General features: G+C 37.6%; 1 pseudogene; it reads left to right on the top strand.

The window, feature by feature from the left end:
• The first annotated feature begins 22487 nt into the window (after nucleotides 1-22487).
• On the top strand, nucleotides 22488-70389 carry LOC149264099 (tubulin-folding cofactor D pseudogene; annotated as a pseudogene).
• Nucleotides 70390-72089: the final 1700 nt, after the last annotated feature.

Here is a 72089-nt window from a genome sequence, read left to right as displayed (position 1 = left end):
GTTTACTGTCATTTTCTCTCTGCTTATTTCGGTTTCGGTTTATTTAGCCTTTTTTTTCCGGATCTATACCTTTCATTTCTGCGTATGCTCTTTGCCCTGCGACTCTGTGCGATCTGGGCAAATCAGAAACAGAAAGAAAGGATTTTTCTCATGCGTATGCTCTTTTCCCTGCACCTTAGTGTGATCTCGGAAAATCAGAAACATTGAGAAAAATATTTAGTTTTTCGGCTAAAAGCTAACTTTGAGATTTTTTTAAATTTCTAGTTTTTTGGCTAAAGCTAACTTCGAGCCGTAAGGTTCGTTTTTCTTTGGATATTCGTGTTGGGTTTTGTGTTTTGTAAGGGAAAAGAGTCTTCCCAAGGCAAGCACGCAAATCGAGGCCCCCGCCCCCCCCTCTCTCTCTCTCTCTCTCTCTCTCTCTCTCTCAAATATTTTGTATAGATCAATTGGTTCAAAGACCTTTTAAGAGAGTAGAGGTCTTGGGTTCAAGTCTCCATTTTGTGGGGGCGGATTTTTTCATTCCCGCACATTCGCGCACTTTGCCGGCAACGTCAACAATTTTTTTTTCAAAAAGCCATAACTTCTTCATCCGGAAGCCTTTTTCAGAGCCGTTTTTTTTAAAACCGCCTATTTTTTCGAGATCTATCCATTGGACCACTTACTTTCAGCATCTTCAGCTTCAGTTGTTTTTCAAAAAATGGAAAGTCCATGCCAAGTCATTCTTGACAGCACTAACTACTTCCAATGGGTAGCCTACATGGGAGATTTACTTAGAAGTAAAGGTCTCTTCAGAATAGCCACAGACCAAGAGAAGAAACCCAAAGATGAAGACAAGGCCGAAAAATGGGAAAATCGACAAGATCAAGCACGTGGTTTGATAGGAATGTCTGTTTCTCCTGATCTTAGATTCCACATTGCAGAAATTGAAACTCCTCATGAAGCATTAGAAAAACTTGCTAAAGTTTTTGGGATTAAAAATGAAATTAGAGCCCATCAACTTGAGAATGAGTTGCTTACTTTGGATCCTAATAATTTTTCTTGCATTGAAGATTTCTTGTCCAAATTCAAGACCCTTAGATATCTCTTGGAAGGTGTTAAAGTTAAGAAAGAAGATGGTAACCTTATTTATTCCATCCTTACTAAGTTGGGACCAGCCTACTCTGTATTTGTTTCCACTTTCCATTCTACAGGGAAGCTTTCATTTGTCAAGGCAAAGACTACAAGCCCCCTTCCTTTGACTCCTTTTGTGATTCCTTAATAAGAGAACAAGAAAAACTCTTACACCTTGGTCTTCTTAATCTTGGAAACTCTTCCTCGAAAGCGTTAGCCGCCCAGCAGCAACCAAATTCAAAGAATCCTAAGAAGTCTTATCCTCAAAGGAATGGTCCTAAACCAACTCAGCCTCAAGATGAAAGATCATTTCAGCAATATGACAAGACCAATAAAAACAAATGGAAGAAGACTGACAGACATTGTAACTTTTGTAATCGAGATGGCCACTTAGAATCTAAATGCTTTAAGAAGATGGAAGCCTTGGAAGCCGCAATGAAGAAACATAACATCCATCTGGAGCCTACTTCAACTTCAACTTCCGGAACGGCATTTTCTGCATGTCATCGTCAATCATCTCAGTCTGGTTATGCATTAAATGTATCTTCTTCTTCTTCTCATTCTCATGAGTGGCTCATTGATTCTGGAGCCTCTTGTCACATGGCCAAAAACCAAGCCATGTTTTCTTCTTTAAATGATTGTAACACCAAAAATATATATGTTGGTGATGATAGATCTCTTAATGTTGTAGGGACTGGAACTGTTCATCTAGACAATGGTCAGTTCAATGATGTATTATGTGTTCCAAACTTATCCTGCAACCTTCTATCTGTCTATCAGATAACTCATTCAGGTGAAGGTAAAATTGTTGAATTTTCACCTCATGATGTTGTAATCAAGGATCTAAAAGATCCTAAACAGATTCTAGCTACTGGTCTTGCTGATGATTCCAAAAGGTTGTATAAGTTTCACAACTTTGGGTCATCCCATCTTCCCTCAGTATTTGTTGCTCATAATGATGAAGTGAGCAAACTTTGGCATGAGCGGTTTGGTCACTTAAACTATCGCTCCCTTCAGCATCTATGTAAAGAAAATATGGTGACAGGTCTTCCTATGGTATCTTGCAAAGATGGTGTTTGTTCCGGATGTGTACTCGGAAAACATCATCGGGACAGTTTTGACAAACGTGCCTCTTGGCACGCCTCAGCCCCTTTACAGCTTGTGCACAGTGATTTATGTGGTCCTCTTCCTGTTGCTTCATTCTCTGGCTGCAAGTACTTCTTAACTTTCATTGATGATTTCTCCAGACGCACTTGGGTATACTTCTTAAAACTCAAGAGCGAAGTATTTACCACCTTTTTGGCCTTCAAAGCATTCGTTGAAAAACAATCTGGACATCAAATTCTTAAGCTAAGAACTGATAATGGTGGAGAATATGTTAAAAATGCATTCATCAACTTTTGCACCGAAAATGGAATTCAAATGCAACATACTGTTCCATACACTCCACAACAAAATGGTGTAGCTGAAAGGAAAAATCGCACCTTAAAGGAAATGGCTAATTGTATGCTGCAATCTAAAGGACTCAGTCTTAGTTTTTGGGCCGAAGCAATTAATTGTGCAAATTATATAATCAATCGCACTCCTACTAAGGTTCTAGAGAATATCACTCCAGAAGAAGCTTGGAGTTCCATTAAACCAGATGTAAGTCACTTTCGTGTGTTTGGAAGTGAAGCATGGGCCCATATTCCAGATGAAAAGCATAAAGCCTTAGAACCTAAGAGTGAGAAATGTACTTTTGTTGGATATTCTGAAGATGTAAAAGGCTATAGACTTATTCCATTTAAGTCCAAAAATGTTATCATTAGAAGAGATGTAAAATTTGATGAAAATAAATCGGCCTGCGAGCCTAGTCCGGCGGATGTGCCACCTCTTCCTATCTCTTCTATCTTTGAAAACATTTCTTCTTCTGATGATGAAAGCGAGGATGATAATCCTTCCCCACCTTCTCAGGATCCTCAACTTCCAAGATGGGTCCGTGCTACTCGGGATGCAGCAGGTGATCTTGCCGGTGATCCTACAGATCAGCGACGTACACGTTCTCAGTTTGAAAGAGCCTCTTCTTTACTGGCTCAAGCTCCAGTAAATCATGATCCTGACACTTTTGCAGAAGCTTCAGGCCATCCACATTGGGAAACAGCTATGAATGAAGAATATCATTCATTGATGACAAATGATACATGGGATCTTGTTCCTCTACCAAAGGGACGCAAACTTGTTAGATGCAAATGGGTTTACAGAACCAAGTATGGACCAGATGGGAAAGTTGATAAACATAAAGCTCGTCTAGTTGCTAAGGGCTTTTCACAGGTTGAAGGCATTGACTACACTGAAACCTTCTCTCCAGTTGCCAAAATGAACTCTATCCGCCTTGTTCTTTCCCTTGCTGCCTCTTTAAAATGGGAAGTCCATCAAATGGATGTTAAATCTGCCTTCTTGCATGGGGACTTGCAGGAAGAAATCTATATGGAACAACCCATTGGCTTCATACAAACAGACTCCAGCCTCGTTTGTCGACTTAAGAAATCCCTTTATGGCCTCAAGCAAGCTCCTCGAGCTTGGTATGCCAAAATGGATAGCTTTCTTTTAGAATCTGGCTTTTCTAGGTGTCATTCTGACAATACTGTCTACACCAAGAAAGTGGGCAACTCTCTCATCATCCTTGTTCTTTATGTTGATGATCTTATTCTTACTGGTAGTGATCCCAACCTTATAAACCATGTGAAGTCCAGCCTTAAAAAGAAATTTGAAATGACAGACTTAGGACACTTACACTATTTTCTCGGTCTTCAAGTCTTGCAATCCCAAGAGGGTATTTTCCTTTCCCAGTCCAAGTATGCTTGTGATATTCTTCGTCATTTTCACATGGAAGACTGTAAGCCAGCCCCTTCTCCCTTTCAGTCTGGAGTCAAACTTTCAGTCTCTTGTACTTCTCCTGAAGTTGATGCTACCTTATACCGTCAACTTGTCGGAAAACTCTTGTATTTAACCCATACTCGTCCTGATCTTTCCTTTGCTGTTGGCCTTGTTGCTCGTTTTATGCAAAACCCCCGTGAAAGTCATTGGAAAGCAGCTAAAAGAATACTTCGTTATGTTCGAGGTACAGTACAGTTTGGGATTCATTACAGTGCCAAAGCAGCTCCTCTGTTAGTTGGTTTCACTGATTCTGATTGGGCTGGTGACCTTGATGATCGGAAGTCTACTGCCGGTTATGTCTTCACTCTTGGTTCAGGACCTATTACATGGGCTTGTAAGAAACAGGCTGCCATTTCTCTTTCATCAGCAGAAGCAGAGTATCGTGGTGCCGTGGAAGCTAGTAAGGAAGCCTTGTGGCTTCGTCAGATCCTATCAGAGTTTGGCTTTGAGCAGCAGCATCCAACCACACTTTGGTGTGATAATCAAAGTGCCATTCAGCTATGCAAAGATCCAGTCCAGCATCAGCGCAGCAAACACATTGAACTACACATGCACTTCATCAGAAAGCTCATTCATGACCATGTTCTTGAAGTGCAATATTGTCCAACAGATGATCAGGTTGCAGACATCTTCACAAAGGCTCTCACAGAGGCGAAGTTCACTAAACTTCGATATATGCTTGGAGTTCAGGAAGTTGTCACTAAGGGGGGATAGGCTCTAGTGCCTCCTTCCTTCTCCTATTGTGTCATATTTGTAAATCCTTCAATCCTATCCCAAGTTGTTCTTAAGGGGGGATGTTAGGATATTCCGACACATAGGATATAGTTAAGTTCAACTTGGTCTAGTATAGAGTTAGGTTAGAGTTAGGTAAAGTGTGTTTCTTTACCGTTGTACATTTTGTAACTTACAATCCGACGGTCACGATATGTAGTGATCCGACGGTTCACTCTCACCTCGGTATTACCGACACTTGATCCGTGGCTTGACACCCGATTGGTCCATGAGTTCTATTTAAAGCGCATGGAGGGTCATTGTTCGGGTAATCCGTGCATGAGAGAAGCTTATGTAAATTTTCATTCTTTGATTAATAAATTGTCTGTACCCACGTTGGGACAGGCCGTGGACTGTTTCCCTCCTTGCACTCTGAGGGTTTTAACCACGTCAAAAATACTGGTGTATTGATTTGAGATCTGGTTGTGAGCGGTGTCCTCTTGGTATTCTTTCTGAGGAACTTACCCTGTAAATTCCTACAGTAACAACTGTAGAGAAGGAAAAGAACCAGTGGGGGAGGCAAGTAGCCACCATTGAATCTATGCAGCAGTTGATAACCAGCAAGTTGGACCCCATTCTGCCGTGGTGGAAACCTCAGGTATGATAAACAAAGTAAAATTTAAAATTTTGTTTGATTCTAGTGCTACAAATAGTTTCATTTCACCAGTTGCATTAGAAAAATGTGGGTTGGCAGCCTATGAGCACGATGACTTTAGACAAGTTGAGATGGCTTCTGGGATAAAACAAGCAATAGGACCTAGTGTTGACCAATGTCGAGTAGACCTCAGGGTGTGTATGACTAAGTTGAAGGCATATGTCATAGCATTGGGGATGTATGATGTAATTATTGGAATGGACTAGCTAGAAGCTCATCGAGCTTTGGTAGACTATTTCAAGAAGAAGGTGATTTGTTTGGATGATGAAGGTAGGCCAATTGAGATTTTTGGAATCAAGAGGGGAGTGTTGCTACGATTCATATCCATGATGAAGGTAAAATGTTGTCTCTGACAAGGTTGCAAGATATATGTGGTCGAGGCTGTAAGTGACCAAAAAGGACCCTCCCTAGATCAACATCCAAATTTGTCAGAATTCAAGGATGTTTTTCTAAGGAATTTCCTGGATTACCTCCTGTAAGGGAGATTGATTTCAAAATCGACCTAAAACCTGGTGCCAAACCAATATCTAAGAAACCCTATAGGATGAAAGCTCCAGAACTTTGTGAGTTGCAGATGCAGTTAAAAGAGCTCTTAGAGTTGGGATTTATAAAACCTAGTATTTCACCTTGGGGTGCTCCAGTGACTTTTGTAAAGAAGAAGGATGGTTCCTTGCACTATGCATAGATTATAGGGACTTAAATAGAGTCACGATAAAGAATAGGTACCTGATACCTCGAATAGATGACCTATTTGATCAAATGAAGGGAGCAATGGTTTTCTCAAAGATTGATCTATGATGTGGATACCACCAATTGAGGACTAAGGAATAGGACATCTCAAAAACTGCATTTCAAACATGGTTTGGCCACTATCAGTTCATACTTGTTCCATTTGGTTTAACCAATGTACCAGCAGTATTCATGACCCTCATGAATCGTGTGTTCAGGAAGTATTTGGACCAATTTGTGCAAGTCTTTGTCGATGACATTCTTTTGTATTCTAAGAATGAAAAGGAGAATGAAAAGCACCTAAGGGTTGCCTTGACATGCTTAAGGGAAAAACAATTATATGGAAAATTGTCAAAATGTTCCTTCTTTCAGAAGAAAGTTCATTAGCTTGGGTACATCATTTCAAGAGAAGGGATTTCATTTGACCCGGAAAAGGTGAAAGCCATAATGGATTGGCCAGTACCAAAAAATGCCCATGAGGTATGTAGTTTTATGGGGCTAGCAGGGTATTATCGTAGGTTTGTGGAAGGTTTTTCAAGGATTGCAAAACCCATCACCACATTACAAGGAAAGGGGGTGATGTATGAATGGCATATGAATGTGACACTGCATTCATAGAACTAAAGAGGTTACTAACTACTGCACTGATCCTTCAAGTACCAAACATGGAAAAATAATTCATTGTCTACACTGATGCTTCAGTGCAAGGATTGGGTGTAGTATTGATGCAAGAAGGCATAGTAATAGCTTACGCATCTAGAAAATTGAAGAAAAATGAAGAGTTGTATGATACCCATGACTTAGAATTAGCAGCAGTGATGTTAGCCTTGAAACTGTGGGGACAGTACCTCATTGGGAGAAGATTTGAGTTAAGAACAGATCATCAAAGCCTAAAGCATCTCTTCACTCAAAGGGATTTGAATGCCAGACAAAGGCGCTGGAGCAAATTCATGAGTGAGTATGATTTTGAGATCTCATACATCAAGGGAAAGGAGAATGTGGTGGTGGATACACTAAGTAGGAGACCATGAACCTTGTACCTAGTAGCCTTAAAGGTAGATTTAAGGGAACGTGTGTTGGAGAAATTCTTTGAAGATAGTTGGTATCTAAAGGTCATCTCAGCACTCTAGAGTGGGAAGCAGATAGAAGCAAAGTTTGAGGGATATGTCCTTGAACCAGATGGCTATTGAGATTTCAAGGGAGCATGTACATACCTAAGGAAGGGGGTATAAGAAGAACCATCCTCGAAGAGTCACATAGAGCACTCTATTTTTCACATCCTGGAGTAAAGAATATGTACGCAGACATGAAGAAACTCTTCTTTTGGGAAGGCATGAAGCACAACATAGTCTATTTTGTTGCCAAATGTCTTGAATTTCAATGAGTGAAGGCTGATCATTGCCATCCAGCAGGTCTCCTGCAACCACATGACATCCCTATATCTAAATGGGAGGCAATTTCCATGGATTGTGTTGTGGGTTTGCCACTCACTTCACAGAGGCACAATGCTATATTTGTTATAGTTGATAAATTGACCAAAAGTGCCCATTTCATTCCAGTAAGAGACACTTATGATGTTACTAATGTGGCACAAGTGTTTATAAGTGAAGTTATTTGACTACATGGGTTAGCTACAAAGATCATTTCTGATAGAGATTCTCGATTTAGATCTAGGTTTTGGACAAGTTTACAATCAGCACTAGGGACTCAGTTGAACCTAAGCACTACATATCATCCAGAAACATATGGGTAGACTAAAAGAGTAAATCAGGTTCTGGAAGACATGCTTAGGATGTACATCATGGATAATCAAATTCAGTGGGAAAGGTACCTACCATGTTTGCCTATAATAATAGTTACCACAATTCAATCGGGAGGCCTCCTTATCAAGCTCTATATGGAAGGCCATGTAGGACGTCATTGAGTTGGGAAAATTTGGAGGACCGAGTAATAGTTGGCCCAAAATTAGTTCAAGAATTGGAGGAATAGGTAAAGCAGGTTCGACAAAGGTTAAAGGAAGCACAAGATTGGCAAAAGAGTTATGCTAATTCACATAGAATTGATCACAGTTATGAAGTAGGGGACCAATTTTTTATTCGTATGCGACCCAAAAAAAGCACGATTCGGTTTGGGAAGGGGACAAAATTGTCACCTTGGTTCACAGGACCTTTTAGGATCAAGGAGAAGATTGGACTAGTTTCCTATCATCTTGTATTGCCACCCCATTTACATAAAACTCATGATGTTTTTCATGTATCTATTTTATGACATTATGTTTCTCATGAATCTCACAAATTGGATTGGAGGGAATTGTAGGTCTCGGACATGGGAACCATAATCGTCGAACCATTATGCATATTGGACTGTAGGGTTCGAGAACTCAAACATCGCACGATGGACCAAGTTAAGGTCTAGTGAGACAAGTATAGCCCAGGATCTACTACCTGGGAGGATGCAGAGACTATACGTTGGGACCACCCCTCACTTTTTGAGCATCTGTGATGCCCATTTTTTTTTGACTTAGACAACTACGTATGTTAAGGTTCTATTTTGCAGATCCATGTTATTTATTTATGAACATTATGTAATATTGATGCATTTGGTTGGACACGTGAATCTACTTATATAAATAAATTGATGGATTTGGTATTGATGATGGAATTGGTTGATATATGGCCTAAATGTATGACTCACTTAGTGATGAATTATCTAGTGCATGAATTATTAGAATTATTTTGTTTCCTATATGGCTCAAGTGGATATGATTTGTTTAAATGAATGACTTAGTGAATTTATGATTTATTTCCAACATGAACTGCAAGATTGACACGTGGATAATAGACTTAATAACATGATGATTAAAGATCACTTATATATCTTGTTGTTATATAAATGCATGAATGAGAGCTAACCTGCAGGCTAGAAAGAACTATATGATATCTAAGATATACTATTCCATTGAAGGAAGGTCAAGACATCTCATGGGGAAAGGTATAATGTACATTGTTTTATTACATTTGGTATCTACTTGATATGCAATCTTATGACATGAGTAAAACGTAAATGACAGGTGGAAAGATGACCTAACTAGATTATTTGAAGACAAGTCCAACTAGCGCCATAGTGTCGTACATGTTAGCAATGCTATGCTGCGCTGACTTTGTAAGGTCAGAAAGAAGCATGGTCTGTTTGGTTGTGTCCAAAGTGTGCTCACATTGGTCACTTTTCCCTTTCTCCGTTCACCCTGCTCACCTCTAAACCTTTACCATTCCCTAAATAAACCTTCTAAAATCTAACAAAGTCCCTTTTGGCCCCAGCTCTAAGTGCAAAGCCAAACCAACCATAAAACCCCGCCCCTTTCGTTTCTGCCAATGTGATATTGCGATGCGATTTGATCACAATCGCATATCACTATATGTAAAGGCCCTGCCCCTTGGTCTCCCTGATCTGTGATCCGGCAATGTGATTTGGTCCGTCGATCCACATACGTGATCAACAATCCTCGTTTGATCACTCATCACCATTGCCATCGCCCCATGGTTTGCACCGACTTGCCTTCACCATTGCGACCCGCTGATCCAATCATCGGTGATCGGTGATCGGTGGTGTCCAATGCTGATTGTCATTCTGCCATCCATTTTCCCAATCCAACGGTCATTTTCCTCTATCATCCCAACTGTCCATGTACCCATGCATCCAACGTCCCTGACCATTTTGTCACCTGAAGGAGGAGATGAATAGCTCTACCAAGATCGGTTACAGTAATATCCCCAACAACCACATTAAACAGAAAGCATGGCCAAAAGGAGAAAAGGACATAGCACGGCTCTGCAACAAAATTTATCAGTCATGGACTACACTACTTTGAGCATTCCAATCACCTAAAGGACAGCACAACAGTTGTACAGATCAGATTTGCATAGTCAAGCAAGAAACCTTGTTTGGAGACTCCATCAGGTAGTTAAATGAAGTTGGTGGTCAATTAAGACCCCTCCATACCTAAATGGACAGGTGCCATAGTAATGTAAAATTATAAATATCCAGAAGAAAGATGTAATCAAGGTCGGCATTTGATGTAAGCTTCAACTTTTGGAGACTGTAGAAATTTTGTCACTTGTAGTGTCTCATCTTCATTTTCAATAAATACAAGCGTCTTTTGTTGTTAACTGCTCACTACCCATTTTCCTCTGTTCTAAGCTTGTACCTAATATGTTGTGTTCTCGATCTCTTGATGTTTAGCACTAGATAACTGTCATCTTATCTTTGTGTTAGAATCTTGAGTGCATCACTGAATAGGTTGCTCAGGTTTCTTTCTATCTAATGCAGGAGAGTTGTCATTCTGTCTTTGCATTAATAGATTAGATTTGCAGGTTTTTGTACTAGTTGCAGCCACCCATCACATGGTCTTGTGGATCTGCTGGTGTGGTTAGTATTCTCCATATTCACCTAATATCCAAAATTGTGAGCATTGGTGGTCTAAAGCCTTGTAGTCTGAGGGTGTTCATGCATGTCTGGAGTGAAACAAAGTAGAAGTGGTTATCTGGCTTGAACAAAACCATCATTCCTTCCATTAAACCTTGCAACAATAGTTGAATTTATATGTGACCAGGCATCTACGTGCTACAACCTAGGAGAGTTTCTTGGAATCCTAACATAATTGGCGCCATTGCCGGGTGGAGGATATTGAAGCTCAGCTTCCCTAAGAGAATGATACAAATCTAGCTTTGATGATAGATAAATTTTGGACACATTTTTGGTTGTAATCATCTATCTGGTGACTCTACTGGAGGACTAACCTTTTGGTGACTCCACATCACAGTTTTGGCTCAGTTTGTGAGACATACTCGGAGAAATCCTCAGAAATCACTAGCTAACCTAGTACTTGACCGTGAGAAGATTGACAAGCAGAGAAAGACATCACAAAAGGAAGCATCAGGATCAGGTAAGCCTAAACAATCTTATGTATCTCTGCCACAAAGGTTTGTAACTAAGCATGCATATGTTGAAAATATAGAGCCTATCACTATCAGTGAAGAAATACTCTCAGAGATTCATAAAGCTCCTTGTTCAATAAGTTCCCCTTTGGATCTCAATCCAAAGGAAACCTCCCTTCCAGTCCATCATATTCCTTTAGCCCTGTTAGTCATTTCTCAACTCCCTACCTTTCAGACTGCTATCACCCTTGCATCTACCCCAGTCATGGCAGGTCCACAAGCGCCCACCAAAATGGAAAGAATCATAGCTGCTAGGTATGGACCTCTGGTCCTACCTATTCCTTTGAATGCCATGCCTACAAGAGAATATCAGAAATACATGCCTAAGTTCACTGGGACAAAGGGAGTAACAGCTGAAGAACACCTTCAGTCTTTTTATAGCTATGTTGATAAACTAGATATCAGTGAAGATGATGTGTGGATGAGAGTATTTTTCCAAAGCCTTGATGGAGAGTATAGAAGGTGGTTCAGAGAGCTGAACCCTAGGTCTATAGTATACATTGAGGCCTTAGATGATGTGTTCCTAAAGTATTGGGGAGATAACAAAGATCTGCTCTACTATCATACTGAGTTTGGGAACCTGAAAAGGGAAAATGGGGAGTGACATTCTGATTTTAATAAAAGGTTTAACTGCATGTACAGCAAGATACCAGCTGAAGTGAAACCCACACCTACCGCTGCCAAACTCACATATGCCAATGCCTTCGATGCTGACTTCTACTTGCTATTGAGAGAAATAAGATGTGCTTCTCTAGCTGAAATGCAAGATGCAGCCTTGGAGGTGGAATCCAATATCATGGCTATAGAGAAACTCAAAGGACATGCTGATCAAAGGAGACAGAGGGGTGAATCTTCTTTATCTTCAGACCCCAAGATAGACAAAATGACCAAGATGATAGAGTCATTGGCCTCTGAAATCTCCAAGCTAAAGGTCGAACAACATTCAGGGAAAGGAAGGGTTCCTCATTTATTTGCTCCTAGAAACCCAAATCCATATAAAAGAGCAAATGATTAGTCACAATTTTTGCAAAGAAACAAAGATGTAAATGAAGAACAAAGGGCGAAGACCCTTTTTCAAAATACTGTCATGGAAGAAGAGAAGTTTGAAGAAGATGACGAGATCCATGGTATGGAAGCCAAGGGAAGTGCCCCTTTTCTAACCAAAGCTGTCTATGAGAAGTCATTATTCAATGGTCAGATCAGCCAAGAACGGGATGGTGAAGCTATTCTACAAACTGTGGATCAGCACCAAGATGACCTAAGATCTATGATGAATAATGTCAAATAAGCTCCTGCTCATAAAGCTGTTGTCCCTACAAAAAAAAAGCTAATAAGCAGAAGCAACCAACAGTTGATCCCATCATCCTCAAAGTTCTAGCCATAGAGGTAATAGGCCTTGAAAATTCCCCTTCTTCTTTTAGTTCTCAATCAGAAATTCAGAAGCCAAGAAAACCCATGCCTCTGATTGAACCAGTGAAGAATAAGTCCCTCAAGAAATCTATCCTTGAAGATCTTGAGCCTAAAACCATCCAAGCTTCCACTGACTATGTGAATTTGCAAAATGACCAACCAACTATTATTCTCAGCCCAGTGATAAAAAAATGTGAAGTCAGCTCCCCATCATCTTATGTTCCTCTATCTATTCAAGATAAAATCCCTCATAATTGCCCCTAGGCACTGGAGCTAGCCATAATTCAATGTCCAATGCTGACATGGATAAGCTTAGTCTTGATATTACAAAGCCTACCCAGTTGGCCTCCATACAGCCTAAAAAGGAAGTTTTCTAGATCACAGAGGAAGAAGGCCCATAGATTTGGGACACCTTCTTTGATGGGGCTTGTTCTAAGAAAGCTACAGGAGCAGGTGAAGTCTTTGTGTCCGCCAAAAAAGAGCACATTGATTCACCATTTATATCAATTGTTTAGGCCACAAATGGCACAGCCAAGTACACAACAACCCTTATTATTCAATAGGTGTACAAAAGCTTCCACGAAAAACATCCAAGGATGAGAGAATACAGAGAGAGGGGGTGAAATATAAACCATCTCTACTTGATAAGGTTAAAAGCCCTAAAATTTTTGAGGTAGGTGATCAAATCAACAGGCTTTTGCAAGTCTTTGATGAATTGGTTGACATGCACATTGACCAAGAGAAGGAAACCTTTCATAGAAAGGTAAAAAGGGTCAATTCTTAGTTTGTGACTAGGTTCTCAAGTGGGATGCACTGAAAGAAAAGAAGGGCAATCATAGTAAATTTGACACTCTGTGGAAAACTTCTTTTATCATCTCTTAGGTCCAGGGGAACAAAACTTTCATGTTGCAAAGTATGGAAGGAGAAACATTTTTTGATGGCCCAGTCAATGGGTGGTTTTTGAAATTTTATGTTAATTAAGGCCTTTAGGCCTCAACATTGTAAATATGTTCTTTTTACAAGTTTCAGTGTAGGCTTAATTAAACTCCATGCCCAATGGAACACTAGGAAATATTTTTGATCTTATTTTTTGTATGAAAGGCAGCAGTCTACGGTTCTTGAAACCTCACAGGGAGGCTTTCATCCCAAGAAGGATCCAGTGTTAGCTCTGCTATGCAGCGCTAACTTTCTAAGGTCAGAAAGAAGCATGGTCTATTTGGTTGTGTCCAAAGGGGGCTCACATTGGTCACTTTTCCCTTTATCCCTTCACCCTGCTCACCTCTAAACCTTTCCCATTCCCTAAATAAACCTTATAAAATCTGACAAAGTCCCTTTTGGCCCCAAATCTAAGTGCAAATCCAAACCAACCTGTCACACGGAATAAGTCGATCTTGCGGACAAGATAGACCTTCCTAGAATCTAAAGAAGACCTAATGACAAGCAAACCAACCAAACACTATCTTTCTCTAAATATGCTTTAATAAACAATAGCAAACAAGTGTTTTAGGGCCTACCTTAGGTCCAATGCTAGCTTGTGGATGCCTTTGCTCCTTTGATCCAAATGAGCTCCTCTTCGCGAATCTGCAAACACAAACAAGGCAAATGAATTAAATAGCACCTGAAAAGCGAATTTCATAAAACATATTTAAAATGAAAGTCAAGGAGTCCATGAAACAAATAACATAAGATACTTGTTGAGAAAAATGAGTTTGATTGTATTAATTCAAAAGAAGAAGAACCTTAAAACCTTTTCCTTGACGTTGTACAAGCTCCTCCCAGGGTCCAGCAAGAAGTCTCCTCTACTTTGACAAGTTTCACTCACTCCCCAATGAAACCAAAAAGGTATGTGATCTCTCCTCTTTAGGCTTAACTATGAAGTCTTGATTTCACCAGCATTTACCCTCAAAAATGTTCAGCTTCTAACCTCTCTAGCAACCATCCCAATGCTTGTTTTTATAGTGCAATGGAGGGAGGTTACTAGGTCCTCCTTCAAAGGGATAAAGCCCTCCTTCAAAGGGATAGCTCCTCTCATCAAGGGATTAGCTCCTTCTCTTTCGGAATGCATGAGCCACCTCAGAGCGAACAATCCACGTCAAAATTCCTTCTAGAAACCTCTAGAATTAACCCAAAGTGAGTTTTTTAAGATAAAACTTGCGCCTTTTGACTTTCACAGGGGTCCGCACCTACACCGTTAGGGACAGAGCGGGCAGGTCCACAGGTTTTGTACACAGAAGGTGCAGGACCGCAGGTGACCATGAGAGAAAGTGTGGAACCATAGTTACATTGATTTTTAAAGTATTTCTCTCATTTCCAAAGCTTGATTTGAAGAGCTGAGGTCTGAGACTTGCTTAGGAGGATAGTACAAGTGATGATAGACCCATACTGACTGCAAATAATCATGATGACGATATTTTTGTGTAACGGATTGCCCCCTAAAGTGCGAAGTCTGTAGTAGATGAGGATTTCTTATCATTTAGGAAGAGTGAAGTACTTTATCATTTCGAGGATCATCTTGTGGAGAACCCGGTTGGAACTTTTAAAAACATTCAATGCAAAATATATATATGAGATCATATCATCGCTGAGGTAGGCATTCCCATGCTCAGATCAAAACTGACTAGAAAAACTAACTACTGCTCTGATACAGGAATGATCTTGTAAAACATCACAAGTATAGACTCATGTGGACACAGTATGGGTGCAGCCATCTATTTATGAATAGTCCATTATATAATGAATACAGAATTCCTCGCAGCCTGGATTGTGGAAACTAGATCCACGGTCTTCATTTCTACTTCCCGAAACAGTACGATTCTATCCATGCGAATGAATGTGTTGATGTCGAACATGGTAGAAACCACTTGATTACCAGTCAATGATGTAAACTGTTAACAAGTGTGAGAGAAACCACCAATGATGTCAATGGCTCTCAAAGTACCCAGTACAATCCATGAGATGCGAATAAATGTGTTGATGTCGAGCATGTCACGGAATCCTTTGATCGAATGTCAATGATGTAAACTGTCATCAAAGGCGAGAAACCTGCCATTGATGCATGCAGATCTCAAGGTACTGACGATTCCTAGATCATCTTTCTAGATAATTAGTTGATGTCGATAGAAAGCGACCCGTCGTAAGCAAGCCCACAATATGAAATCATAGATCAAGTTCAAGAAATTTAGTTGCAAGAACTGACTCAGGGATGGTCAAGATGGATGACAGATATTTTGCAAATGAATGGATTATTAGCAGTGACCTCTTGAACACATAACGACACAACAGATGGTTCGGTGACAATTGACCCAAAGTTAATACCCAGAAACCGGCTGAAGACTTTCAATGTGGTTTGATCAACTGTTAGGCAAATGATTTCCCAACCCAGATGAATTAAAGTGTCGTGTTCAAGAGTGGTTACAAAGTATGACAAACAGGCTCATTTTCTCTCTTTCCCCCACCATTTCTGGCAAGTACCTCTTTATTTTTGACAAGCTTGAGGAGGATAACATTTGCTTGATTATAAGCTCATCCTTCAGATGAGTCCAACTTAGTTTAAATTCGAACCCTAAGAAGGAGTGGTTCGTTCCTGTTTGTAATTGAATAGGTCCTTTACTGTGAAATTTTAACGAGTCCAATATAGGAGAAACTTGGCGTTTTTCAATTTTAGAGAGTCTGAAAAACTTAAGAAGACTCTAGAGTTGACCTTTTTCGTAAATTTGTGTCTCCCAAGCCCGAAAAAGTATAAAATAATACTTGAGAGAACCGCTTGATATTTTACAACCAAGGAGTATTTTTCGTTATTAGTGCCCTTGACCCGAAAAAGTAAAAGAGCGATCAATGACACATCGTTTTATAACCAATATCGAATTTGAAACGACAAAAATCTGGCAATCTTTTCATGTTTTTACGGTTGGAAAAGAGCTGTAAGGGGACCATCTTTTAATTCCGTTTTAACGAGTTTAAAAGAAACACTCGGCAACCTTTTCATGTTTTAGGAGTCAGAAAAGAGCTTAAAGATGACTCTACATGTTTTTCTGTCGAAAATGGTAGATTTCGCCTGAATAATCCTTTATTCTGCACAAAAACACAAACATTACTCATACCTGTTTGCAATGGATAAAAATGTCGCAAAATACCTTTTCAAAGTGAAACATAAACAAATTTGTGATTTATTTACTCAAAAAACTTATAAAAAGGGCCTTTGTTAATTCATTTTTACCGTTTGAGTTTGGGTGAGAAAATAGTGCTTTTGCTCAGAAAACTTCCCGTGAAGATTGCGGAAAATCCAACCGTCGGAATCGAGCGTCGTCTTCTCCAGGTAATCCACATCATCCTACTCTTCATTTTCAACCATTTAGTTTTTTGTTTTAGTCCTTTATTTTCACTCTTGGGAGGGTTTTTAGGCGCGAAACCCACGCGCGGGGGTCCGCAGGTTTACCATTGCGGACCCGTGGACCCCGACTTTTTCTCCATTGGGAAAAAGCTCAGGGTCTACACCTTCCGTGTAGACAAAGTGCGGTCCCACGCACTGTGTCAAACCCATAGGGTGCGTACCCCGCCGCAAGGGTTTTGAACCCAAAAATTCTCAAAAATGGACCAATCAAAATATTTTCTAGCAATTTAATTAATCTTTATACTTGATGCAGAGAGTACATCATGCTAGATTGGCGTGAATGAGAGCACGAGGACGTGGATGCTGCCGCATGGAATCATCAGCCTTCACTTGATGCTTTGAGGGCGTGCGGACTGTACAAATTCTGGGCCATTCCTGGCATGAGGGCTCAGGTGGATTTCTTACAGTGGCTGGTTGACAGATGGAGCATACAGGACCGGTGCTTCTTCATTGGCGGCCACTAGCTCGAAATCGAGCCGACGGACATTTATTTCGTGACTGGTTTGCCTAAGAGAGGTGAAGACTTGACTCTGCATGGGACTAGGCTAGGTGGCCAGTTTGTTGATAGCCTCCGGCTAGAGTACTACAATAGCCAGGCTAGAGACAAAGGGATAGACATAAAGACGATATCCCATCCTGAACTCATGGTGATTGCATTCACTGTCACTAGACTTTGCGGAGCTGCCGCATTAGATATTGCCACTGGATCCCAGATGCGTATGACAGTTGATTGCTTTCGAGACACCATCTTCAACTAGTGCGATGCCGTGTTGGCCAATGTGAAAGGCCAACTGACCAGGGCCAAGAACGGATGACTAAAGACCTTTGGTTATGGGGCTTTGGTCGTGAGTTTTGGCTTGGAGAGGGTTCCTATGTTGATCCCACAGCACCTTACTGTTGGAGTTGGGCTTCCTCGAGAGCCCAAACTGATGCGATGGGTCGCAGTCATGGCCCGTCACCCGGACGAGAGGACAGAGGTTGCTCGCTTCAAACCTGAGTATTTCCAATGGTTGGAAAACCAGGTCTTCTCCATTCAGGATTTCCCTTATGCTGGGATAGATTTTCGTGGTGACCCAAACATGGTTCTTCCACCAGGAGAGCAGTTGGATGAGTCAGGTAAAATACTTTTCAACATTTTTCCTATTTTAATTTTTTTTTTATTTTTCCATCGTCTCAAAGCTGACAGTAAAATTTTAAAATGCAGATGTGGGTCCACAGCGACCAGCCGCTCTCTGGCCTTTCGAGAGGAGGCAACCAGTTGCACCTGCGCCAGCCCCACAGGACGAATCAGCAGAGGTTTTGGCCAAGTTGGAGGGTCATCTTGAGCGCTTGACAGGAGATATTCCTGAGACCACTATAGACGACATTCCTCGTCGACTTCAGCGCTATGTGATTGGAGTCCTGGGACCTTTTAGGAGGTTCCTTTGCAAGGTGGCCCGTGTAGTGGTTTCTTATAGAGATCATCACCAGTGATAGGATGATCGTCTATTGTGGGCACATGTGACATTTTTGTTTTTTGTACTTATCATTTTTGCCGATAGTAAGGTGTTTTTCAACCTATGATCAAGGACGATGTATTTTTAACACACTCCTATATATATATCACTATTACCGGCTTATCTTGTTAATCATGTTATGGAATGATTAAAAATCTACATGTATGATTATTGCAAATGTCTATTTAACATTCGAGAAGCAATTGCATCTACTAATGTATTTAAAGATCTCGAAATATGCTGATATTCAATGTGATCAAATTCACGTTCCAAGAGACGCACTCTCAAAAATAATCTTAATAACACTGGATTTCTAATGGCATACACTCTATTAAGCTGTAATACAACGAGTTCAGAATCTAACCTCACTATCAAACTCCGAATCCCAAATGAAATAGATTCAGACAATAACTCAATCACTGCACTGTACTCGGCAATGTTGTTCGTTGTTTGACCGAGGCTTACCCCATGCATAGATACTAACTTGTCAGAGGGCGAATAGATAACCCAAGCTGCGGAAGAGATGTGTTGGGCCTCAAAATAGTCCCTATTTTCACTCCATTATTCACCAATATTTTCACATTTTACCTTCATGTCACCTCCATTCCACCTCCACATCATTACATTTACCTCATTATTGGGTTATAACAATGCTTTTCCAAAGTTTATTAATTCTTAACATTTTTAAGTGGATTTATGGCTAAATTTTAGAAAATAATATGCTTATACTTATACCTAACAATTAGAATGAGTTTGTTGACATGTGTAGGTACAAAGGAAGCTTCCAGGGCATCTTTATGTGGCCTTGAATGATCAAATTCGAATTTGATAAGATAAGCCTCATGGAAAAGATCATGATCTCATGGAAAAGATCATGGACCTCATGGAGGAAATCATGGAGGATAGGGTTATGTGTCTATATGGTTGAGAAATGTATGGAACTAAAGAGAGATTAGTGGATCATCATTATGAGTTTGTTATCTCATCTCATTGTATAAATAGGAGTACCTCCTCCATTCCAAGGAGAGGACTCTTGGAGCATTGTATCCAACTTATGATGGAATAGAATAAAGCTTCATTTTGCATATATTTCCATTATGTAGTTATAGATATAAGTTGTACATATATTTCCATTATGTAGTTTTAGATATAAGTTGCCTTAATGTAGTATATGGAATAGCTTGTCACTTTGTTCTTAGGAGAATTGAGCTCACTCTAGAAGGATCAAAGGAACATGTTATTTCATATTAGATCTTATTTCATTTAATTGCTTAGATGTTTGATGTTTGAGGATTTGTTTATGATTGATGAATGAGTTTTAAATTAGAATCTTATCAACATATGAGAGAACAACCAAGGGTCTAAGTTAGGCTCTCTCTCCATTTGATTTGTATGATAATTGAAATTCATTCTTTTGCTTTTATGTTTCAAGTCATTTCATTTCTTATGCTTATGAATGAATCTTAGTTTAGTTTGGATTAGTACATGAGAGGACAATCAAGAGACTAAGTTAGTCTTTCTCTCTCTTTGAATCTGAACAACAATTAAAGTTCATTCTCTTGTTTTCATTTCAAGTTTCGGGTTTTATATAATCAATGATTTCTCTATGATACTGTAGGGAAGGACAACCAGGACCTCCTTAGTTAGGAGCCCCTTCCCTTGCATATTATATTGAATCGTAAATAATTTAGTTAGACATAGAGTTAGTTGCCTACTCCTGCATATATTTTGCTGGCATCATCACAAGCTTACGAGTTTCCCTGGTCGATAATTTAATGCAGCAATTTAAGCCCAATAAATTGCCCAACATTTTGGCGCCGTTGCCAGGGATGGTGCTAAGGGATTAGGCATTAGGAATTTAATTCAGTACTAGTATTTTTCTTTAGACAAAATAACTTGTGAGACCTGGTGATAGCAGGATCTTCACAAAGGAGTTTAAGTTTGAGTTTTCTGATGTTTTAATATTTAGCTAGTTTTAAATTCAATCCTTTTTGAAACCCCCCTGCATGAATAAAAACGAATCAAGAGATTAGTATGCTCTCTTCCTACGCTTCGTGCGATTAGGAAGATCAGAAAATCTATTGATTTCATTCGAATAAAAATACTCTTGCTGGAAAACTAATGTGCAACATGACAATAAAGAATTTTGTGAATGAAAAAAAAAAACATCTTTAAATTTTTAGATGAAATTTAGTTTTTTTAATTTTAGATTTAAAAAAATAAATTTTTTTAATAATATATGTACATATATACATATTATTATTAAAAAGAAAAAAAAAAAAGAAAAATGAAAAACTAACCTTTTCTTTTGTTTTTCTAGATATTTAAAAAAAAATGCAAAACATTAAATAAAAACAACAATAAATAAATTAAAAAATATATATAAAAAATTCCCATGTAATAATAATATATATATCTCATATATATATATATATATATTATTAAAAAAAAAAAAATTCTGGGTTTTACTGAACGATGGAGCTGATTGCTTGAAAGGTCCTTGAGAAGGTCCAGTTTCTGAATCAGAGAAGGGACTGCAGCTCACTTTGTTTCTCCCTATCTTCCGAAGATAGTTTTGGTGTCTCAAGGGTTTCATTGAGCTTCATTAGCATGACTGGAACAAGCGGCATTACTATGGGTGAAGTCTCTTCAGTCGAACATCTTACAACTTCATTCAACGTCTCATAAGCAGATACCCTAAGCCTAGAATCAATTGCATCTTCCCTGTGGGCTGCAGCAAGAAGAGAATGTACAATGTTGTGGAAAAAGGGAGAAAGTGGAGAAGAATTCACTGATGCATCTCCATATCCCTGGGCCAGAATATACAAAGCACCGCAGACTTTCTCTGCCACATTGGGAGCATATTTCATACTCTCAAGTAAGACAGAGAGAATGGGCGGTAGAGTTTTTGATATATCTAGCTGTATCAGCTCACTACTAGCTAGGACGGATCCAGATTTATAAGCGGCTGGAGATTTTAATTTGATGAGATATGCATAAAGAAGGGATAAATGTCCCGACGCGTTTTTTATCTGATGCTTGAAGATATATGAAAATGGAGATAGTGAATCATGGAATACAATATGCAAACCATATTTTGGAGGCTCCCGTGTAAATGACAATTCCAATAGCTCCAACCTATTGGAATAATATTTATGGATATGCCAGATAACATGGCCCGAAAACCCATCAAGGACGAAACTCCCCGCTGCATCGCGTGGTGGTGGGGCGCATGGCTGGTTTCGAGGAACCACTGTTGTGGCGGTTTGGGGAACATTGACTTGAATCCACTGCACTGCATCGCTCCCACTTATGGGCACCTCCATTACTCCTAGCCCTCCTGGCCCTTGTTTTAGCTTTGATTCAGTTTAATGGCGGCGAAGAATTATGAGTTTTTGGCCTAGAATTTCTGCTGTTACAGCCATCCGAGAGCCTCAGCGGGAGGTTTACAATAATCAGTATGGGAGGTAATCGGAAGCTTTTGTTGCATCGGCAAGCAGGACCAACCTGGGGATTGATCTGACTCAACTGATTCCATGATACTCTTGATTTTCTAGATAAAAACCCAGATTTTCTGGACTTGACTTATTTTGAGTTAGTTTATTTTTAGCAATTTTCTTTATTAGTTTTCAATAGAATTAGCTTTTAATAGAATTTTCTTTATTAGTTTTGAATAAAATTTCTTTATGACTAATTCAAAATAAATAACAATTAAAAAAAATTGGGCAACTTAGTCTAATTTCTCAGAGGATCCACATGACCTGCAGCGAAAGCAAAAGGTGTGGAAGCATTTCTTGTGGTGTCATCTCTCATTGCCATCTCGTTTTCATTCAGATTGTCATAAGTGTAGGCAATGTCGTCCCAGATATAGAAGAAGACGATGAGTATTGCTCCAAAGAAAAAGTAATCCGCCGAACGTTTGTACAGGAATACAAATTCTTGGAAATCTGGTAGCTAGCATCGTGCAAAATGGCGGTGCAGTGGATCTCTTGGCCATCAAGAAAGCCCAATCCATTATGGATAAATATCAAGAACAGGGACAGCTGCTCGAGCCGCACCTCGAGAGCATAGTTTCTCCTTTAATGCACATTGTTCGCACCAAAACAATTGAGTCAGGGATCGAATCCGGGGACATTCTAGAGGTCATCAAGCTGCTATGCATAATCATCTATACTCTGGTCACAGTCTGTGGTTACAAGACCGTTTTGAAGTTTTTCCCTCACCAGGTGTCCGATTTGGAGCTTGTGGTGTCTCTGCTAGAGAAATGCCACGGCGTGACAACGGTTTTGAGCGCTATACGGCAAGAAAGCATCGGGGAAATGGAGACCAAGTGCACTATGCTTCTCTGGCTTTCGATTCTAGTATTGATTCCTTTTGATCTATCGTCAGTGGATACAGCTTTGGCAGAAGCAGGTTCTTCGGTTAAAGATGCGCCTCCGCCATTGGTTGAGAGGATAATCGTTGTCTGCAAAGACTATCTTTCGAACCCCGGTCCCATGCGGAAGATCACTGGATTGTTGCTTTCCCGGCTTCTTACCCGACCTGACATGAAGCCTGCTTTGATCAGCTTTATACAATGGACACACGAAGCTTTGTCAACATCCATGGATGGAACTGCTGATATCTTTTTGGTACCTGGCATTACCGAGGCAATGGCAGCTATTTTTAAGGTTGGTGGCCGAGATATCTTACTTGATGTGGCATCAACAGTCTGGCAAGAGGCCTGTAATCTAATAAAGTCAACAGTTGTTGCTCGAAGTCCACTACTTCGTAAATTGCTGATCAAGTTAACGCAACGTGTTGGGCTAGCATACCTGCCTCAACACGTTCCTTTGTGGCGCTATGTGGGAAGGAACAACTTGCTGGGACAAAATCTTTCATCTGCAGCTCCCAGAATAGAAAATATTATTGAGTATGGATCGACCCACGATTTTGTGCATTCGTTCCTATCACCAAACTTCGCAGACATGTTGGAAATTTCATTCACATGCTTTGAGTTTTTTTATTTTTGTTTTGCGTTGCGTTTTTGTTTTGTGTTTTTAATTTTGATTTGTATTTATTTTTGTTATTGTATTTATTTTTGTTTTAATTTGTTTTGACATATATTTTTAATTGTAATTTGTTATTAAGTTTGTTATGTAATTTGTTGTTATTTGTTTGATTTTTAATGTTTGTTATTTAATTTTTATGTTTGGTATATTTGTATTAATATATTAATATATTAATTGTATTAACATATTAATATATTAATTTAATTACATTAATTGTTATAATTGTAGTTTGTTATATTTAATTGTAAATTGTTGTATATAATTGTTGTTATGTTTGTTATGTTATATGCTTGTATTAATATATTGTTTTATATTAGATATAATTTTCATGTTGTGATTTAAAAAAAATAAATAAATAAATAAATTGTTATGTGTTTTGTGATTGTTTTGAAGTATTTAAAGAGTAAACATTGGAATGTGAAGGATATTGGCATAAAACACAATTTTGGTGATATGTAAATAGAGAGAATAATGAACTAAATGAAACTGCAACCATTGGTATAGGGGTAAAAAAAAAAAAAAAACACTTTTCACAAAATTCATGCAGGTTATAGGACAATCAAGTATTCATTAAGGAGATTACATTGTGCGCACAATTGGTCTTCAAATGACTAATTTCATGAAAAATTCTAAAGACAAATCCATGTCCACAACCATTATTTTGCACTCCCTTTTTGCAAAAGATTTTGAATTCCACCAATTGTTAAACCATAAAGCATGACCTTCCCATATCCATTTTTCACAGCAAGAGTTCTTATTCATACACCATGCATTTCCTTACATCCATTCCTCTTTTCCATGTCATTACCATTCCCCTTCATTTCCGAAAATAAAACCCTGCTTCTATGGATATCATTGAGTCAAAGTCCTAGAGTCTAAGTATCATTGAAAAAACACCTAGAGGCTTGCATGACTTAATGGCAAGTACTCTTGCCAATGAACAATGGGAGTACATGAATATCCCTTGTTCGTTGGATCTTGTAGGTGACTCGACCACGAAAAATTTATTCGTACCTACAAAGATGTGTTAGGCATCCTGACTCCCATTGGAATCAATGGTGGGAGCTCTTGTGTTGGCTAGGGGCATTCATTAACGGCCACTAAGTCAACAACTTCTTGCTATGTTCAACATCGACACATTTAATAACATAGTAAGATTTGTGCCATCGAGCGTTGCAGACTTGAAGACCCATATTTTGTAGTAGATGAAGCAAATTTCCTTTCATTGTTTTTCAGTTTGTCATCACTTGAGGACAAGTCAATCAATAAGGCTGGAGGGGGAATGTAACTTATATATTTTGTATACCTTCCAAGCCTTATAGATTTTCAGCCATATTTAGCAGACTAATTGGATTCATCATCCAGCAGCAGATACGACTTTCAGCCATGTTCAGCAGACTCCTCAGATTCATCATCTAGTAGCAGAGGATCCAGCAGCTGATACGACAATACATATCCATCTTTCATCCACAAATTGAAGAAGAAGCTTTAGCACAGAATTGTGGCAGCTGAACATGCATGATTCATCCACCATTTTCCCAACCAAGTAAAGAAGTCTACGGACAACAGTTTTTGCAGCCACACATGCACGACTCTCATCTATTTTTGGAACGGTAAGTTAAGGTATGATATTTTCTAACTTTTAACCATTAAATTCCTTGAAAAGTTAGAATAATAATTTTTGGAAAAACTTCACTTCCTTTTCCCTTCCTTTCCCCATTTCAAATAACTGCCCAAACCATCCATTTAAGGGAAAGGATACATTTACATACATACTTTGTCACATTCATATAACATCCACATTCATATATCACATTCTTAACCCCACTTACCTTCAAAATATATTCACTATTACATGAGCATACAAATGGCTTTGTCGAAAGTATTTAAAAGTTAATTGGATGCCAAAACAATCATGGTTGTTACACAAGAACCAACCATGACGCATTCCAACAAAAATACTCTGCCACTATTACATGAGCATACAAATGGCTTTGTCAAAAGTATTTAAAATTTAATTGGATGCCAACACAATCATGGTTGTTACACAAGAACCAACCATGATGCATTCCAACAAAAATACTCTGCAATAAAAATCACATTATCAATATGCAAAGATGATACAATGAATGCAACAAACAAAATATGGTTGAAACACAAGAACCAACCAAGTTGTAGTTCATCAAAATAACGCTTTGCAAAAGTTAAGATATCATGCAGAGTTTAAGTCTAAGCTCAAGTACCAAAAAGTAATGTAATAGATTGCATGAGGACATGCAATACCTTCAGTTTGGGGGAGATGTTGGGCCTCAAAATGGTCCCTATTTTCACTACATTATTCACCAATATTTTCACATTTTACCTTCATGTCACCTCCATTCCACCTCCACATCATTACATTTACCTCATTATTGGGTTATAACAATGCTTTTCCAAAGTTTATTAACTCTTAAAATTGTTAAGTGGATTTATGGCTAAATTTTAGAAAATAATATGCTTATACTTATACCTAACAATTAGAATGAGTTTGTTGACATGTGTAGGTACAAAGGAAGCTTCCAGGGCATTTTTATGTGGCCTTGAATGATCAAATTCGAATTTGATAAGATAAGCCTCATGGAAAAGATCATGATCTCATGGAAAAGATCATGGACCTCATGGAGGAAATCATGGAGGATAGGGTTATGTGTCTATATGGTTGAGAAATGTATGGAACTAAAGAGAGATTAGTGGATCATCATTATGAGTTTGTTATCTCATCTCATTGTATAAATAGGAGTACCTCCTCCATTCCAAGGAGAGGACTCTTGGAGCATTGTATCCAACTTATGATGGAATAGAATAAAGCTTCATTTTGCATATATTTCCATTATGTAGTTATAGATATAAGTTGTACATATATTTTCATTATGTAGTTTTAGATATAAGTTGCCTTATTGTAGTATATGGAATAGCTTGTCACTTTGTTCTTAGAGAATTGAGCTCACTCTAGAAGGATCAAAGGAACATGTTATTTCATATTAGATCTTATTTCATTTAATTTCTTAGATGTTTGATGTTTGAGGGTTAGTTTATGATTGATGAATGAGTTTTAAATTAGAATCTTATCAGCATATGAGAGAACAACCAAGGGTCTAAGTTAGGCTCTCTCTCCATTTGATTTGTATGATAATTGAAATTCATTCTTTTGCTTTTATGTTTCAAGTCATTTCATTTCTTATGCTTATGAATGAATCTTAGTTTAGTTTGGATTAGTACATGAGAGAACAATCAAGAGACTAAGTTAGTCTTTATCTCTCTTTGAATCTAAACAACAATTAAAGTTCATTCTCTTGTTTTCATTTCAAGTTTCTAGTTTTATATAATCAATGATTTCTCTATGATACTGTAGGGAAGGACAACCAGGACCTCCTTAGTTAGGATCCCCTTCCCTTGCATATTATATTGAATCGTAAATAATTTAGTTAGACATAGAGTTAGTTGCCTACTCCTGCATATATTTTGCTGGCATCATCACAAGCTTACAAGTTTCCCTGGTCGATAATTTAATGCAGCAATTTAAGCCCAATAAATTGCCCAACAAGATGTTCTGTGTATTACGACAAGCACCATCAGCGAAACCAATGTATGTTTGGAGAGGCATCGACATCTGCAATATCAAGAGTAAAACCAAGATAAGCAGGAATAATGACGAAAAAAACGCTCTCTAAGCTAAGCACACTGTTTAAACTAAAACACATCAGCTAGAAAGAAAACTATCCTAACTAAAAATCTCCATACCCATTCTTTTAAGCATAATACCTCTTCAAGTAAAGGCCATTTCTGGGTTTACCCAAAGAGTCCCCATCAAAGTCTACCAATTCATAAGCCCCTTTGGCTAGCTTTCACTTGACAACATAGGGACCATGCCACATAGGAACGAATTTTCCAGCGCCTAATTTATCATTAGCTTGATCATAAACTAAGACTAGATCCCCTTCCGAAAAATTTCGAGGGGTCACATTTCGATCATACTGAGCTTTTATTCGTTTTGCGTGAGTCTCGATCGCCAATGCAGCATCACGTCGATTCTCATCTAGTTGAGCCAAGTATAACAAACACTTTTCCTCTTCGGAAGTGGCTGGAAGTAACTCGATGGTCATTTGCAGTGACGGGATTTCGCATTCAATGGGTAACACAGCTTCCAAACCATAGACTAGTTGGAAAGGAGTGAACCCTGTTGATGTTTTTACTGAAGTTCAGTACGCCCAAAGCGCTGAAAATAGCATGTTGTGCCAATTCGACCGATGAATCCCAATGATTCGTTGGATCATGATAACTAAAACTCTGTTGATGGACTCAACCAGACCATTCGCTTGTGGATAATAAGGGGTTGAACTATCATGACGTAAACCAAGCTGGCCTGTAAGTTCGGTCATCATAACGTTTCGAAAATGACGCCCATGATCAGTGATTATCGCTTGCGGGACACCAAACCTAGCAATTATATGATTGAACACGAAAATTGCAGCTGCCTTGCCGTCTACCTCGAATGTAGGCATCACCTCGGCCCACTTAGTAAAATAATCTACCGCAAGGATGATATACGCATGCCCCCTGGCCGAGTGAGGGTTACATGTAATAAAATCAATACCCCATTTGGCAAAAGGACCAACGGCAATTATAGGGTGGAGAGGAGCAGGTGGAGCGCGCATCTTACAATCAAAAATCTGACAGTTGTGGCATTTTTGGACTGCCGTAATACAATCTTTAAATAAAGATGGCCAGAAGTAGCCAGCGCGCAATATCTTTTGGGCTGTGGCATACCCAGACATATGACCGCCACACACTCCAGAGTGGCAGTCATTTAGAACCCTTTCAGGTTCTTCGTGAGTTAAGCAACGTCGAAAAATAGAGTCCATCCCACGGCGATAAAGAGTATCTCCAATAATTCTGAATTGTTGGGACTGGAATCGAATTTTCCGACGTTCTGACCTTGAAATTTCTGGCCGAAAGGATTGGGTCTGGAGATAAACGATGATATCCAGATACCACGAATCTAAAGTGCTGATTAGAAACAAGGATTCGTCCGCAATGGGCTCCTCCGCCACAGTTTCCGTGTCAGCACGCGGGAATTCACACATTAATTCCGCAAAAACTAAAGATTTCCTAGACTTAGATTTCTCAAATTCCAAGTCGAACTCTTGCAGGATAACGATCCATTTAGAGTACTTGCCCCCTAGCAATTGCTTGGTCAAAAGGTAGATCATAGGGTTGCAATCCGAAATTACTGTAGTTTTACGTAGTAGAATGTAGTGACGAAAACGTTGGACAGCTTGGACGGCTGCCAATGCCAATTTCTCCACATGTGAGTATTTTAGCTCAATTGGATTTAATGTTCGAATAAGGTAATATATCATATGTTCAGTTCCTGATTCATCTTCCTGAACTAAGACCATTCCAATGGTAGAATGAGAAGCGGCGAGATACAAGAAGTAATCCTGGTTGTAGTTCGGAGGATGCAACAACGGTGCATGGGTCAACACGTGTTTGAGTGCATCAAGAGATTTCTGAGCTATCTCATCCCAATAGAATTGAGTGTTTTGTTTCAACAACTGGGTAAAACCCTTTGTAACCTCGGCGTAGTTAGGAATGAATCATCGTAAAAAGTTTGCTTTCCCCTGCAAACTTTGGAGTTGGCGAAGACTCGAAGGAGGAGGCAATTTGATGATAGCTTCGACCTTCGAGGGATCAACGTGAATGCCGGCTTTCGAAACTACAAATACCAGCAATCGACCCGTTTCTATACAGAAGACACATTTGTGTGGGTTCAACCGAATACGATAATGCCTACACCTCATAAAGATTGCTTGTAAATTGATGAGGTGATCAGCTCGATGTAATGAATGAGCAGGCAAATCATCGAGATACGGTTGCATAATGTGCTTGATGTCATGAAATGCATAAGACATCGCCCTTTGAAAAGCTGCTCCGGCATTCTTAAGCCCAAAAGGTAATTTGCAATAAGCAAATGTCCCCCATGGACAAATTAAAGCCGTTTTTGGTTGATCGGTAGGTAGAATGTTGATTTGATTGTATCCGGAAAAACCGTCCATAAAGGAGAATATTTCGCTGTCGGCACAATCATCAATGATTTGATCGATATAGGGAGTTGGGTAATTGTCCTTTGGAGAGGCTCGATTAATGTCCAAATAATCGATACATATTCTTATTGTTCCCTGCTTTTTGTTAACCGGAACAATATTCAATACCCAATCCGTTAACGGGATCGGATAAATGAAACCTGCTTTCAATGGTTTTTCAACTTCTGCTTTAATTGCAGCAGCTTTTCGTGGGTGAATCTGACGCAAACGTTGCCGGACAGGTTTAGCGTCTGGGTAAGTCTTGATTTCATGAACAACAACCGCGGGATCAATTCCTGGCATTTCCTCATAGGACCAAGCAAACACGTCGCGGAATTCTTGAAATAGGTCCTTATATAATTGAATTTCGTCATCTGTACACGAGGCACCTATATGAATGTTCTCAACAATTCCCGGTTTAATCAAAATGTCAATAGGAATAGTTCGAGAGATGTTTCCCAAATTTAACTCTGAATCGGGATGTTTCATTGGATTCTGAGGTTCCTTGACATATTCAGTTGTAAAAATTTATGAGAAATCATTTTCAAAACGATCATCCTCGGGTAAAAACGAAGATCTGTGATGGAGATCTTCCCATGGTAAATCATCTACACATAGGATTTCACGAATTTGCTCATCAGAGTGAACAAGTTCAGAAAACGTAGTTAAATCTGAGGTTGATGTGAAAAGTGATTCCTCACGGACCACATTCATTAAGTCATTTTCGGTTGAAAACGAGTCAGAAAACGACTGCACAACTTCATAGGCAATTTCATATGGACTCAAAGGCATGGAATTACCAAATGAGTCTATCTCAGATTCAGAAGGGACGATCCAAGGATCATCATAAACAATAGTGTCTGATGTAATCATATGAATGGTTGCAAATGAAGATGATGCGTTCATTGGAGGAAAAGGAAAAGTTCCCAGTAAACCGACGTCTTTAACTAATCCTACTCCAACCTCCTTATATGGGATAGTCGTTTTACCAACATGCTGAATACTCTCCGAAGAGGCTGGGTCGGATGAAAAGTAAGCCAGCTGGTCTATTGTTACGATCTTCCCATTGTGTGGAAACTTTATTACTTGAAAGACCGATGAAACGACCGCTGTCATAGCGTAAGACCAACTTCGACCCAAGAGAAGGTTATAGTCTAGAGGGGCATCAACCACCTCCACATCTAGACTAACGGTTTTTCCTTCAACCCCTATAGGTAAATCTTGTAGAATCCCAAAAGGATGAAACCCACGGCCATCAAAGGCCTTTAGAATCGTTGGGGATTGATTTAGTGAAGGAGAACCAAGCGATCTCCAACACTGTATCGACATAATACACGTTGAGGCTCCCTCATCAATTGCAGTCCGATGAATGGGCCTGTTTTTAACTATCACTGGAATCTGGAAAGCCATTTGATGAGGCAAACGCGGTGTACTATTTTCTAGATCAAAAATTATTAGGTTCGGGTCCTGAATATCAACAGCTCCTATAGCCAACAAAAGTAATTTACGTTGTGCTGGGCATGATTGCAGCACTTCCAAAGCCGACATTGCTGAGGGTGAAACAGCTAAATCCTCAACAACGTTATAATTCTGAGCCGCTCTCGCATGTGGATTGAAAGCTGACTTTCGAAGTATACCCTTGGCGGGAGGTTTGATTACCAAGTCTGGATTAGGTTTCTCGATCTGTAGTGGATAGGAACCGGGAGCTGAGGTTGATGGATTAGAATGAGAAGATTCTGCTTCTTTACCATCAACAGGACTCTTACTACCATAATCTTGCGATCGAGTCGCAATCCTAACATGGGACATCATCAGAATGGGTTCTTCATTGGCACTCGAGGATGAACCTATCATCTTGTTGTCTTGAGCCGGAAAAGGATCCTTCAAAACAGCAGGAGTTTGGGAACCCTTGACAATATTCGCAACCTCTGCACGATGAGGGCAGTCTTGTAAAATGTTCATCGTCACAAATGAGACAAGGATAATGAGGTTTGCACTTTTCGTCATTGGATTCCGCCTTTTCAGGTTTCTCCTTTGAACTTTTGTCCATTTTGTTCTTCTTCTTTCCTTTCTTCTTCCCACCGGATTTTGATTTGGCTGTAGATGATTCTACAACGTGAATATCGGCAGAAATCTTTGCAGAAGAATCTCCTGTTGGGGAATCAGGCAAGGTTATGATAGGGGAAGAATTCTTGGAAGACTTCTTCTTACTTTTAGTGTTAGTCATGCCAATCATACCATCAGCGGCATGAGATCCCGAAGGAGCTGCAGCGATTTGATTTTGCGTGGGAAGATCGGGAATTTTTTCATGTAGCGTACCTGACTGAGTATAGACCAAGTCAAGGTACTGTGCTTGAGCAATGACTTGCTCCTCAGTAACAACTTTGGCTTTAGCAACATCTTCAGTGATCTTTGGCAACAAAGATTTTACAAACCACTCAGCCAAGATCTGATCCGGAATAAATACCTTCACTAAACGACGTCGACGTCTCCACTCATGAATATGATCTGAAATGTACGTGGATGTCGATTGTTTTAGCGAAGTTAACAATTCTGTGCCATTGTCATATCGGACTGGCAACTGAAAATGAGTTAAAAACGAGGTAGCTAACTGACTAAAATTATAAAAAGTGCCTCGCGGTAACTCAATGTACCACTTGGCCGCAAGACTAATTAGAGTGCGCTGGAAAAGTCTAAGACGGATTGAATCATCTGTGATGGAGTTAGACGCACACCAGAGGTGGTAAGTCATCACATGGTTTGACGAGTCCTCTCCTGATTTACCTTCGAACTTGGGAATGTCACTGGGCAACTTATTCGGCGTTGGCGGCCAAAACGGAAGATAATTAATGGGATCGTTCGTTAGGTGCGACAAGTCAGGTAAGTCCAAAGTTGTGATAAACGGGAACTGCCGATTAGGATCCCTAAAACTCTGGGTCATGAGACCAGCCCCAGGAGGAGGATATCCATGATAACTAGGAATAGGAATCGCGTTCGGGATATTGTATCCTCCCAGAAAACCAGGATTAACCGGACCATACTGGGGTTGTTGAGGTTGTTGATAAGTGTACCCATGATACGGTTGTTACTGATAAACTGGCTGTTGGACAGCAGGACCGAATTGGTACTGTCCCTGGTACGGTTGATAGGTGAATTGTGGTTGACTTGTGACAACCGTACTTAAACCACGTTGTCCTACAGGCATCTGAACCGAAGTTTGAATCGTAGATCCAGACGGTGGTAAAGATGTCTGATGAGTAGATACAGGAACAGTAGAAACCGGAGCTGTCGATACTCTAGAAGTAGGTGGGGTAGATTGAACAGATGTAGCGGCAGTTGTAGCAGTCGTTTGAGGTGGAGTACGAGGTGTACTGGGCCCAGACTGAGAAACTACCGAAGGTATAGAAGTTTGAATGTTAGACTGGACTGGTTGCTGGGGTGCACCAAAAACTAGGGGTTGTCCAGTTTGAGATGACAACTGTACACTTGGCTACAACACCTGTTGGGTTTGCGATGGATCCCACACTATATTCATTCCGGGGTATTGACCCATAACTGGTTTAGAATATTGAGGACCATAACCGGGTTGAGGGTAGGATTGATAATTGAAAGGTACATTTCTCGTTCCTTGAACAAATGTTTGACGTTGGGGTGGTTGGAAACCTTGGTTCGAGTATTGACCTTGGGGTTGATACCCTTGAGGCACATACTGATATTGGGGTTGACCTTGAGGTATAAATTGATATTGGGGTTGACCTTGGGGTACATATTGAGTCTGGGGTTGACCTTGAGGAATGTATTATCCCATAGGTATGTACTGTCCTTGAGGTTTCCCCCCAGATGCAAATTTGTGTACCTTGAGGTTGCCCCCCAGGCGTTAATTGAGGCTGCCCCCCAGGCGGTAACTGGCCACCTTGAGGTTGAGGATTGGGAATAGAACCTGACATCATGAGAATGTTTTCTACGGTCAACGGTTTATTACCATTACTTCCAGTTAATAACCCTTGCTCAATGGGTTGATGAGATGCTCCCAGAAAAGTACCAGAAAGAGACTGATACCCAGAGGGAACAGATGGACCGCCGTACAAAAAAGATTCGGGCGATTGAGTAAACATGGACGACTGTCCTGACATATTTACGGGAGTATAAAAACCTCTAGGTGTTGAGTGATAAGGAGCACAAGGTGGTGAAAAACTTAACCCTGAGTTTTCTAAATAATTAGTCAAAGAAATATACCAAGAACTACTCCTAGGTGGACTGTAAAAAATTGATTCACGCTCCCTTAGTTCAATGACAGGTTGATTTTCAGGGATAGGGATGCCTACTTCTTCTTCTTCCGGAGAAAGTTCTTCAATAGAAATAAGTCCAGAAGGAAGATCTTGAGTGATTACTCTTTCTACCCTAGGTGAACCAGGACCACTAAAAGTTGGAGAAACAAACCCCGATGTCAGAGTAGCAGCAAATTCACTTTCAGGCTCGGATATTTCGGGTTCTTCACCTATATCACTAGTAGATGAAAAGCTACCAGCGATTTTGGAGACAGACACTGACTGTGGATTATATTATGCTACTGGCGTTTGAAAATCAGGATGTACTATCAGAGAAGATTCTCCTTCTTCCGGTGACCCAACTCTACTGTTTCTAGGAGTTACGAGGACTTTTAAGCCTTCAAGTTGGCTCGGTACTTCCTCAGGAGGTTGGCCCCGAAGTCTACGGGACTTCCTCAGTAACTCAGCCACGTTTATAATCTCAGGAGATTGGCCCCGAAGTCTACGGGACTGTCTTGGTAATTCAACCACAGTTAAAGACTTTTAACTACTTCACACGCAAACAAAGTAAAATCTCAATAAAATGCACCTAAGGTCTCTAAAGAAGCAAACAAATTTGAATCACACGCCTAAAGAATCTAGGAGATCAAACACACACAAACAGTAACTTTCCGGACCGAAAACACTAGTTGGTGATGAAATCCAACGTCGCAAAGTTCAGTACAGAAATGGCGGTTGGAACAGTTACCCCAGCAACCTGCTTAATGAATAGACTGGCACAAGTTCCTCCACTTAACCGTCTCGAGTGAAGTGAACCCCCAAAAAATCCAAGTGAGTCTAGCCGATGTCTGCTCCAGGTACAGTGGGATCTTCCCACCACTGTCACCTCAGGAAGAGTCCTAAAGAATATGGCCACTAAGGTTACCAACTGAGACAAATACACTTGGGGGAACAGTCTACGATCCGATACGCACGCAAGGGCAGAGTAGCAAGCTCAATCCCCTTGAAGGCTCCTTGACATAATCCAAGGTTTAACAACAAGTGACCCCAGGCTCCTCGACAATGGTTAATCCGAGGTTTACCATTTTTAATACGTGAATATCTGGCGTCATTCCCAATGAGGAAGGATTGATTCCCACACTGGTTCGGACATGATCTCGTGCTTCTCCTTTAAGAGGAGCTTTCCCAGAGCATAAATGAAACAATTGGATTTCTTCCCTACCACAAGATACAGCTACTTGTTTGTTTTTACTGTCTTGGAGAGTTAATTACTCTCCTACTCCAAGACACTAGCCTAAGCTAAGTTGGTGTATCAGAGCCCTAGAAATAAAAATGTTACTAGGTGAATTTTACTTTAAGCGTTAATTTTAGTGGTTTTTATTTAAGTCCAAGGTGCGGAGATGAAACTCGTGGTATGAAGACTCGACTCAAAATCACTAAAAATGCACCTAAGATGATCTAAACAATATTTTTCTCTTCGATGAATTTCTAAACTAAGAAAGAGTTTGAGAATGCAAATACTTTAGAAACACAAATCTTTCTCAATTAAACAAATTAAAAGAAGAGCTTTTCCTTTCCAAAGCACTCAAAAACGAGACAACTAATTATTTCACAAAAATTTCCCTTCTTCATTTCAAAGCACTCAATCACTACAAAAACAAACTTTTCCAAAAGAGATTTTTTTTTATATTTTGTAAATAAAAAACTCAAAACTAATGAAAATGACTAACTTTGAGAGCTACAAACTATAAAAACCTATTTGAAGTCAAAGCCTACTAAAAGTCTTTTTAAGGATGTTTTACTCAGCTAGATGCAAGCTAAGGACTAATTTATGCAGAATCACAAATCAGTCAAGAACAACCAATTTCGTTTTCTTTTTGAAAATGAAAATCCAAACTCTCAAACACAAGCTTTTCGAAGTTTTGTAAAGAGAAAACTCAAAGCGGATTCCTCAAACAAGGGGAGATTTCATACATGGTCAGACTCATAAGAAGGCTGGTAGACACTAAGGTGATCTGAAGTCCCTACAGCTTCTAAGCTTAGAGCCACTACACAACCAAAATGAGAAATAAACCCAACAAGCAAAACTCCTAGGAATTTCACCTACAACCCTAACACTAGTGAAATTAAACCAAGGAAAGTTTTTGACAGGGTACATGCAGGTCTGGGCAATGGCTAAAACCTATAAACAAATTCTAAACTGATAAAAAAGAGAAAAATTTAAAATTTCTCAAAATTTTGACAGGGTACGCAGGCAGCCTGTTTACACAGGTGCGTTCACGCTCTGTGCACAAAGCAAAAGCGCGTACAGGTACGCACTGTGCTTAACTCAGAGGGTGCGTACTTCTCCCAAAACTATGAAAAATAAAAACTAACTCAAAATTAACTAAATCACCCAATCCCACAATCATCAAGCCAAAAACAGAAACAAAAAATACAGTTTCTCAGGTCAAAGTATAAACAAGGAAAACAATCAAGTCCCCAGTATGGTCGCCATTTTGTCACACGGAATAAGTCGATCTTGCGGACAAGATAGACCTTCCTAGAATCTAAAGAAGACCTAATGACAAGCAAACCAACCAGACACTATCTTTCTCTAAATATGCTTTAATAAACAATAGCAAACAAGTGTTTTAGGGCCTACCTTAGGTCCAACGCTAGCTTGTGGATGCCTTCACTCCTTTGATCCAAATGAGCTCCTCTTCGCGAATCTGCAAACACAAACAAGGCAAACGAATTAAATAGCACCTGAAAAGCCAATTTCATAAAACATATTTAAAATGAAAGTCAAGGAGTCCATGAAACAAATAACATAAGATACTTGTTGAGAAAAATGAGTTTGATTGTATTAATTCAAAAGAAGAAGAACCTTAAAACCTTTGCCTTGACGTTGTACAAGCTCCTCCCAGGGTCCAGCAAGAAGTCTCCTCTACTTTGACAAGTTTCACTCACTCCCCAATGAAACCAAAAAGGTATGTGATCTCTCCTCTTTAGGCTTAACTATGAAGTCTTGATTTCACCAGCATTTACCCTCAAAAATGTTCAGCTTCTAACCTCTCTAGCAACCAGCCCAATGCTTGTTTTTATAGTGCAATGGAGGGAGGTTACTAGGTCCTCCTTCAAAGGGATAAAGCCCTCCTTCAAAGGGATAGCTCCTCTCATCAAGGGATTAGCTCCTTCTCTTTCGAAATGCATGAGCCACCTCAAAGCGAACAATCCACGTCAAAATTCCTTCTAGAAACCTCTAGAATTAACCCAAAGTGAGTTTTTTAAGATAAAACTTGCGCCTTTTGACTTTCACAGGGGTCCGCACCTACACCATTAGGGACAGAGTGGGCAGGTCCGTAGCTTTTGTACACAGAAGGTGTGGGACCGTAGGTGACCATGAGAGAAAGTACGGAACCAGAGTTACATTGACTTTTAAATTCTTTCTCTCATTTCCAAAGCTTGATTTGAAGAGCTGAGGTCTGAGACTTGCTTAGGAGGACAATACAAGTGATGATAGACCTATGCTGACTGCAAATAATCATGATGACGATATTTTTGTGTAACACAACCATAAAACCTCACCCCTTTGGTTTATGTCGTTACAATATTGCGATGTGATCTGATCGCAATCACATATCGTTATATGTAAAGGCCCTGCCCCTTGGTCTCCCTGATTTACAATCCGTCGATGTGGTTTGGGCCATCGGTCTACGTGCATGATCGACAATCCTCATTTTATCGCTGATCACCATTGCCATTGCCCCATGGTTTGCATCGATTTGCCTTTGCCATTGCGACCCGCCAATTCGATTATTAGTGATAGCTGATCGGCGGTGTCCAGTGCTGATTGCCATTTCCATCATCCATTTTCCCAATCCTAAGGTCATCCTTCTCTCTCATCCCAATTATCCATGTACCCATGCATCCCACGTCCTTGACCATTCTGTCGCCTGAAGGAGGAGATGACCAGCTGTGCCAAGATCAGTTACAGTAATATCCCCAACAACCACATTAAACAGAAAGCATGGCCAAAAGGAGAAAAGGACATGGCACGACTTTGTAACAAAATTTATCAATCATGGACTTCATTGCTTCGAGCATTCCAATCACCTAAAGGACATCACAACAATTGTACAAATTAGATTTGCACAGTCAAGCAAGCAACCTTGTTCAGACTCCATCAGGCAGTTAAATGTAGTTGGTGGTCAATTAAGACCCGTCCATACCTAAATGGCTAGGTGCCATAGTAATGTAAAATTATAAATATCCAGAAGAAAGATGTAATCAAGGTTGGCATTTGATGTAAGGTTCAACTTCTGGAGACTGTAGACATTTTGTCACTTGCAGTGTCTCATCTTCATTTTCATCAAATACAAGCTTCTTTTGTTTTTAACTGCTCACTAACCATTTTCCTCTGTTCTAAGCTTGTACCTGATATGCTGTGTTCTTGATCTCTTGATGTTTATCACTAGATAAATGTCATCTCATCTATGTGTTAGAATTTTGAATGCATCACTGAATAGGTTGCTCAGGTTTCTTTCTATCTAATGTAGGAGAGCTGTCATCTTGTCTTTGCATTAATAGATTAGATTTGCAGGTTTCTGTACCAGTTGCAGCCGACCATCACATGGTCTTGTGCATCTGCTAGTGTGGTTAGTATTCTCCATATTCACCTAATATCTAAAACTGTGAGCAATGGTGGTCTAAAGCCTTGTAGTCTGAGGATGTTCATGCATGTCTGGCTTGAAACAAAGTAGAAGTGGTTATCTTGCTTGAACCAAACCATCATTCCTTCCAGTAAAGCTTGCAACAATAGTTGAATTTATATGTTACCATGCATCTCCGAGCTACAACCTAGGAGAGTTTCTTGGAATCCTAACAATACATATTAGGACGTTGACCCCAGTTGTGAGGAGGGGTGGAGGTATTTGCCACCGTGTAGTCTCAAAACCTAGAATCATGTGGGGGGGGGGGGGGGGGGGGTAGTGGTGGACACACTCCCCTAGACACGTGATGATAATTGTCAGTTCCTTGCTAGGGAAGTTAGGTCGATATAGTCAACGCTTCTGGCATGTTGGTTTTATCAGTTGTTAGATTGGTATAGCCGATGCCACCGTATATAGCAGCAGAGGATGGATAGGGTGGGAACGGAAGTAGGTTAGGAGGGATTGGAGGATATAGATCAGTTGAAGACTCTTGATGGGAAGGAATGTCATTGTCTAACTTATCAAATTTTACTATTATAACTCTCTCTCCATTTGTTATGCCTTATTGCCAAATTGCTTCGAACTCTTGTATCTTTTACACTCTAACTTTGGGATAAAGTTTTCTGAAGGAGGAGCGTATGTAATGCCCTATTTAATCTTATCCTGTAAATTTTACTTAGTGTTTAAATTTTCTTAAAATATGGACATAATTATTAAGAAATATTGGTACATACCTACATTGGTGAAACTGTAAATTTGGCATTGACATAAATTTTGTAATTACCTCCCCAAATTTTTAAATTTTGAGAAGACATAGTCCTCTCCAATTCATTATTAAAATTATATATATATATATTCATACCTCACTCCCAAAATTTCCTCTCAGATTTACTTGGCAGAAGACATGGACCTCTCCAATTAATTACCAATTTATATATTGATCTCTCATCCCCAAAATGTCCTCTCACATTTACTTGGGAGAAAACATGGTCCTCTCCAATTAATTACCCAATTCTATATTCATATCACATTCCAAAATGTCCTCTCAGATTTACTTGGGAGAAGATATTGTCTTCTCCAATTAATTACCAATTTATATATTCATCTCTCATCCTCAAAATGTTCTTTCACATTTACTTGGGAGAAGATATGGCCCTCTCTAATTAATTAGCAATTTATATATTCATCTCTCATCCCCAAAATATTTACTTGGGAGAAGAGATGGTCTTCCCCAATTAATTACTCATATTCATATCACATTCCCAAATGTCCTCTCATGTTTACTTGGGAGAAGAGAAGTCAAATGTAAGAATGAGGGAGAAGTTATAACATTAATGACAGGAAGTTGAGGTGGAGAAGAGAAAGGGGCATAAAAGGGGAAGGATGACGGGAGTAAGTGGATGCTTGGTCTTGCCTTTGGTTTTGGTTTGGTTGTGGTTTTGAAGGAATTTTTTGAGAGAGAGGAGGGGAGTATTATTCATCTTGGACACGCTACATCAGGTTGGACTTGGAGGTCTAGGGAACCTGTGGAGGTTTCATGGGCTAGGAATTACTTCCTAGTTGGTTGGGAGGTAAATCTAGTTGGTAGTCAAGAGGAGCATTCCAACAGGAGCAGCAACTCAAGGGCATCTCCACCAGGCTATCGGTATAGGTATTTCTCTATGCATAGATTACTCATGTAAGTGATTGAAATGAAATGTTCACTATTTAAATTATAGGAATTAGATTTTAAATGGTAAATTATCATTGTTTAAATGTCTTATTAGAAAATAAATTATTGCCCTTTTATTGCATTTAAAATTAGAGAATATAGATCTGGTAGAGGACCTTAGGAGGGGACCTTACATCAATCTCTGCTCAATTTTTGACAAGATTACGTGATCGCTGAGGGTTGAAATTGTGCAATGCATCTCAACAAAGATCTGGTGGGTGGGGGGTGGTCTAGTTGACAAATTTTCAACAAAAGGACTAAATGTGTGAGCGAGTGAAATTGTGCATGCATGAACTTGCGAACACACACTGAACATGACTCAACGATAAGATACCTCAAACGAACAAGACAACATGCTCAATGTGATTGACTGCAGGACAGTCAAATGGTGAAAGTGACAAGTGTGATACTTTGAATAGACATTCATGTCTGTGATGACACTTACATGACAATACTTACAACATCATGTGTGAGTGCGATAGATGTTTACATAGTGAACATAACTTAAACACAACATTCAACATCACCAGAATGAGGTCACAAGCATGGCATAATAATCAACATGCTTAAGAGGAGAGTTGGTCGAATAAGTGAAAAGGAAGCAAGACATATAGAAGAAAGAAATAAATGACTTTTCGTGTTTGGGCACATGCATGTTATTGAGGACATGATGATATGACAATAAGAAGCAGTCTTACAAACTCAACTAAGAGGTGTAGTTAGGAAGGTGTTCTTTACTTACCATACCTACCCTCAAGATGATCATGCATCCGACAGAGTTTGCATGCGGTCTTGATATTTTCTGTTACCTGGTTCCTCGGTCCTTCTCCTCAACTCTTTGGAAGTGATCACAACATGTAAACTTTTCCTGTAGTCACTGAGAGGTAGATCTGTGCAATTTCAGTATACAGTGACTGTTGTTGGAATGAGGCCATGAGAGGCCCATCTGGGTAGTTTCTGCATGCAAGACTGATAGGACAAATTGAACAAAACTACAGATTTTTAAGGTTCAGGGGAATGTTGCAGGATAGGGGTGCTGACAGGACACCTCTGCCCAATTTCTGAGTGCAGTGTAAGTGGACTTCAATATAGTGAGAGTAGTGTTGGCTTCCTGACTATTCTGCACATTTTTTGAGATGGATGGGTGTTTTTCGGTTGCGGGGTTTCAACAGTGAAGGGGAGTTGGTGTCTCTACTCATTACGGGCTTTCAACAAGAAATGTGGAAGCTTGATAGTGGTAGAAGCAAAGCACATAGTTCCAGGATGTTGGATGATGCTAGGTTGCTCAGGAAAATGGCTAAGTGTGAGACCAATGAAACATATGTAAACATTGATATGACTTGATTGTGATTGCACAGGGACGCTTAGTGACACAAGGTAGACCATCTAGAATGCGTAAGACATACTTTGCTTGATGTAACAACCTTTGTCACAAGAGTACATGAAGTGAAAGTGAAACATCTCTATGTGATGACAACAACTCATGTACACATGATTTCCCTTGAGGCAAAACGACATCCCCTTTGCATGGCAAACAACAACCCATATTCTTGAAAATGACACATGCTACATAAAGATGAGAACACGGACACCTCTTAGGTTCAAGGAGGGGAGCTTGAAATCATCAACTTACCAATAAGTTACCAAGGATGATCGATTGCAGGATCGAAGGTAGGCTCCGAAATTTGCATGCTAGCCAAAATTTTGGAGGGTGTTTGTAACCACTACAACAATAATGGAAGGAGTTATGATGGTACAATAAAAACTCGTCTATTTCGTAATGAAATGATGTAGAGAAATTTAGAGAATGAGCAGAGAGATTGTTCCCTAGGGTCATGTAGAAAACCTATACCACTATTGTTGACATTGTAGGAAATGACCATGATTCTTTATTATATTAATTTAGCTACTATATCTTGTATTGTAGTTTTGAGTTGTGCAATTTTTGCACTTAAAACGATTAATGAAGATGTATAAAAACTAAGAATTTAAACATTAAAAGTGAAAAAGAATATTTCATATAATCTATCGAAAGGACTATTGTGTTGATTAGATGAAAGAGGATAACTAAATTCTAAAAGCTGAAAGGATTGGGTGTGCAAACTTAAAATAAAAGGAAACTGTGAACTATTGAATTCATAATTTTTTAATTAATGTTCAACGCATGAGTATATAAAAAAATTGAAAGAAATATTTTAAAAAGAAAATAAAAATCATTATGTCACGATTCATTTTATGAAATTTTGCAATAAATCTATTATTAGGAAATAACAAATTTAATTTTCAAAATTTGAAAATTATAATAAATAGTATAAAAAATGATTTATTTTTATAGCATTTCTCTAACTATGTTAAATAAATTACATATTTTGTTGGGATTAAAAAGAATGAATTAAAGTGTAATTAAATACCATGTATATCCCAATTATTATTGTGCGTACAATTTTATAGGGTATGCCATTTTGTGTTGTAACGTGTTTCTCTATTTTGATAATTAATAAAACATATTTAGCATTAGATATCTATCTTTATATTTCCTTTGAGTATGTATATAATTATGTTAAATAAATTTTGAAAATATAAAATTATGCTTATTAAGTAGATGATTATAATGTAATAATAATAAATATTATTTATTATATTAAAAAATAAAACACAACAATAAAATATTAAATTGATTATTACTCAAATTTTATTTTATTATTTGATTTTTTCCTTTTAACTTAAAATATTCCTAACCATAATCCAATACTAAAACACTAGTCTATCTTCTTATATCAATTTTCTTTTTACATTCATTACCCATATCTTAGTCGCTCGAAATGTTTGATTCTATATTGTTAATTGAACGGTGGTATGATATGTTAATTGGTTTCTAAACGCGTCGAGAAAGGTCTTTTTATATGTGATTTACGTAGAAGTTCTACTTATAACTATTATGAATCACAGAAGTCTCAATTCAAAAACTAAAAAAACTTGTACTCCACTTGGGCATGAAGCGTTTTAAATGCAATACAACTACATAGTTATACTGTTAATGCTATAGTAGGATGATATGTTAATTAGTATCCAAGAGCTTGTCATGCAACTGGGCGTGAAGCGTGAAGCATTTTAAATGCAATACGAAAGTATTTAAATGTTTTCGAGTGTTCCAATGATTGTTGAAAAATGATATGAATGATGATAGATGTTTGCATGTCAAATTTGTTGAGAGAGAAATTTGCATGGACTAAATTGAATGTATTTAAATGTTTTTGAGACTTCCAATGATTCTTGAAAAATGATATGTTAAATTTGATAGAGATGTTTTCAGGTCAAATTCGTTGAGAGAGAAATTTGTATGCACTCAATTGTTTTCCTTTACGCTTTTCCTTCGCCTTTTACTTTGTTAAAATGTGAGAAATGTAATAAAATGTATTGATATATTAAATTATTGTTTTATAAGTCTTTTTCTCTTTTATAAGTTTAAAGGTGAGAAATACACTGATCATATAGTATATTATATAGTTTTAACTAATGTATATCAATCCCTACTTTTGATGTTATTGTGTTCTTTCGATAGTAAAACTAACTATTTATAATGTTATATTTGTTATTATAATCTAAATTAGTATAGGTTTATTTTAATGAGTATAGGTTTTAATGTTATTGTGTTGTTTCGAGGGTAAAACTAATTATTTATAATGTTATAGCTGTTATTATAATCTAAATTAGTATAGGTATATTTTAATTAGTATAGCTGATTTAAAAAAATCAAAATTTTTAATATACAATTATTTGAGACATGAATAAAATGAAATTCCCATGTTTAATATAGTCATAAACCCTCTTTTTGCATGTTTTCAAAGGAAATTAGAAAAATACGTTTAAATACATTAATTTTTAAAAACATATATTTATATACATTAATTTTTAAAAGCATGTTTTCATCTAGACACATGCTTACGATTTAGTTGGTATGGTGTGCTTTTTCACATTAAAAAAAGAAATTTGAAGTTTTCTGTGTCGAGAGGCGCTACAACCTATATAGGGTAGATGTTTAGGTGTAATGTAAGTATGTAAACAATTTGAATTATTGGCTAATGAAAAAATAATTAAAAGTCAAAAGTCATATAGGGAATGAGTGTAAAAATGATTGATTAATAACAAGTTAAAAGTAATAAACAAAAGGTTAAAAGTAATATAAGCCCTTGTATTTTGGATGTGTGTAAACATTAAAATGTTGGCTCAATTAATAATAAATATCTAAAGTAATAAAAATAATAAAATTCAATTTGTTATATTTTTATTTTGTTATTAACTCGCAAATAACTTTGTTACAATACCATGGGCCAATGACATGGCTTATCAATACCACATGCCCAAAAAGATAACTTATTTCACAATCAAAATATTTTATAACAATATGCTCACCCTCACTTTACCATTAATATTATGAACTTGTCAATAGGCTTTGTTACAATACCATGCACCAATACCATGGCTTATCAATACCACATGCTAAAAATTGATAACTTATTTCACAATCAAAATATTTTATAACAATATGACAAGATTCTTTACCACTTTACCATGAATATTCTTCACTTCTAAATAGACTTTGTTACAATACCATGGGCCACTACCATGGCTTATCAATACCTCATGACCAAAAACAATAAATTATTTGACAATCAAAATATTTTAATTTAATTTAATTTTATAACATTTTAAAAAATTAAATCTAAAAGGAAAAATGTTATAATTACTTTTGAGATATATCTAAACCCTCTATCCTCACGACTACTAAAAATATTCCAATAGAAATTAAATGAGGTTTTAATCAAATTAAAAATGAGAATACTTTTATATATAAAGATATGAAATTTATTTAATACAAATAATATTATTAAGAACTATGAAATTTATATAATATAAATAATATTATTAAGAACCAATATAGATCTTTAACTAAGATAGTAGAGGAAAAATAGTGGATGATTCCTTTCATTTTTTCATTATTATATTTTCTTTGACATGATTGATCCAAAATATAGGTTTAACATTTTACAACCATTGGAGTCTTCTTTTTCTTTTTTTTTTTTTAAATTAGATACTTTCTTAAACACAATACAATGGGATCAAATTTAAGTGGGAGAGAGGGGAGTAGAGAGTAACAGTGTTGAAGAGAGAGATAGAGAGAGATGATGGGGGAGAGAGAGGGGGAGGTGAGAGAGAGAAGGAGAGAGGATGGGAGAGAGATAAGGAGAGAGGGATGTGTGAGAGAGAGAAGAAGAGAGAGGAAGGAAGAGAGAGACAAGGGGAGAGAGAGAAGGAGGGAGGGAGAGAGATATATATGGAGTTGGATGTGGAGAGGGTGGGAAGAAAGAAAAAAAGACATTGATAGTTAGAGGTGGAGGGAGAGAGGGAGTGATGAGGCAGAGATGGAGAGGAGGGAAGCGAGAGAAGATGAGAAGAGAGAGATATAGAGAGAAGGGGAAGAGAGGAGGGAGACACATTGATGGAGGGGAGAGAGAGAAGGAGATATGGAAGGAGATAGTGATAGAGTCCGAGGGAAGAGAGAGGGACAGACTGATTGGGGGAGAGACAGAGGGAGGTGGGAGAGAAAGGGGAAGAGAGAGGACTCAAGAGAGATAAAGAGAGAGGGGGAGGGAGATGGAGTTGGAGGGGGAGAGAAAGGGAGGAAAGAAGAAAAGGGAGGAAAGAAGAAATACATAGAGGGAGAAAGGCCGAGAGAGAGAGACTAAAGAGGGAGAGATGGAGAGAGAGAGGGAAAGAGGAGAGCGGGAGGGAAGAGGGAAAGAGGAGAGCGGGAGAGGGGGAGAGAAGGGGAAGAGGGAGAGAGGGAAGAGGGAGGGAGAGAGATATAGAGATATGGGGAGAGAGTGTGTATGTTTGGGGGGTGAGAAGGAGAGAGGGAATAACAAAGAGACACATACAAATATATATCTATAGATATAGATATATATATATATATATATATATATATATATATATATATATAACCAGCCTATATCCATCTTAACCAAGATCTATCAAGTATCGTGTAAACATTTCCTCAAATTTTACACTAAAAAATAAATTTGCACCTCGAAATATTTAATCCGTCTTAGGCTTGATAAATGCAGGTTTAAAATAAATCTAAATTGACTTATTCAATTTGTTTTGAATTATTAGATTGAATACTAAAAAGTTATTATTTTTATAATATTTTTATATAATTTGTGCGAATAAAATGATTAAGAATATGATTTTCTTTTTATTGATATATAAATCTTCATAACTAAATCACTATATAATTTATTTTCAATGTATCACTAAATTCTAATTCTATTTCATTACGAAGTATCGAAAGATGACACACGAGCTTTCATTGAAATTAATGAACTTTGAATTTTCGATTATTTCGGATAAGGTTTAGTTCCCCAATCCCATCAACCAGGACTTGCCACGTGCTGTACTGATTGTGACTTTGAATTACTCATATAAGTACGCGCATTTTTCGATTATTTCCGATAAGGTGTAGTTCGCCAATTCCATCACGTAGACCTACTACATGCTGTACTGATTGTGATTTTGAATTACTCATATAGAAATGCAACATCACGTGGACATGCCACGTGTTCTACTCGTTGTTACTTTGAATTATCCATATAGAAATACGCTCTCCAGAAATATTCGAAAGTGTGTTATATGCAGAAAGAGGACGTGTTCCACTTCTTTCACTTTTCCGTGAACTCTGTACATAATGGTGGCCATTGTTTTCTTTGAGTAACGTTTCCCTGGATAGAAATATAATGATCTTTTTATGCCCTCTGATATGTGAGGGAAATAGTGTTTGTTTTTTGAGTGACAGCACGTAAACAAATCAATAGAACGTGGAAAGAGAGGGCGAAGGCTATTTCTCTCGCATGTCAGAAGGCATTTATATTGCTATAAAATTGGAAATAGCATTCGCCAAATAACAGAGGTTTACAATAAAAATGTTACTTATATTTGTTTTTCTTAAAAGGTATGAGGTATGAGGTATGGATGGAAATATAATATTATTTTAAATTATCAATCGAAATTTCGTGCTGACGTGAAATATAATGCTATCTTAAATAATTCAATCAAAATCGATAACTTCTTTCCAGCGGCACCTATTTAAAATGAGCGTTGATAATTTATATATTTTAATTTTGATTCCATGATCAAAATAAGTAGAATATAAGTTAACCTCACGACAAAATCTGTTCGTCGACGACGATTTAATATTAAAGATTATACTGACGTCACTTTTATACTCGCGCATTTCTTTATCCCGCTATATTCGCTAAGCTCAACTAAGTCCGTTGATAATGTAGTCAAAATCAAAGAAATATTGTAAGTTTCTAAATCAAATTTTCCATTTATTAAATGGAAAGATCAAATTTGTGATTTATTAAATGGAAAGAGTCTCATATGGGTTGTAAGGTTTTTTTTTTTTTTTCTAGTTAAGACTAACCTAAGTACCCATGGGGGATTTGAACCGGTGACCTATCGCAAGGAGTGCCTTAACAATGCACCCATTCACTGTCAATCCAAAGCCCCATGGACCACGTTGTAAGGTTTTTTTATAATTATTTGTAATTATTATTAATTTTAAGGTAAGTTAGACACCAAGTTGGTGGATGGAATTTTTTTTATTTATAAGACAAGATACTCAGCTCATTAACTTCACTGTTAGATCTATGTAGACATACATACTCTAACTTTCTTGATATTATATAAATTAACCTAATAATAAAATATGTTCATGTAACAAAATTTAATATTAAAAATTATATTAGTATCATTTTGCTAATTTAAATTTAAACTCTAATCTAGTTATCATGGAATCAAAATTAAAATACAAGGTATCAATTTTTTAAGTTTATTTTTTATTTTTTTTAATTATATTAATATCATTATGCTAATTTAAATTTAATCTGTAACCTAGTTTTTTTTTTTCAGAGAGAAAAAACGGAATAGATTATATTAAGAGTATATAATGTTCAGAAGTACATTGAATGCTTGAAGCTTCAACCAATAAAGCAAGACATATTGAGCAAAACATATGTAATGAATATGGCGGCATGGAGGCATAAATCCGCAGCAAAGAAAGGCGGAAAACATGTAATCGAAACCAAAAGAAGGTATGGAGAATCCCAAAAGATTAGAGAAGAGCTGAAAAGCGGGTCCGAATATGCCAAATGTAAACAAAGAACTGTATCGAAAAGAAGAGCTGAAGGAGCTGTTCAAAGAGCCAAATATAACGATGAGCTGTAGCGAAAAGAAACAGTATGACAGAAATAGAAAGAGCTGATCCGGATATTCCAAAAATGACGATGCGCTGTTGCCGAAAGAGAAAAGACACAGGCATCCATTTTAGATCGGAGTAGGCATAGACCCCAGAATGGAAGGAAGAATGGAGGCGAGCGGCAGGTGACATTCTTGGAAAATGCGGCTGTTCCTCCACTTCCATATGTTCCAGCAGGAGATGATGAAGAGAGCCTGCCAGTTGGGGCGTTGAGTGCCCCACCATGAGAAGGCTTCCTGAACAGAAGAGAACAACATGAGAGGAAAGCCATAGATCAAGGAGAGATCGTACCAGATAGCAGAGGAGGCGGAACAGTGAAAGAACATATGATAGTTGGATTCGAGCTCCGCGAGGCAAAGCTGACATCTGCCTGGTCCATGCCATCCTTTCTTTTGCAGAACATCCAAGGAAAGATTCTTGTTGGAGAAGAGAAGGCATGAAAAGAGAAGGGATTTGAGAGGGCAGGGGGCTTTCCAGAGTTTGGCCGGAAAGATAGAGGGGAGAGGAGGAAGAACAGCTATGAAGACAGAGTAGAGATTCCGGACAGAGATGGAGCGGATGGTGTTATCAGTAGACCAGATGAGATCATCCTTGGTACCTAATTGAAGAATCCTCCGGCGGGTGAACCTGGCAGTGAATGAGAGCCAAAGAGGACGGAGGGTGGGGGGGATGGCTAATTGGAGATCGGATTTCCAGAGAGGTTCGAGAGAGGACCATGAGTCAATAAGAGTGTTCCAGGTGAAGAGGCCCCTAGAGTGAAAAAAGGAGAGTAAAGGCGGGGGGATCATGGATTCAAGGTTGTATAAGGTGGGTTCTATACCAATGAAGACGCTGGAACCAGAGAAAAGAGTCCATTTTAAATTCTTCAGGAAGAAGGGTTGGACTTTTTTAAAGCTGAGCCAAATAGGGGAACCATTCCTGATTCCAAGAGAAGACCTTCTGAGCCAGTATGCCAAGTTCCTGCCTTTGAGGTACTTTTGTTTGATTAAAGAACTCCACGGACTGTTCCCGAATATGCCCCTGTGAAGAGATTTGCAGATGAGAGCTTTTCCAAAAAAATTCATGTTGAGAAGACCCCAGCCACCTTTTTCTCTCGGCCTAGTAATAGAGTCCATCTTGACAAGATGGATTTTGGACTGGATAGATCGTCCCCCCCACAAGAAGTTGGCTGCGATGGACTTCATTTTCTTGATAACAGAAGCTGGGAGAAGAAAGAGGTGGCCCCAATACACCGCAAGTTGGGAGAGAACCGCCTGTACCAAGATAAATCTGCCAGCAAGGGACAGAAAACGCATTTCCCATGTTGAGATCATGGAATCAAAATTAAAATACAAGTATCAATTTTTTAAGTTTTTATTTTTTATTTTTTTCAAATTAAAGTAATGTAAATTTTATAATTAAATTTTTTATTTTAAGAATTTTTACGAATTTCCAAATAAAATTGATTGAAATGAAATAATTTTTTTAGTAAGTAAGCACTTATGGGATTTGAACCAGTGACCAATCACAAAGAGTCCCTTAACATTGCACCTATTCAACATCAATCCAAAACCCCATGAACTGAAATGAAATATTTATATCACAATATGATTACTCCAATTAATATAAATATAAATATATATAATTAATTTCCATGCTATATTAAGTTTAATAATTTCTAATATTTTCAAATTCAATGTCATGTTACATCGACTTCTGGCTCGGAATCTGAAAACGATTGCTTTTCTACATCGGTTTGGATATCTGTCTTTTTTTTTTTAAGTATGTGCGATTGTAATATAATGCGATGTTCTATTCAATATAGAAGTTCCAAACTTTGAAAAAAAATAATTGAATAAATAAAATATTAAATTGAATCACATTCATCCCAATTTTCAGTGGTTCTGATAGAAATCTCATCAGTCATAGCTACATTCTCAACAAATTATTTTTTAATCCTTTTCTCTTAAAATATTATCCATCAATTATTTTCCTTTTGAGATTTGTTCACGTTCCACCAGCATAAGATTCCCTATAGCTCTATCCGCTCATTCATTCTCTCTAACTTATCTAGTTTATAATTCAGGTAGGCAATATTTTTATAAGTATTGTCTAAATTTAAGAGGAAGAGTGAAACACACGGCAAAACACAAAGTTGCGGAGATTGAAAACCGAATGCAGCTTCAGACTTTTTCTAACATTAAGGTACTACTTTGTCTGAACTACAGCAAAAAATAAGTTATATAGCGAATATATACAATTTTTTTTTTACTCAATCTAACACATTGTTTCATACATACTAAGTCATTATTAAGTTATTATTGCAAACTAATACTTGTGGATTGAATGTGCTACACTATCAAAATTAATAGTAATTAAGTAAACTTGGTAATAGCTAGAATATGTAGTAAATAATTATATCTAATACTTCCCTTAGTTTTGACTTTATTTCCATTACAATTGTAAGTACACACAATTGCTAAGTGTTGTTTTTGAACTTTAAAACTAACTTTTGGAAACAGCGTTGTAAATGTGTGGCACATGATTTTTGGAATGCAAAACTTAATATTGATTTTACTATTTTTGACAAGTTCTATGAAAAATGAAAGTTATTATCATGTAAAATAGGAGTCGACTCTTTCCTCTATTCAATCTCAATATTAGCTCTCAATCTTCTTAACCAAATTGTTTGGCATGTTTCTCTTGTTGTTCATAAATACTCTCCATCTACTAATGAAATGGAGACAATGAGTTATTTCTTAGATGTCCATGAAACCAATCATATGCTTAGGTGAAATGGATATCGAGAGGTACTCTTTTTGTCATCGATATTGTTCGGAAAATCACTATGATTTTTTATAGAACACTGGAATTTTCTACAAATACCTGAAAATTCCTTTTTCTTTCTTTCTGGTGTGGTTCTTTTCCTCACTCCATAAACTTGGGTATAAAGCTAACTAAATACGTTATTATATACCTTAATGTTGTGAGATGCATTACGTTACCTACTAGATACTTGTACAAAGTGGAATCGACTACTCGTTGATCGTCATCTTTTCCTAGCTTGGGTCATGGGATAATTGGTGTGTTTGTTGGCTTGAATTCACTCATCCCAAAATTTGTCAAAATGTCTCCTACCAACTTTATTTGACAAATAAAAATTTCCTTTTTAGACTGTTAAATTTCTATTCCAAGAAAATATTTCATGTCATTGAGATTGGTCGTCTAAAATTCCTCTCAATATGTATATGAAATACTTCGAGTTACAAATTTCATACGTAAATCATATCATCAACATTTTCTATATAAATCATTTCATCAATATAATGCAAACAATGAAATTACCTTGTCAATCTACTTTTGTATAGAGAGTGTGTTCATTAATGTTAAATTTGAATCCTTTGTTGAGTAGATAAGAACCAATTTTGTTGTACCATGGCGTACGAGCTTGCTTTATACCATACAAATATTATTTTAACTTGTAAACTTTCATATCTTGAACCTTGACTTCATATCCTGAATGTTGATCTACATATACTCGTTCCTTCAAGATCACATGTAAAAAATGTTTATTTGACATCCAACTGGTAAACTTGCCAATTTTTTCTTTCCTGATATTGATAATATTGTTCTAATAGTATCCAACAACATTATCGAAGTGAAGGTATCTTCATAGTATACTTTAGGATGTTGTGTAAAGACTTTTTCTATTGATATGGCTTTACGCTTTTCAATTTTTCATCTTTGATTGATCTTGTTCTTATAAACCTATTTGAATCCAATGCTTATGTTTCTTGTTCCTAGCTCCATAGGAATCCACATGTAATTCTTCTCTATTGTTGCAATTTATTCATCCATAGATTTAACCCATTTTGTCTTTTTGACTACTATATCAATATGTGTTGGCTCCTGTTATGCGAGATTTACGATTGTGGACAAAAGTATCTCCCCTAGGGTTGGTGGCTAACCTAGGACAATAGAAAGACAAACAACCCAATGTTTTCCTTAAAGTATGTAGATGAGGGGAAGAAACGTACTTGGAATCAGGGAAAATTTTAAGGATGAAAATTTATCTTAAAGTTAGAAACCTTGGTGAATCTTACTAGTCCCCAAATTGCAAATTATAAAATGTTTGTTGACATCTTTGTAAAAACATGAAAATTTATAATAGTTTTATATATAGTCTTTATACAATTTTGACAATTTTTAAGTTAAAATAATTTTATAGTATAAAACATGGGCAAATCATTTTTAGAAAAAAATGGAAATTGGCAAATCTTTTATTGAAAAAACTATGGAAAGTTAGGCTATGACGAATATTAGCCCCTAAAATTTTCCATTCTGGGAATCTGTCGTAAGTTTCACTCCTTCTTTGGCTTGATTGTTCCAATCTTAGCTTCAACTACCAAAATTAGAACCTGCACAACTAAAAAACACAGGGTAAGAAACTATGAGATCTATGTAGAATCATCTATCTACCTTATTCAACACATCAACATGGTATTCAAATACATGAAATAGCGACATCACATATAGGAAAACAAAAGAACTCTTTGTATTGATATAAATGGAGTGAGTTACAACCATAAATAGGTGTCAATCTTGTAGAAGAGCTCTGCCAAGTTGTTGACTTGTCCTTTATTTGTCACAAAGTTTACCTCCAATCACCCTAAATGCATGAAAGAATCACTGTCACAATAGTAGCATAAGGGTAGAATGACTCTCCAAAAGCCAACCTCTTTCATATGGAAGGTTGTAAATATATAGAGGAGTGGGATAACTTGGGAGTTCTTATCCTTTTATGAATCTTGGGATTGGGATCAACTCTTGATGGGAGGATGAAATCTAGAGATAAGGGATGGAAACTCCAAGGTAGGATAAGTTAGGATTCAATTGTTTTATATGAGGTAAATGCTTACAACAAATCCTAGAAGCTTCTGGAAATGGAGGCTTCAGGATTCTCTCTCTTTTTCCCAACTTTCTAGAACCCACATAGGTGCAAGGAGAGTAACCTGTAGGTGATCCACGCAGGCCACAGTGGAGCAACCTGTAGGTGATCCATGCAGGCCACAGTGGAGCAACCTGTAGGTCATTAACGCAGGCCACAATGGAGAAACCTATAGGTTAACATTGTCCAGCAAGAGGCGAGGGTGCGTTGGTCCTAAAACTAGCATGGATGATGCAGTTTAAGGGAGAAACCGTGGGGAATGAGAGAGTCTTGCATAGGGCTTTGTGAAATGGTGATATAAAGGGGGAATATGATGTGAATGATCCCATTAGGAGTTTGATTGATCATATGAGACAAAATAACTTATAACAGAGTGGCCCCTAAATGAAAAATTCATAAATGATGACTGTTAACTGCAATGCTTTACTTTTTGACAAGTCGGGGTCAAGAAAAACTGGTGAGACTATCTCAAATTACTATACATTTACATCATGATATTTCTTTTGCTAAGGGAGGCATACCGATACTCAACACATAAGATAACATTACTTTTACAATGATCAAAATAAAATGCCCACTAATGACTGATGGTGGAATCGTGATTGGATGACTGCTACTATGATCATAGCCATCATACATAACGATCTTTGTAAAATGCTGAAATCAATGTCTTGATGGCAGAAACTAGATATGGGGTCTTCTATCTCGTTCACATGACCAACCAACATATGAGTCTAACAATGTGAATCAATGAGATGAGGTTGAACATGGTAGACACCATCTGATTACCAGCCGATGATGTAAGTAGTTAAAAACACGAGAGAAACCATCGATGGTGTTAATGGCCCTATAGGTACTCAAGTACAATTCGTATGTTGTGAATAAATGAGTTTATATCAAACACCACACAAAATATTTTGGTTGAGGTAAATTGATGTAAACTTATCTCCGAAAGTGAGGAAACTTTCCATTGATGTATGCAAGCGTCAAGGTACCGATCCGTGTTTCTAAGTCAACTTCCTAGGTAATGTATTGATGTTGATAGGAAGTGATCTGTCATAAGAGGGCCTTAATGTATCCCCCATCAACGACATGATACATGTATGATGATTGAGCCAAGATGATCAGAATGATGGTGGTATGAAAGTAGACCAAGAAAGGAAAACAAGGAAGGAAGGCTTAAGAGTATTGTAACAAATATCAACTGAATGATTTCTCTTGAACACAATGGTGACATTGAAATGGAGTTGGTAACATTGACCCAAAACCAAAATGGATGTTTCATGAAGGTATGATGAATCGAAAGATAAGTAGATTCCACAACCCAACAACCATGAAGATGAAGTGGAAGAGTTTCGTGTTCAATATCAACTCGTTTCCATTAACAAATGGAGTACCCTGTTTTCCCAAGTTTCCGAACCATACTAGTCAGTACCTCTTTATTTTTTAACAACCTTAAGGAGGATAAGATATGCTTGATCTATAAATCTATCCTTCGAATGAATCCCTCTGAGCATATTTCATGAACCTTGAGAAGGAGTGGCTCAAGCTTGTCCTATTTGACAAGTCCATCATTGCTTAGTGTTTTAACAAGTATAGCGAAGGTAAAATTCAACTTCTCTTTTATTTTTAGAGATTTTGAAAAAGAGGTGAAAAATAAAACTCCAGATATCCTTTCTCATATGTAATCCCTTAGGTTTGATAAGGTAGAAAACAATACCCAAGAGAACCTCTTAGCCATATTTGACTAAGGCTTTCCTTTTTTGCAGATAGCCTATCTCGGTCTGGAAAAGGGTTTAACTTATACTGGGTATATGTCTTTCCTTTTACTTTTACAAACTCTAAAACACAAGTGATCGATGATATTTTCATATTTTGGGAGTTTGAAAAGAGCTGAAAGAGGACTCCTCCTAGAGGAACGAGTGGTATAAAGGGTAGAAACTCATTCCGGTAATGATGGAACTCCTCAAAATAGATAAAGGTCAAGAGGCTAACTAATAAGACCACTTATCACAATGGTTACTTAGGCAAGGGTAAAACAACTAAGTGAAAGTGTATGATCAACCAAGAAGATGGTGATGACGGAAAGAAAAAACCAAGGTGATTTGGATAAACTAATGATAAAAATTGAAATCTCGAGGGATAAAATGGGAATTCTTTCATTTTTAGAGAAGCTTGAAACATTGGAAATTGTTTTGAAATTGGTTTGATTTTTATGCAAGATTGAAATAGAGGAAAAACTATGCTTGAAATAAGTTTTCATGGCCCCAACATAATGACTGAATTCGAGGTACATGAGCCCCAAGCTTCATTTCATGCACCTAAGTAGACTACAACATACTAACAGGTGGATGGAATGAAGGTTCATTTACGAGATCAAGTGAAAGACTCCACTGGGAATTTATGAGAACTAATCAATGAATCTAATTAAAAAGGAATTTGTTTCTTTTTTTAACAAGCTTGACATGGGAAAAGAACTCTACTCAGGAACATATTTCATTTTTTAACGAGGTTGACATAGTAAAAGAACTATCCTCATGAGAGCTAGTTTCATTTTTTAATAAGCTTGACACAAGAAAAGGAACTCTCCTCTGACACCTTGTTTCATTTTTTAAGGAGCTTGACACTAGAAAATGAACTCTTCTCTAGACCTTGATTCATTTTTTAATGAGCTTGACACAAGAAAAAGAACTCTGCCCCTGGAACCTTGTTTCATTTTCGAAGGAGCTTGAGACAAGAAAAGGAACTTTTCTCCGGGGACCTTTTTTCATTTTTTAAGGAGCTTGACACAAGAAAAGGAACTTTGCTCCAGGGACCTTGTTTCATCATTTAACGATATTGACACAAGACAAGGAACTACACTCCAAGGACCTTGTTTTATTTTTTGAGGAGCTTGACAAAAGAAAAATAACTCTGCTCTGAGGACCTTCTTTCATTTTTAAGGAGCTTTACACAAGAAAAGGAACTCTACTCTGATCCTCATCATTGCCTCCATGATACCATGGCTTCAAAGAGGTTCTCATATGATGGCAGAACAACGCTCTGGAAGGGATAAATATCAAAGGATCCAATGGAAAGATCAAACTCTAATGTCCCTAGTAAATGATGCACTACATCACCTACTAGATAATCAGTAGATGCGGGCATGGAACAGGTTTCCACATAATTAATTTGTGGCTGGGGATATACCAATTTCATATAAGGACCATTTAGGGAATTTAGTTGATTATAACCAATGAATGAAAGTTTGTCAATGGTCACGATTATTCCTTCATGTTGGAAACACATAACAGGAAAGACTAAAGAGACAAGAGCTCACATGACATAAAGATAGTCATGGCCAAGGATTAAATTAAAATCCAAATGGAATTGGACTACCATCACATCAATATAGACAGTCCTTCCTCCCAAAGTAATAGGAAGTTGAGGAAGGATCCCCAACAGTTAACTAGTTCCTCTATTAAAAGCCAAAAAATATCTAGGTAATGGGCACAAGTTGTGGAGAACCTAAATCTTTCCAAGCAGTTGAGGATACAATAATAAAATACACACCTTCATATGTGATTGTGCTAGGTATAGCCACATTATAATCTTGTACCATGATCTGGAAGGGCACGTCAGGAGGAAGATGATATCTTGTCGGTCAACTCCAATCAAAGGAAGTGGCCATACTACTTTGAGGGGGTTTCGTGTAAACGAGATAAATTCTACCTTATTCTATGCGAATGGGAGAACTACTCTCCAGTGTTTTGGGAATGGTAGGATTTCCCCTTTGTGCCATTGGAATGGGATAAATATCCCCCAGTTCATTAGAACCTAAAAAAATGAGAAGTACCTAAGCGTATGAAGTTCACACTCTACGAGAAAGGTACGATCAACTTAGGGTGGAATCGAGTCAACCATTTTCTCAACCAATTTTTGGCTGCGAATGGACACATGGGAATAATGCTCAGAGAGAGTGGGATTGATTGGACATGGATTATGATCAATCACTTCATTAACTAGTGGAGGATTGGGAGAAAACTTTTGGTAACCAACCAAGAGTCGAGGCTAAGAAGCCGTAAGGTTTTCCAACACTTATGAGGCTTCATCTATATAAGGACAAAGGTGAATAGGATGATTCCATTCTCATAACTTACAATGAAATTTAACTTTACCATTTTTACCATGGACCTTATTTTTAGTAGTTGATGGTTTTTCACCTGTGTGATCTCCAAACGTTGATGAAAAAGGCCGACGTGAGCCTATGGACCACACTTCTAATACATTGGGAATACTGAGAGAATATCTAAGAAGGTGTTCACCCTTTCTTAACATGCAAGGGAATTTAACTTTATTGGGTGACTAGAATATTTTTCTATAATAGTTTTGTCCGTAGCAATGGTTTCTTGGTTCCCCCTGCTTATTTTTGTTCTTTTTCTTCATCCTTTTTTCTTCTTCCTAGCTTCCTGGTTACTAGAATCAACAATTTCACCAATCGAAGAGGAAGAAAGGGATGAAGAAAAAATATGTGAGCAAGGAAGAGGGCCAACTTTAGGATCAACATAAGGTTCATGTTGTTCAGGTGGAGGAGAACTCAATTGAGAATTAGTTTGGGTATTCATAACTATAAGGGTCAAAAATAACCAAATCGGAAAGCCAATGATAAATCTGGGAACAAGAAACATTTCCATATAAGGAGCACCAATATTTCCAAGAGAAGGAAAAGGAATAGGATTCCTGTTAGAGGGGTTCCCTTGATTGGTAGAATCCAAAGTTGTTTCGATTAGTCTTAAGCAAACACCCACTAAGGATTTATTCCATGGGAAGGATTTTTTTCTATGGTCAATTAATTGATTTTAGAAATTAAAGACACAAACAAAACAAATAGGTAACTAGGCATAAAGGTTTACCAAGTAACGATCAATTGCAATATACACCTTACCGAACCAAGGACTTAATGTACGTGCAGGAAATCTCCTCGAATGTCGTGTTCGGTGTATCATGGTATACAAGGCGATCAACTTGGTTATCTATGGATGGATATAAACTTATAGAGGACTCCCAAAATATACCCAGTGGTACATGGGAGCATAGTCCATAGTAATGTTGTCTATTGTGTAACTGTTTGATGAGAGCTTTCCCAGATATTTTACATGGATGGAGCACCACTAATATACTCAAAGGTACATGGAATGAGATTTCACACCTAGGATGCAACACTAGAAACTAACGACATATGTTATGTTTAACAACACCAAAACATGTCTCTAGCAGAGGCCTCTATGCGTGTCGTTAAGTTTCAAATTCTCCTTAGGTTAATTAAGTGAATTTTAATGTTGATCTTCAATTAAGTTTTAGTTTGAAGGCTCAAGAAATCAATGCCAGCTGAACAATCCTATGATGCAACCAATATTACAAAAACAACTCTTTTCATTTTCCTTTTAATAGTGAAAGGCCTAACTAAGTAGGGGAATAAGAAATCAATCAGAAATGCAACAAACGAGTGATGCAACAATCAATTGCTATAACTTCACTTTTCTAATAAAATCCCTATATGCAATGCATGATGCATAAGATTTTTCTTTTGTATCCCACTTAATTTTTTGATGAAAACTAAGATATTTTTCTGATCATTGATAAAAGAAAACTATTTAGAACAATATCTAAAACACTAATTCTTTCAAGCACTCAATGACTAAAAAATTTACCTTGCTAATGACCTAATGACAAGAACAAAGGAAAATATAATAAATTATTATCAAAGGCAAACTGGAAACCAAATGGAGGCTTTAGAGAGACCACAAGATAATCAAGACTCATGGAAAGGTAGTTGGAAGTAGGCTAATCAAATCAATAATAAGAAAATAAGGAAAATTTTGTGCAAAAACAAGAATAAATGAAGGTGCATAAGAGGCCCCACTTATTTGCAATGAAGGAACAGAGAGGGCCTAGGTGAGGGTTTACGAAGGCACAAAGAGAGTGTAGGTGGAGTGCAATTCTCTTTTAGAAGGCCAAAGGGTATGATGGTTCTGGGAAAGAGGATTCCAACACAAAAATTGCAAACAAGACTCAATGCAATCACTTAATAGGTCTGTTCTTGGATGACTAAATCAAGAAAGGTATATGATAGAGGTAAATCAAACACAATGGAGAAGGAAACCACTAAGGGAATACAAAACTCCCTAGTATGGTCAACAATTCTTTTATGCAGGATTTACAATTACGGACAAAATTATATCGCCTAGGCTTGATGGCTAACCTAGAAACAACAAGAATATAAAGGACCCAATGTTTTCTTTAAAGTAAGTACATGAGGGGAAAAAACCTACTTGGAATCTATCGTATGTTTCACTCCTTCTATGGCATGAATGTTCCAATCCTAACTCTATATTCCAAAATTAGAACCTGCACAAATAGACAACACAAGCAAAGAAACTATGATATCTACGTATCATCATCTATGTACTTTATTGAACATATCAACATGTTATTGAAATATATGAAATAATGACATCACATATAGGAAAATAAAGTAATTGTTTCTATTGATATAAATGGAGTGAGTTACAAGCATGGATATGTGTTAATCTTGTAGAATAGCTCCTCCAAGTTGTTGAATTGTCCTGTCTTTGTCCCAAAGTGTTCCTTGAGTCACCCTAAATGCATTAAAGAATAACTCTTGCAATAATATCATAAGGGTAGAATCACTCTCGATAAGCTAAGCTATTGCATATGGAAGACTGTAAATATATAGAGGAGTGGGGGAAGTCAGGAATTCTTATCCTTTTACTAATATTGGGATCGAGATCCCCTCTTGATGGGAGGATGATATCTAAAGATAAGGGATGGAAACTCTAAGGTAGGATAGGATAGGATTCTAGTGTTTTGTCTGAGATAAATGGTTACAAAAAATCCTAGAAGCTTCTAGAGATGGAGGATTCAGGGTTCTCTCTCTTTTTCTTGACTTTCTGGAACCAACATAGGTGCAAGGACAATAACATGTAGGTGATAAAGGCAGGCGACAGTGGAGAAACCTATAGGTGAACACTTTGTAGCAAGAGGTCATGGTGCATTGGTCCTAAAACTCACTCAGATGATGCTTTTTAGGCCAAAACTTATGGGGAATGAGGGAGTCATGCATAGGTATTTGTGCATTGATGATGTAAAGGGGAAATAGGATGTGAATGATCCCATTAGGAGGATGATTGATTAGATGAGACAAACTTGCCTATAACAACTCCCAACACAATAAAACAAATGTACTTGTTCATTATCAAGTTGTTAATAAATGTTTGTATCAGATTCACTCCTTAAGGATGGAATGTGTTCATTTAGTGCTTGTTGGTTTGTCCCTTCAGTTGGTACTTATATATGTGGCAGTCCATGTTATGGCTATTCCACTTTTGTTGATTCACTTGCTTCGAATGCATATGATGAAGGTTCATTGGTGTTTGTTTTGTTATCTTGATCATTCCATGTTTGATTTTCAAAGAATTTATTATCTCTTCAAATAATTCCTTTATTGGTGATAGGATCATACAATTTATAGGCATTGGATTCTTCACTATAACCAACAAATATGAATTTTTCACTTATGTCATCAAATTTCCTTCTTATCTTATTCAAAACATGTGAGCAAGAAACACAATCAAAGATTCTCAAGTGTGATGCACTTGTCCTCATACAAATGTAACCTTCTAGGGGAGAATTTTATTTAATTCTTTTAGATGGATATGTGTTCAAATATAAACCAAGTATACTCCTACTTCTACTCACTACTCATATAAAAATCCCTTTGTGTTCAACATGCTTCTTGTCATATTCATGATCATCTGATTTTTTTTCTACTACTCCATTTTTTTTTAGTGTACTTTCCCGCTAGTTGCCTTTTGATATCCCTAAAATAGGTTGCTAATTATTTACAATCATATTCACCTCCTCTATATAATGTCAAAAAAAAAAATCTTTCCGCTTTGGTTCTTTCCAATGGATGTAAATTTCTTGAATTTTCCAAATATATTCGATTTCATTTTAATGAAGAAGGACCATGTAATTATGTTCAAATCATCAATAAAGTTTAGAAAACAAAAACATCCTCCTATTTACTAGATTTGCATTATACCACGAAGGTTTGTGTTTACTAAGTAGACTGGACTTTGGGCTTTATAGCTAGCATCTTTTAGAAAATTATTTCTTTGGTGTTATTGTTTAGAAAATGATACAACTTTCACACAGATTATGATAGACATATGTCACAAGTAGACCTAGAACCATAGACTTATTTTGCAAAATATCAAGACTGTGAATAGCTAAATGGCCATATATAAGATTCCATGAGCAAGTTTAATCAAAATGTGTCAGAAACTGAGAGAATGACTTCTTGACATTTCTCATCACTAGAGGAAACATCATGTGTTTAACTATTTGGATCCTTTCTATCACTCTCTGACTAGGTGGCTTGTGAATAATTATCTAGGCATGACCTTTAAACTTGAATTTAATGCCATTTTCATTCATCTTTTCAACACTTAGTTGATTGTGTTTCAAACTTTGTACATAATAGACATCATGATTGTATTTCTTTTTATTTTACTTGTTTATAACTATATTGCACATTTATCTAAGGCATTAACAATATTTCCATCACCCAATTTAATATGAAATTTACTTGTCTCATCAAAACATGAAAAAACATTTTTTGTTATCATTGATTTGGTTAGTGCAAGCAGAATCTAGTAACTAGAGATTTATTTTTATTTTATTGTACTTTTGAACAAGAAAGAAACATGGAAGATGGTGCATCATCACCAATGCTTTAAAAGTTTGCACAACATTTGTTCAAATCTTATTGTTTCTTCTTGCATTCACATTCAAAATAGCCATAGTTACTCCAATAAAAAAATTATATATTTGAATTCTCTATCCTCCCTCTCCCTCTTTTGTTTCTACCTCTTCCTAATTGATTTTGAGGTTGATCTGATGGTTGTTATGGTTGACTTGATGCATTATTTATTTTGTTGGAATATCCTCTTCCTCTTCATCCTATTTTTTCTATTAGCTTTACCTCTTCCTCTACTAATTGTGGCTTGAGTTTGAAACGAAATTTGTAATAAGTCATTTCCACCTTTAATTATGCACTCATGGATTAATATTGATTCTATCAATTCTTCAATTGAAAACTAGGCTAGACCTTTACTTTCCTCTTTTTTAGTGCAATCATGTCGAATGAAGTTCGAAGACTTCTAATATTTTTTCTCAGCCACATTTTGATCAGTGACATGCTCTCCATGAGCTCTAAGCTAATTTACTACATCAATGACCTAATTCATAAAATAATCTATTATTTTAGTATCTAAAATTTCTAAAGTTTTAAAGTTCTTCACAATTATCTAAAGCTTTATCATTCTTGACTTTATTTGTGCATTGTTATGATTTTTCAAAAAATTCACCAGACTTGTGAACAATGGTTACTGATGCAATATTAATGAATGTGAAGTCTTCAAGTCTATTGTGCAGATTTTGTAGTACTCTTAAATCCGTTTTTGGCTCTCTGCTAAAGATTTTTTTGGGGAATCTATCACTAATTCTAAGTCTATAGCTTAAAGTTCTTCATATTTCCTGACTCCACTTCTCAATAGTCCAAATTCTTCAAAAATACCTTGATCGTAGTTGACTACAATTCATAATTTGTTCGATTCATTTTGGGACCATGTGTGTTCCAATTGCTAGTAAAAGCCATCACTCACTTCTGTAACAACTCCTATTTACTATGGATTGGGGTGCTTCTACTCAATTTTAACCTCACTAAAACCTTAGTGAAGGTATTAAAACTTTGGCTTAGGAAAATATGACAGATAATGGAGTACTTGAGAAATGTAAAGACACCTTGGTGCCATTAGAATTTCTTCCTATAAGACATCGAATGTGATCTACAATGGTGCATCCAAAAAAAAAATATCAGCATCAGTAGATCTTGTGTTGACTCCATAAAGAAATATGGACTTATAATGGATGAACAACTATTCAAGGAAACCTCATATCAAATTCGGCATATAGGTCCCTCTGACAACAAGTCCTCTGCAAAGAAAAGAAATGAAACATTATCTGTTTGGTGTAAAACATGACTTTTGTTTTCCATATATAGTGTGACTTCTCCTTATCTTCATGGAAATATTAAGCTCTAATTCTCCATTGACGGTATGATCAAGCTACAACACACCCTTGGGTCTCTTGATGTAGCACAAGTTAGAGAAATACTAGCATGGGCATTCTTCCCTATGAAAATCAACACTAACATGGACATTCTTCCCTATGAAACTCAATAATGGTGGATTACAACTCTAGTGGCCCCTCTCATGCTTTGCCTTCGCAAAAATTGGTACTTTCTCCTCTCTAAATAACACTTTGACAGTGATTACAACAAAAATGGTGGCCCCTGCAAAAAGAGTGATTGGAATCTATGGTGATTTAAGCATGGACTGGACAAATCTATAAATATGCTCAAGACAAACATAAAAACTCCAATACCAAAAACAAATATTCAACATGACCTTTCTTCTAGGCTATCTTCGTCTTTCTGGATAAAGATATGACTCTAATACCATGTCAATACTTGAGATTAAGAGTGAAAAAACATAATAAAACATAGTGCTTACCATATTGAAAATTCATTGGATTTTTAGAGCTCTTATAACATTATATGCAATTTTTTCACACCACACCAAAACATTGTTACGTAGAAAATATATACAATTATTTATTTGGCTCAATTTAAAAACTTGTTTGATACGACCAATTCACTATTGCAAAAAACTACTTGTGCATTGAATGAACTACACTACACTACTAAAATTGTTGACTAAGTAAACTACCTAACAACTACAATATGTAGTCAATAGTTACATTCAACAAATAGTGGTTTAAAGATGCAAAATTAAAATTGTTTGTTTATTGGGATCTATATTTGTGCTAACTAATTATGTTAATAGATAGTTACATTTTAGAATTGATGAACAATTAAATTTGTACTAGCTAATTAGGTTGGTAGACAATTACATTTTAGAATTGTATGGAAAGTTTCGTATTGAACTATCAAGACATGTATGAAAAAAATATTATATTTTGGAATTAAATGGAAGGTTTCTAATCAAGCATTAAAAATACATTCAATTATCATTCTCCAACATGTTTCACTTGCTAATAAATCTTGCTACAATTGATATACACCCTAGCAATCACATTATAGTTAAGTTATGACATCCATCTAGGCAAATCAAATGTGAGGAATATATTTTTTAGCTGTAGGACAATGGACAATATCTCCAACTGTATCTATAGAGAAGGATGCCACATCCTGATTTCTAGTTATAGTACGATACTGCATCCATGCAAGCAAGAAAATATGAGGAATATATTTATTAGCTACAAGACAATAGACATTATCTCCAATTGTAAATGCAAAGAAGCACCATACATCTCACTGAAGTTGGGCCCCTACTTATAGCATGTAGTGATCGAAACCTATCAGCCCTCACCAGTAATGAGTTAGTCAATTGTGTTACTATACTCCTATTAGAGATTCACTTGTGATTTAGTTGTTAAGGGAGAGTTTCACTACACCATCATGATTTGGAATGTATCAAGACATGGCCATATCCTCCTTAGTAGTGTCGAAAGTTGTTGCTATGAGAAATAAGAATATATTTGTAACGATAACTTTACATTCAAATAAATCAACCTATAACTTCAAAGACACATGTTGATGATAGTCAACAATAATCCCAGTTTCAAACCATTTCATGTTAAACTATCTTTAACTATTCATTATTATTAGTTATCCAGTGAGACTTAATAGGTGGGACCCCTCTATAAGAAGTGTCTTTCACCATAACAATACTATAAGTACGAATTCATAGCAAGAATGATAGAATGGATAATTAGTGATCTACATACAAATATTCAAATATGAAAATAGGTTCCTAAATACAAAGTTAAAGTTGTATATGTTGGTTGGGAGTGACATAAACAATTAGTCTCAGTTCAATATTATGATTACCTAGTGATATTTCGTTGTGGAAACTATAGTAAATTTAAATCGTGTCATGTTAAACTATGTATATCTATGTTGTGCACCACTATGATTCATATTGGTGTGTTATGGGTGCAAATGGACTTTCAAACATAAAGTATATATTAGAGATTATGCGGGAGTTGTGATCTTGTTCATGGTATACATGTAATTATGAATGGGATTATGAACGCATCCACATTGTTGAATTATATGTTTGAAGATTGTTAAGCATGGTTGTGCATATGACATTTATATACATACACAATTTATATGCATATGTTTATATGTATGTTTTCCACTTGAATGAATGTTTGGTTTGACAATATTACCAGAATTTGATAACCCTGGCTTGGCTTCAACCATATGTGTTGTATATAATTTGGCATTCAAATATTCCTTAAGTCATTTATTAAAATTCATAATTTTAGAAGTTTTCACAAATGAGAAAAAATTCAATTCCCTCAATTTTTTATTGTCAGGCTTTCATTTTGTATTCAGCGGAAAATGGTCTCAACTGCATGATATTAATATGGCGCCTATGTATCAAATGTCCAATGGATTGGGAAAGATTATAATTATGTGACTACATTAATGAGAAGTTTTATAACTTATTTGGAAGAGATATGGTGCATCACAGTTGTCTCTAGGGAATATTTTAGGGTTTAATACTCGCACGTGGCCTAATTTTCCATGCTTTTTCCAAAAAAAAGATTCTCTAGTTTCCATTTTTTCCTAAAAATTATTCGCCAAAATTTTACAACACAAAATTATTTTACCTTAACAATCGCTGAAATTTTATATAGAATAATATAAAATCATTGGAAATATAATTATTTCTACAAAAATATCACCAATTTTATTATAGTTTTCATATTAGGGACTAGTAAGATGTGCCAAGGTTTCTAAACATTAAGATAAACTTCCATCCTTAAAATTTACCCTGGGCTCCCCTCAATAATTTTGATTGAAAACCTTAATTTGTAACCACCATGAATTTATCGACTATTACAAAGGTTGTGATGAAAGATCCCTCCACATTGAAATTCCACTATGATATTCCACATTTGGAACATTTTCGACATTCAACTCCGTTAATGCACCCATTTGATCATATCTCCCACATTTACTCCACCACCACAAATTTATGCATTCGATTCTTGGTCATTCCTAAAACTACTTGTTGGGAGCGAGATCCCCCAAGGGCAATTTTGGGTCTAAAAGCCCATGTTTTAGTCAAGTTTTTGTAATATTATTGTAAAGACTTGGCATTTTGTGGTCACGGAGCATGAAGATATTATGTGTCACAAGGGTATTCTTCCCTTAATTTTGTAAAGTGAAGTCGGATGTAAGAGATCTACCCATGGTCCGCGGACCATGGGATTGTATAAAAAGAGTTAAGCTCTAAGTAGTTAATAGGATAACATGAGGAAGAGAGTCATAAGAGGAAGTCTAAGTCTTAGGTTGTAGCGTAGGTAGAGGCTCTGCAGCTGAGTGTGCAAAGGCCTAGGGTAGAAGTCTACAAATGAGTGCGTGGACCCTTGAAGCTGTGTGCGCAAGGTGAAAAAAGTTTGTAACACTTGAAAGATATCAATAAAAAGAGCTATTCTGCAATCTCTAGGTACTTATTCTATAATGGGTTTGGATATCTTTTGTATGAATTTCCTTTATTATGCTCATATGATGTGCGAAATACTGTAGTTACATTGAATAATTGAATGCAATCACGAATATATGCTTATGTGGTGATAACTTTAAGTATTTAACAAGATAAGAAAATCACTTAGGGTAATTAAGGAATCTACAAGGCGCGCTACCATAGCAATGTGAAAGTACCTAAGCCCTAGGTTAGGGCTATGCAAAGGTAGATCATATACTTTCACAAAGACATTGAAGGCCAGAATAAAGGATTTGTCTTAGAGTGAGATCACCTGTGCGAAGGCAGGGATAAAAGAGAGCAAATGACATCAAAACCATCTCAAGGGTGTGGAAACTTGGTTCCAACATACCCCCATACTGCTTTGGGTGAGACTTCATTCTGTGCTCCGTGGGCTAATGCCAAAAGGGCCAGTAGTGTAGGGATTTGTTTGGCTAATTAACACTAAACTTGGGTCAAGCCCCGTGAAGCCAACAAATGGTTTCATTGTTAGGACATATGAGTTATTACACAAAGTTTATCAAAAGCTATGCCCAGATCACCGCACCGATGGAAAAATTGTTGAAGAAGGATGCCACGTTCTACTAGAACGATGACTGTAAGAAAATCTTGGATATATTGAAAGAAAATATGGTTACTGCACTGATTCTAGTCTTCCCGGACTAGAATAAAGAGTTTCCTATACATCTCGACACGTCATGTATAGTGCTGGGGGCAGTACTAAAGTAGGATGGAAAAGAAGGCTTGGACCATCCTGTGTAAGCCGTACATTATGCAAAACAGAGAAGAACTACTCTACAACTAAACACGAGTGGCTAGCTATGGTGTATGCACTCTAGAAGTATTGACACTACTTGCTAAGAGGCCATTTTAATATGTATACGGATCACTATGCACTGAAGTACCTAGATAATAAGCCTGTGTTAGGGGGGTGAATCTATAGATGGCTCTTATTTTTCCAGGAGTACGGTTTTGAAGTTGTTGTGAAGCCTGGATGATTGAATGCGAGAGGAGACCATCTGTTGCACATTGAAACGGGGGAGGAACCTACTAACTTGGAAGAAGGATTGCCTAACTCACAACTATTTGTAGTGCGTGTCGTGGATGGTCATTTCGAGGATATAATACACTTCCTAACAATAGGAACTGCACCAAAAAGATACTCTATCTAGCAAAATAAAGAATTAGTGGTGTGCATGACAAATTTTTTGTCATTGTTGGGCATCTATACAATATGGGTACTGAGGAGATATTGTGATAGTATGTACCTAAGTTTGAACGAAGTAGCATCCTCGTGGATGGTAATGGGGGTGCTGCGAGAGGACACTATGCAGGGACAAAAACCATGCAGAAGATTCTATGCGCAGGGTTGTGGTGGCCAACCCTTCATCATGATTAAAAAACATATTGTAAGGTGTGTTATGTATGTCAATGAATAGGCAGGCCATTGTGGAGGCATGAAATGCCTTTGAATCCACGAATGACATTGCAACCCTTCGAGAAGTGGGCAATAGATTTTGTGGGACCCATTCATCCACAAGGGAAGATAAGAGTGAGGTACATTATCACTGCGATGGAGTATTTAACTCGTTGGGCAAAAGCATAGCAAGTGAAGGATTTCATAGGTACGATGGCCATGAAGTTATTATTTGAACATGTACTGATGCGATTTGGATGTCCAAGGATCTTGATGAGTGATCGTGGTATGCAATTCTTGAATGAGATGATTAGCACACTAATGAAGGAATGTCAGGTATACCACCAGAAGAGCACACCTTATGACCCACAGCCTAATGGGACAGTGGAGGCGTTCAACAAAGTTCTTGAAAATGTGCTAACCAACTTTGCAATGCTCAACAAGGTGATTGGGACCTATGCCTACCTGCAGTGTTGTGGGCTTATCGAACGACATGCAAGAAGTTGATGGGACAATCCCCTTTTAGGCTTGTCTATGGTGTGGAAGCTGTAATGTCTATGGAATACATCGTGCCTAGTCTGCACATAGCATCACTCATAGGTATGATGGATCACAGAGCCCTGGGAGAGAGCCTCCCATAGCTAGATGAGCTCGAAGAAGAAATATTTTTGGTTGGATTTCACCAGTAGGTCCAAAAGCAGCGACAAAAGGCATGGCATGATTGACACATCAAGTTGTATTCATGTAAGGTAAATGATATAGTTTTGTTGTATGATAGTAAGTTTGATATATTTCCAGGAAAATTCAGGATGTAATGGTTAGGGCCTTATGTTATTAAGGAGATTACCGAGAGAGGAGTGGTATAGTTGGTCAAGTTAAATGGAGAGCCCTTACGAGGAAAGGTGAATGGCAGTTGCTTGAAGCCATACACTGGTGGTCCGGCCATGTGACTAAATTAAAGTAGCACAGTCTTAGCGCTCTAGGTAGCTGAAAGGAGGCGTGGGACTATAAACTACACTGCCCAATTTGGGGAGTTGAGCAACTGGAGATGGTGCAAGGCAAAGACATGTCACTGGGTCTGTAACAATGCAAAGGGAGCTACACTACCCAAGAAGAAATCACGCAAATCGGCTAGAAGGTGACCGTTAAAGTCATTGTTCATGAAAAGATGGAAGAAGCACTCCACTCCTTACAGGATGGAGTAATTGAAGAGCTGAGGGCTTGTGAGCACCGCGCCCTCCAAGTAACCAGTGAGAAGAGAATAAATAATGAGCAGATGGGCTTATAGAGGGATGTTCTCATCCCTGCCAAGGCCGAGGTGACTAGCCAAAGATAAAATATTATATAGGTCATGGACGAGGCCTACAGAATGGTCCCAAAATTAGCCACTCCAGAGGAGGAGCCAGTCGAGGTCCGCATCCACAAATTGGCTAGAGGGGTGTGCAACACTCAGACGGAGATGGTGCGGGTTCAGTTGGAGCTGAACTTGCAAATTACAGAGCTCCAGTTGAGGGCTCAGTGTTCGACACCTCTAAAGGTAAAGGAACAGTGGGTGGCCACTGTCTCAGAAGCAGTCGTGGCAGTGGAGAGTGCAATAGAAGAATACACCCAGTTGTTTGAATATTCGTTTGAGGTCCTGATCAGCTTGCAGGAGGACAAAAACATCCAGAGGCTCAAGACGGAAGCGCATGAACTCCAATAGTGTTATGAAAAAGTTAAGGGCACAGCGCGAACTGTCGCACTGGCACCGAGGATAGCCAAGCTGCAGGAAGCCAAGTAGATGAAGGAACAGGTAGACACAACGCTACACAAGGAAGCAGTGCTGAAGGCGCGATTAAAGCCCTGGCTGGACAAAGCTTATGCGGTTACAGGAAACACTAAAACCAAGCTTGCGACTCTGCAAGTGACAGAACAACAGCTTCACAATGAGAACACAAGGGTAGTAACTGAGAAGACTATCGAAGAGGCGAAGCAAGCAACAACTTAGTGCACAGCGAAAGTTGTTGTCACCAAGGTTGAGCTGGACGAGCTTCGCTCAAAGATCTTCGTGCCTGCCGAGTGACTTGAGGGTGAGTCATGATGTTTTTGTTGGGGGCCTATTGGGAGCAGGATCCCCTAAGGTAAATTTTTGGGTTAAAAGCGCATGTTTTAATCTAGTTTTTGTAATATTATTATAAAGACTCTGCATTTTGTGGTCACAAAGCGTGAAGATATTATGTGTCACAAGGGTAGTCCACCCTTAGTTTTGTAAAGTAAGGTCAGCTATAAGAGATCTACCCATGGTCCGCAGACCATGGGATTGTACAAAAAGAACTAAGCTCTAAGTATTTAATAGGATAACTTGAGTAAGAGAGTCACAAGAAGAAGTCTAAGTCTTGGGTTGTAGCATAGGTAGAGGCTCTGCAGTTGAGTGTGCAGAGGCCTAGGGTAATAGTCCATAGCTGAGTGTGCGGACCCCTGCAACTGTGTGCGCAGGGTGAACAGAGTTTGTATCACTTGAATGATATCAATAAGAGGAGTTATTCTGCAATCTCTGTGTATTTATTCTGTAATGGGTTTGGATATCTTTTGTATGAATTTCGTTTATTATGCTCATATGATGCATGAATGATTGTAGTTACATTGAATAATTCAATGCAATCACGAATATCTGCTTATGCGGTGATAACTTTATTTATTTAACAAGATAAGTAAATCATTTAGGGTAATTAAGGAATCTACACGACGAGCTGCCATAGCAACAGGAAAGTACCTAAGCCCTAGGTTAGGGCTGCACGAAGGTAGATCGTATACTTTCCTGAAGGCATTGAAGGCTGAAAAAAGGGTTTTTATTAGAGCAATATCACCTACGCGAAGGCAGGGATAGAAGAGATCAAACGACATCACAACCATCTCACAGGTGCAGACACTTGGTTCTAGCATCCCCCCATACTGCTTCAGGTGAGACTTCGGTCCACGCTCCCTAGGCTGATGCCAAAAGGGCCAATAGTGTAGGGATTTATTTGGCTAATTAATGCTGAACCTTGGTGAGGCCCCCTCAAGAAAATATTGTTCAACACTACCATTTACACAAATTTTTTCCCTATTTTTCTCTGCAAGCAAATTGCATTGTTTCTTAGTGTTTCATTGTGTTTTGTGTTGGATTACATTGCCTGGAGGACATTGCTTACAAGTTTCATTTCCTTCTGCAACCCTCTTACAACCAGGTATGTCGAAAAGGCTACATTTTATTTCTCTCTAGATTGCTCTGTGTTTATTTTTTTGTATTATCTTCCCTACTTCCTTTTGCATGCGAATGTATTAAGATAGTTGGTCTCATGGCCAATATTAGTTTTTTATTTCATAAATATTTGAAATTTTTCATGTTCAATCTCGTTACAAGCATTCCTACCCAGCTTCAAT

This window comes from Pinus tabuliformis, chromosome 6 (assembly GCF_031772625.1).
Source record: "Pinus tabuliformis cultivar Carrire ecotype Pingquan chromosome 6, CPIR1, whole genome shotgun sequence".
In the NCBI taxonomy this organism is placed as follows: domain Eukaryota; kingdom Viridiplantae; phylum Streptophyta; class Pinopsida; order Pinales; family Pinaceae; genus Pinus; species Pinus tabuliformis.
This window is presented reverse-complemented; position numbering and strand designations above follow the sequence as displayed.